Source organism: Impatiens glandulifera, chromosome 8 (genome assembly GCF_907164915.1).
Source record: "Impatiens glandulifera chromosome 8, dImpGla2.1, whole genome shotgun sequence".
NCBI classification, from domain to species: Eukaryota; Viridiplantae; Streptophyta; class Magnoliopsida; order Ericales; family Balsaminaceae; genus Impatiens; species Impatiens glandulifera.
The window spans coordinates 11,683,756-11,755,844 of NC_061869.1; the positions used below are offsets into that span (position 1 = coordinate 11,683,756).

A 72,089-nucleotide genomic window follows, 5' to 3' on the forward strand; every position below is an offset into this window, starting at 1 on the left:
ATATTTATGTGCTATAGCAGCCGTAGAATATTTATCCATTTTCTTAGGACAATTATTCTTCAAATGACCAAGTTCTTTACAGTAATTATAGATGTCTTTAACACTAGGGCCCTTAGCTTTGTATTTTTGATCCTTCTTCTTTCTAGAACCTTTGTAGTTGACTGTGCTGGCAATCAACCTAGATGTTTGACTGTCTACAATTTCACCTCTCGCCTTATGGCGTAGTTCTCTAGTATGAAGTGCTGACCAAACTTCCTCTAGAGTTATGGAGTCTTTAACCACAACGAACGATTGAATAAAATTTTCAAACGAGTTGGGTAAAGATACCAACATAATTAATGCAGCATCTTCATATTTGATCTTAACATCTATATTTCTCAATTCAAGTAATATAGTGTTTAACTTATCAAGATGTTCACGAAGAGACTTACCTTCAAGCATACGAAGACTGAATGTACAAAGCCTCTAACTTCGACCACAGAACGATTGCGGTATCTTCATATGATACCTCAGTAATCACTTCATCAGCCACACAGAGTAAAATCGTTGAGTGTGCCTTCTCTTCCAAGACATCAAGCTCAACAGTGATTTTATCAGAGGTAGACTCCTTTGCAGGACCTGCAACTATCTTCGTCTTTTTCTTCGACAATGGTGCCCAGACGCCTTGTTGTTTAAGCAATGCTCGAATTTTGATCTACCATAGACCAAAATTGTTTCGCCCTGTAAATTTTTCGATTTTCAGATTCATTGAAGACATTTTCTCGCCAGAAAATAAATAATGATAAACTGATCGGATTTAACCCGCTCAAATACCAATTTTTGTGTGTAATGCAAGAAAATGATAAACAATGAAGTATAGAAAAACAGATGAAGAGATATTTCTTATTGTCAAAGATGAAGATAAAAAAATTTACAGCAAAAGAAATAAACCACGACTATAAAAATGCAGAAAACAAGAAAACGTAAATATTAACTTAATTAAATATAACTGTAGAATAAATGTGATATTAATTCCTATACTAAAGGTCGATCGTTACAAATATAAAATATAAATATTAAACTTACTCCAATGACTCGAATATCATAAAAGAGAAAAGTAACCAAAATAATAGATTTGATTAAAAATTTAATTTAAAATTTGTTCATTTAACTTAAATTTTAAATGGATGACTTTTTATTTTTTAGAGTCGCCATATCAAAATATCATATAAGTATTTAAATTATTACAAAATAAAAACTAACATATCAATAAAAAATAAACTCTTATTCCCAATATTTGAAAAATATTCTCTTCATTCTTTGGGATCAATAAAATATTCAAATAAAAAATATCAATTAACACTAAATTACAATTCAACAATTAATAAATTAGCTAAATTAAATTTTATTAAAATTAATAAAAAAAAAATATACACAATCAATCCAAATAATTATTCACAACTAAATAAAATAAATTTTCTAACCGTTACACTAAAAATATTTACATTACATCCTTAAAAATAATCTCATTTGAAACTTAAAATTACTTAACCTTGCAATCTTTACTTAAAAATGATGGGTTACAATATGTTGTCAATCTTCCTTCTCAATTTTAGTTGGAAAATTTTATAAAATGTGTATTTAAGAAACTTCTCCAATTTCTCCACCTATTTTTGTATTTGTTGTAAGATATCCTTGTGATATTTATCTATATAATCATTGGAAATTTTTTTTCTTAAAAAAAAAGTGTTTTGAAGATAAAATATCATACATATTGAAGAGGAGTCACAATCAAACATATCAATCCTCATAAATATTAGTCACTCAATTAGCTTTTACCACATTTAAAATATTTTTAAGACCAAAGCTTTTTGTTTTCTTGATGAAGAAGGCTACAAATGCAGTATATTAATTACTAATGAATAATGGACAATTACTCCATTAAAATATAAAATAGAAAGACATTAAATAGGAAATCTACCTCTCATTTTTCTTTTTGATGATTACTTAAGATATAAAATATAGGGATGTACAAAATTAAAGATATTAAAAAACTAAAGAGTCCTAAAGTAACAAATATCCCACACTCTTTTTTTTTGTTCGATTGATCAATATGTGAGGTGCTCAAGGTTAACTGGAGTTATGCCATTAAAATAATTTGGGATAAAAAAAAAAATTTAAAGACGACGTAGCATAAATATAATAAAATCCATAAAAAGACAAAGGAGTTACATGAGTGCAAAGGAAATCAGTAAAAACAAACTGAATGAGGTACAAAAAAAAAATAAAAAAAATAAAAGATGACAAATAAGAATTGAGAATTATAGTGCAATGAAATCAGTGGTTAGGGTGACTTTCTCGTAAGTGATGTTTCAATTTTTACAGATTAACCAATTATTCTCGTCTATGGGAATACGTCTCCATGTTCGGATGAGGGAGTTGCCGTCGGTGATAATATTGTTCCAGACTGTATCCGCATTGTTGCGGACACCTGAGAAGGCTCGAGTGTTCCTCTCCATCCAAATGTGATAAACAATGTTGGCGAAAAACACTTGAAGGTATTTGAGCTGAAGTCGTTTCCATTGGTCTTTATGATGGCGAGGTCCTTGATGTCGGTCCATTCGTTTGGGAAGCTGAGGAGGCTCATTGATGCGGAGAATCTGTGCCAAAGAAAGGAGGCAAAAGGGCAGTTCCCAAGGAGGTGTTCAATGAACTCTTAATTTCCCAAGCAAAGAAGGTAATTAGGATCCGGGATGATCATGTACTGGGATCCGGGATCCGGGATGTCATGTACTGGGATCAATGTGTTAAGTTGGGTTGAAATCGAGAAAATTAAAAAAGATTGGGTAATTAGGATCCGGGATGCTCATGTACTGGGATCAATGTGTTAAGTTGGGTTGAAATCGAGAAAATTAAAAAGGATTGGAAGATGATCCAGATTGACGTTACATAGAATATTTGAGGGTAAATAACAAAAGAATTTCTGAAGGAAAAAACCATGAACAATGATAGAATAAAAGAATTGTTCTTTGCCTATTTTTAATCATTCTTAAAAGGGAGGAAACATGAGGATAGGCAGGGAAGTGTTGGTTAGTTTTTAGTTCTTCAATAATGGCCACGTTTTTACAAATAATAAGAGAATTACTAAATAAAGTAGAAAATTATAACATTTAAGCTTTTAGAAATCATAAGCCAAATCATAAAATAAACGAGCACATTAAATTATAACTGAAATACTAAAATAAAAAGAAATATGGTACTTAAAATTTTACTTGTTATAGACTTGTAGTTAAAACTTGGTTTTGAATCCTTCCAAGCTAGGGCTAGAGCAAATAACGATAAAATAGTTAGTTACGTCGTTATGATTTTTTTTTGAAAAATAGATACAAAATTTATTTCTCTTAAAATGTTTTCAAATATTTCCTTAAATTACACATTTTTTAGTCACCCATTCAACTTCGACAAATTAAAATACTTAAACCATTAAAATACTTAAACCTCAAAAACAATATTGAATTTGAAAAATAAATGTTCAAAACGTAACAAAAGTAATTAGAAAAAATAAATAAAACGATAAAATAAGAAAAGTGAAGCCTCAAATGAGTACTAAAATTTTGATACTATCAGCCTTAGATGACGTAAAAAAGAAGAAAAAAAAAGTTAGTTTCATAGACCTACAAATAAATAAAAATATAATAAATAATCTCTCTTATGATGATAAACTTCAGCTATTAATTTTTTAAAAATAATTTTATACATTGGTACATAATTTGGGCTAAATTATGAACAACACATCATGGGAACAACGATTGTCAATAATAAAATATAAAATTTATATTTTATTCGCATAACCATCTTTTAACTTAATACATTTGTTATGAGAGTTAAATATTTCTTAGGTATCAATTATTGTTACTTCAATTATTTTAATAGGTAAAACATGTTGATGCATTTATAATATTCCAAATAATTATACATTTTGAAAAGTGAAGAATTAATTTAAATTAAGTGTAATATTAAAAATTATGATTTTTTTGTTATAGAGTTTTGACAATTATTTATGTGATGATTGATTTAAGTTATTCTTATTAAAATAAATAAAACAATTCTTCGTTTTTTTTGTTTAATCAGTTATTTTAACTTGTATACATTTTAGCTCATTGAAGGGAAAATTTGACGAAAAAATGGGGCTATTTGACCTGATGGTCGCCGATAATTTTAATTTCTTTCGTGGTCTTTTTTTTGACGAAATTATCCTTTTCGTGAAACGCGAAGGGACTTAATGTTTTGCGAAGTGGATTAGGTTTAATATAAATACTCTAATTTTTTAATTTCCTTCATTTTCTTTCTCTCTCTTCTCTTGTTCTCTCTTTAACGGCGGCGGTTACGGCGACGGAGGCGGCGGGGCAGCGGTCCACTTCATACAGATACAAATTTATGTTCTTATTTACATGATCTTGATTTCAAACCCTAATCTAAATCGATTTATGTTTTTATTTACACGATCTTCATTTCAAACCCTAACCCTAAACCTATTTTGCATGCAGGTGAAGGATTCTAAGGATTTGAAGGTCGAAGAAGAGGAGAAGAAGATCTTCATTTCAAACCTTAACCTAATTCGATTTATGTTCATGTTTCCATTATCCTATCTTCATTTCAAACCCTTCGATTTAACCTGTTCTTATTTGGTTCATATTGGTTCCGTTTCAGGGAAGATTCGCTAAGTATTTACCGTTTCGCTAAGTGCTGACCGTTTTGCTAAGTGCTTACCGTTTCGCTAAGTGCTTACCTTTTTGTATAGGATGAAAAAATTTCAATCTTATTGGTATTTAAAATTCTTACGCTGTTTTCTTTTTTATTGTTTTGTTTTTTTTCTTTCCTTTCGTAACGTTTGAACACATCTTTTATTTTTATTTATTTTTAATAGAAGTAGATATTTAAAAAAAATACTATTAATTTGCTGGCCTTGTGTTGTCGTGTGAATACCCTTCATGGCCTTTGTATCATTGATTATATAATTGAATACCCTTTTCTGAAAAAAAAAAAGCTTCAAAAGCTTATAGTAAAACAACCATAACCTGTGGCGCATCTGAAGTTCATCATAGATGCCTCGCAACAGGTACATTTCTTGCTCTATCATCTTTCCTTATACAAAGTTCAAACAAATTAGTGCCCTGGCATAGCTGAGAAGCCTTTTCAGGCATTTGTGATTTAAAATGTTATAGTATGAAGCAAAAGTTATGAGATTATTATGGTTCAATATTTAAATATGTTGATATTGGTTACTCTTAACTCAATCTTCTCCTTTCTTTCATATCTGTGTTTATGCCTGTAGATAGTTGAATGTAGACGCATTCTTCAGTGAAGTTATATTTATGGATTCTACATATCATATCGTGAACATGCTAAGAGGCGGTTCTTTGAGTACTTGCAAGGTATGTAGATTGATGACATATAATACAGTTTAACAGCTATACTTGCATTATTGTTTGTTTTATTAACAATAATGTGGTATTTTTCTGCGCAGGTGAAGCTGAGTTTTGTCTCGAAAGGCTTCATCATTGTGCTGAACATGATATACAGATTTTTCTTAGAATTGTATGTCCTTCACCTACACCTAATTTTAATGATTTCCGAGCTAAGCTTGCAGGATTAACAAGGTAACATAAGATAAATTTTTTATTTGTTCTTGCTTCTGTTTTGGCAGCTCCACCCCTCAACTTTATAATTTGATATTTTTACAGCATTACCCGGAATTACTTTGAGAACTTGGTTAAAGCACTAGAGAATAATTTGTCAGAAGTTAATCCTGAAAGTCAAGGGAATTGTAGCAAGAACACAGAAGACAGTGCATGAGACAGTTAGCATAAAAGGTGAAAAACTAGAGCTTTAAAGAATCGTGAAGCTGTCAAGATTCGATTAATCGTTGAACTTCAATTACATTCCAGATGTGCAATCATCGCCATTGTTGAAACTTGGATATTGATTTCTTTTCATATTTAGTTTCAAATTTTCAATAGAGAATACCGAGTTTATATCGCTAACTTCGTTCGTTCCTTAGCATGCTCAGTCGCTTCAGAAGATCTAGAAATGTCCCAAGACAACTTCTAGTCAGAGGAATCCTCTTTGATGCGTCTGCTCTCCAGTTGATAAATAATTCGGAGCTCTCTACGACAGCTTTTCCCTCTCAGGTCTTTTACTTTGCATATTCCCTTCAAACGTTGGTTATACTTTTCGATGTTTCAAATTTTCAATGCAGAAGACTTGGATATTTCCTTTAAAAGTTCCTTAGCCTTTTGGATTTTGAAATGGTTCAGTCTAAACTCTAGAGGATTAATTTATATTTTGATTTTTAAAGAAAGGAGAATTTTAATTTTAATTTAACAAAAACAGGGCTTTACAATGTGAAGGAAACACAAGAGGTGACAAAAAATCAATCTTTAATTTAAAGTTTATTTTGGTATCATTTTTTTTTTGAAACACAACTTAGCATCATTTCATTAAAAATTCCCAAAAATGGGAAAAAAAACCACGAGTTTAAGAGATCATTCTAGACAGGCCTAAAATGATTTTGAAGTCGTAACATTCTGAGTAAAAGATAAAAAGCTAAAAATGTAAATGAATTATCTGATTACAATACTTTCAATTCTAGTGAGTTTAGAAAACGGTAAATTCCAATTCCTACAGATATTCCAGTTCTGCTCTGTGCTTTGAATTCTTGTCCACGTTTCTGCGAGGGCGCTGCAATCCGATACAATATCTTTCCATAACTCTTCAACGCTCCTGCGTGTTCTGTCATATACCCTTGCATTCCGTTCTTGTCAAATTTTATACACCACTGCTCCAAAGCCGCACTTGAACACGCTTGTTGCAAATCTATTTCCCTTGGTTTTGAGTAGTGCTACATCTTTGATATCATTCCATTCGCTCGGGAAACTGATCAGCTCCAGGATTTTATAGAATCTGTCCCAAAGCTCTCTGAAGCAATATAGCAGCTCCCGAATAGGCGATCTATGGTTTCTTCATTTCCTCTACATAGAAGACAGTTCGTGTCCAGGATGCTCATATACTTGCTGATACGATCACGAGTGTTGAGTCTTTCCCAGAAAGCGAACCATAGGATGAACTAGTGTCTAGGGATAATCTTCATTGACCATACAAGTGGAGCCCATTCTACTTTCTGTACTTTTTACGGGTTACCTCCCATATTTTCTTCGATATCAGCTTCTCATTATCCTCAGCTTTCTATTCATGAATATCCGGTCTGTCGTGTAGTTGTATGTTACTTGTATGATCAAGTAACCTCTGTCCTTCTGGATTTCTTCTTAGGAGTGAGTCCCAATTTTCGTCTTTAATGTCTCTGATTTTCGCTTCTATGCAGTCCCTTCTGATGCGGGTATTTTCAAACTCCTCCTTGTGGATGATAGGCTAATTTTCGAACTAGGGGTCGTGCCAGAATAGAGTGCCTTTCTCGTCCCCTAGACGAATGTCATAAAGATCTGCAATATCGCTTCTTAGTTTAAGAATCTTTTTTAGAGACCAGCTCATACCTTCATGAATTTTGCAGGTCCAGATGCTGGTTTCGTATTTCATAAACTTCGTATGCACTCATTTGATCCATAGTGACTCATGTTTGCGCTCTAAAGCCCACAGATGCAGTTCTTCAAGTCGATGCCTCCCTTGTCCTTCGGTTTGCAGAGAGCGGTCCATTTGACTTTTTTCCTCCTCTTCCGCTACTGCCCCAAATAAAGTTCCTCATCAGTGTATCGATCTCCTTCATTACCTTCTTCGGAATGACCATTTGCTTCGCCCAATAGTCAACTATGCACATGACCACTGTTTTGATAAGTTCGATCCTCCGTGCATAAGAAAGTGTTTTCGCTGCCCAACCAGATATCGTGTTTTTTACCTTTTCAATCAGCGGCTTGCAGTGTGAGATCTCGATCTGCTTCGCAGTTAACGGAATTCCTAAGTACCATACGGGAAAAATTCCTTCCTTGATGCCCATGATGTTGAAGATGTCCTGCTTCTTTTCGTCATTTACGCCTCCATAAAATGTCACACTTTTGCTTTCGTTAATAGTTAAACTTGTAACTGAAAAGAACGTTAGTGCAGCCCTAATAGTTTTAATGGAATCAATGTCTGCGTACGCTAGAATGAACAAATTGTTAGTAAAGCATAAATGGGTTACCTCCTCTACCCCACAGAATGGGTGAAAGATGTATGGACGATTCTTTCGGAACATCGCGAAGACGCTCTCAAAGATCGCTACGCAAAGGTAAGAAGAGAGGGGATCCCCTTGCCTTACCCCGTTTTCACCTTTGAAATAGCCTCCGTGGACTCCATTGACACTAACAACAAAGTAGGATGATGAAACGCACTACATAATCCAATCAATAAAAATCATAGGAAAGGCAGAAACAACCAATAAGTCTCGAATGGCTTCTCATCTAACAGAGTCGAAAGCTTTCTTGATATCTATTTTGAAAGCCACTCTCGGAGATATTTTCTTATTCCCGTAGCCTTTTAAAAGGCTCTGCATGAGAAAATATTATGAGAGATTGTCCTACCGGGGATGAATGCATATTGCATTCTCTCTTTATATTTGATTAATTTTAAATGTGTTTAATTTGGTTTATCAATACTCTTTTGACTATCATGCTTTTTGTTTGCATTATATTTTGATTAATTTAACTAGGTTTATTTTGATTAGTGTAGGTTAATTTAGTTTGTTTATTGCTCAATGTTTAATTAAGGTCTTGTTTTATTTGAATAACCAAATTCATAAAATGAACTAAAATACTAAAACACCATTTATTTTAAATTATTAATTTTCAAATAACTTAGTTTTTTTTAAAAACCTTTATCCGAACAAGATATAAAAAACAGTTTTTTAATACCCTTATCCGAACAAGGTCTAAAAAAGAAACGTTGTTCTCGGGGATCGAACCGGGTCACCCGCGTCACATATGGGAATACTTACCACTATATTACAACGACTTGGTGTTGAGTAATTTTTATCAAAACATATTCAAATAATTTGATATTCTCTTTTATAACAAAAGTACTTGGGTCTATATGCATAATGTTTTGTTAAAAAAATTGAGAATTTGAAATTTACATATAATAATAAAAACAATTCTTTATAACTAAAGAAACAAAAAGGAAATGACAAAATTCAATCTAGTTTATAATGTTCATAGAGAATTTGTTATAGCTTATAAACACTTAGCGAAACGGTAAGCACTTATCAAAACGGTAAGTACTTAGCGAACCGTTAAACACTTAGAGAAACGGTAAGCACTTAGAGAAACGGTAACTACTTAGCGAAACGGGAAGTACTTAGCGAATCTTCCTTGAAACAGAACCAATATGAACCAAATAAGAACAAGTTAAATCGAATTAGGTTAAAGTTTGGAATGAAGATCTTTTTCTCCTCTTCTTCGACCTTCAAATCCTTAGAATCCTTCACTTGCATGCAAAATAGGTTTATTGTTTGAAATGAATATCGTGTAAATAAAAACATAAATTAATTTAGATTAGGGTTTGAAATCAAGATCATGTAAATAAGAACATAAATTTGTATTTGTATGAAGTAGACCGCCGCCCCGCCGCCTCCGTCGTCGCCGCCATCAAAGAGAGAACAAGAGAAGAGAGAGAAAGGAAATGAAGTAAATGAAAAAATTAGAGTATTTATACTAAACCTAATCCACTTCGCGAAACGCTAAGTCTCTTTGCGTTTCGCGAAAAGGGCAATTTCGTCAAAAAAAAACCACGAAAACAATTAAAATTATCGGCGACCATCAGGTCAAATAACCCCATCTTTGGGATCATTTCGTCAAATTTCCCCAATGAAGCAAACATGTTATTATTAAGATACAAATGTTTTTTTTGTTTCAAACTAATTTGGTATTATATATATATATATATATATATATATATATATATATATATATATATATAATTGGTATATTATTTATTAGTTTCTTTTTTTCTTTTGTTTTTGTGACGTGGTTTAATTTAGACGTCTCAAATAGACAATACCTAGAAAGATTAGGCGTGTTTCTATAGTATATATAGTGTAAAAGGTTCTTCATATTTTTATATGCCCTAATTTCAAGCGAAAAATTATCGTCGCCGCCGCTGTAGAGAAGTATGAATATGATACAATTGTTGACTACAAGTTCAACTATTTACAAAGTAAGAATTTGTCTATATATCATTGATTTGTTTATCTTTGTTAATTTTATTCTCTAATTTTGTTGTTTCTTCTTCTTTTGTTTTAGATTTTTCAGCCGCCTATGTCTTGGATGGAGGTTGACATTGATGTGATGGAGTCATTAAGTTTCACAAGGACTCTCATTCGAAAAAGAGTGAATCAACTTTCTAGGTATGAGTGTTCTTAATTTCTTAACCATGTGCTTATTTGGAGGAGTGGAATTTTGAATCATATGGTTAGATTAGTGAATGATAACATTATTACTTTAATACATTTTATGTTTGATCTAACCTTTGTTTAACTTGGTTTCACATTTTCAGGAGATGAGTATTACCTCAAACTCAAAGATATTTTATATTTGGGTCCTTCTTATTTTGAGGTAATTTTAATGTATTATTTATTTCATTACAAAAATATCATTGCAAATATTGATATTTTACTTTATATTATCTTGTATGTGTTTTTGAGACTCTTCCTTGATAATTATGTAGGTATACTACAGTGATGAAATAGTTTATCTACCTATAACAGGTCTATTGGATTGTTTATATGACCATAAAAGGAGAAAAACTAATCAGGTAATTAAATGTTTTTTTAAAATATATTATAGAAATGTCTACTTGTTATTTAAGATCTAAGTTTTCTTTTTTGCTACAGTTGTCAGCTCATATATTCAAACAGAGTTTTTCAAAAGCTATAGATCCAATAGGAAACAGAAACAAAGGGAATTGTAAAGAATGAGAAGATATAGTTTTGATGATGCTGAAGAGCAAAGGAAGCAGACTCACATTACTCCCTTGTCAACCCTCGATATTTTTGCTGGTTGTGGTGGTTTATCGGAAGGGATAAGACAATCAGGCAAGTACATTTGTTATGGTAAAATTGATGAGTATTAGTTTACATGGATTCTAGTAAAATTGGCATAACTTGTATTTATGAACACTTTTTGTAGGGGTGTGTGTAAAGAATCTGCTGGGGAAGCTTTAAGACTTAATCATCCAGAGAGGTGCTAGTCAATAACTGTAATGTGATTCTAAGGTACTTTAAGGTGGTTTTTCAATATTGTACATATCCAGTTTGTTATTTTAGCTTTGTAAATTTGATTTTGGTATGCCTTTAGTACGGATATTATGGGTAGTCTTATTGTTTTTTTAAGCTTATTAGATGTAAGATAATTACTCTTTAATTAGTACTTGTATATTTTCATTTTTATTCGGCTTATTGTTAACCCAAATTATTTATTTTTTTCATAGGTTGTCGATATCGGTTATATCATTTTACCACAACAACAGGAGCCATAGAGAAGAAGATTGGTGAAGATAAGAAAATAATTTTGTATAGGATCTTATTATGTAACGAATTGTATATAGGATCTTTTTATGTAATTTGATGTTTAGCTAAAATATGTTCTTAATTGTTTAATGTAATGTTTGAGCTTAATTTTGGATGCATGAATGGTAAATTAGTTAAAGTTTAATTAAATTTTAAATTGTTTTTTTTTATAGTTTTTTAGATTAAATTTCACTTAGTTTTTATCATTTCACTATGATTTTTTTATTAAATAAAACAATTTAATAAATTTTGTCCTAAAAATGTATTTTTTTAAAAGAAAAATATAGTTTTTACCTATTAAATATTAATTTATAAATAACACCTTACTTATGTTAATTGTAACATAAGTTATAATTTTGTAAGGTCAAATATCTCTGGTTCTCGGTTATTATTTAGTTTGTTTAATTGAGTGAATCAACTTTGATACTCTTTTATAATTAAAAAAATAGCATTTAATCTATTATAATTGAGTTAAAAAAAATTAGAGAGGAAATGTCTATATAATTAACTAGCGTCACCATTTTTCTAACATTTGATTTGGATCATATAAAAAACATTATGAATTTCTTTAATATTTTATTTAATTCATATAAAAATCAATAAAATTTTCTGTAACTATTTTTAATTTAATAAACTTTGAACTTTTTTATTCAAATTTACAAAAATAATAATAAAAAATTATATAGACCCAATCTATTCAATAAATTATTTGTTAATCCAAATCCTTATAACTTTATTGAAATTATAGAAATCTTTATTTGAGATTTTCAAAATTTGAAATCTGTTTTGAGATGAAAATAATTTAAAAATCTGTTTTGAAATCTGTTTTGATATTTAAATCATTTTATTTATTATTGTTAAAATCTCCCAATAGTTATTATTGTTAAATCTTTGTGCAATTAAATAAATATATTTTTATAACTTTTATATAATCTTTTTAACTTTATTAGTTGATATTTGGATATTTTATTTATTCATATCAAAATCTTTCTGCATTTATTATTATCAAAATCTCAATATAATTATTTTTATTTCAGAACAAATTTTCAGAATTTAAAAATCTCAAAAATAATTTATATAATTTGATTAAAGTTATAAGGATTTAGATTAATAAATAAGTTATCAAATATATTGAGTGTATTTAAAATATCTTTTATTATTCTTATAAATTTGTAAAAAAAATTAAAATTTATAAAATTAAAATTAGTTAAAGAAAAATTATTTTATTTTTATATGAATTAGTTTTAAAAAAAGGAATTACAAAAATTAATACTGTTAAAATTTGGGATAAAGAAAAATGAAAATGTATTTAAATAAAAATATTTTTTGAATTATATTTTTTTATTAACAGTTATTTGAAGATTTAGAAAACAATTATTGTTGTATAAAAAATTATTTGTTGTTTAATTTTTAATTTATTATAATATTTTTAATATTAAAATTTTATACAAATAAAATAATAAAAATTTAATATTTTAATTAACTAATATAATGATAGATGGTTGAAAAGAAATATAATAATAAAGAATTCTAACAATTCTAAAATCAATCTACGTAACTTAATTTATTTAATTTGTATATTAAGCTTTTTTTTTATCACAAAAATATTGTCATTTAAAATTTTATAAATATAAAATTATCATCATGACGTTTACAGAACAATATTAGTACAATAATGTTTTAGTATAGATATGAGGATGTTGATCTTAACTCATTAACAAATTATTGATATATTTTAAATTTTAAATTTTAAATTAAATAAACTCAAATATAATTTACACTTACAATACAAATAAATAAAAGATAAAATTATTTGGGACATGATCCCAAAAGGAAGTCATGTATTTCTCTCCATAATATTTTAGATAGTTTTGATCAAATTCCTTTTTAATTATTACTCTTTAATTTTACCATAAATAGTTATGGATCATTGGAGACCACTTTTAAGGGACTAAATTTCAAAAAATTGTATTATTAGTTATTTAATTATTTAATTAATAATATAAATAAATTACTATTTTTTTCTCAATTGTATGAATACTTATAATATATATTATGAAATTTTTATATAGTAAAATTATAATTATATTTAATTTATATATTTTTTAAATTTTTTTAAATTTTGATTAATATTACTTTTTTAATAAATATCTGTTTTACTACCCTAATTCTCTGATCCTCCGACATTGATTGGAGGGATTCATAATTATATAGAATGAATGTAACTCATTTTGAGATTAAGAAATAGTGTTAAAATGTTGTAACATTTAGGTCAATTATATTTGAAACATAGTTAAAACAAACAATTTAGGTATATTCTATCTTTATTGTTTAAGATGACATCTAGAATCAACTTCTATAATGATTTTGGTTGTACATTTCCTCAAAATTATCATATGTTAATCTTCAATTTTTTTTATTTAGAACAATTCAGGTATATTCTATCTTTATTGTTTAAGATGACCTCTAGAATCAACTTCTATAATGATTTTGGTTGTACATTTCCTCAAAATTATCATATGTTAATCTTCAGTTTTTTTTATTTAGACTCTTGTTCAAAATTCTTGGTCACTTAGGGTAATGAGTTAGAACATCATTATAAAGAATATCATAATTATGCAATGTTCACTCTAATGGGATCGAAATAAGACCCACAGTACGAGTGTGTTTATATTAGTAACTTCAACTCCAATTATGTTAAATAGATAGTCAAATCTAGTTATATATAAAAAAAAAATTAAAAAATTTAGAACCCTTGATTTATGGTTCTCCTAACTCTTTTGATTCCATTTCAATAATGGATTTCTTCTTGGTCTTTGAGGTCATGAACAATAACCTTAGTTATAGATTAAAGTCGTAATATTCGGGTATCAGAGCGAGACAGTTTTACAATGATAGAAACCAAACAACAAGTTGAGATGGATGCCCTTAAGCCTCATCGAAGCCTTGATGCAACAGTCAACTTTTATGCAATCTTCTCTACAACAAAAACATTGCTGAATTGAATAACAATATGAACATAAGGTTCAATGTCACAGAAGACAGATTGACATTCATAGAAGGAGAGTCTCTTCTTGGCAAAGAAGCCTTGATGTTGTTCACCGTGGCTCTCCCCACGAAAGGCCCTTCCATTAGCACAAATAGTATGTTCCTCCAACCCGCTCACCAAGGTTAATTTCCCTCAGTTCAATGGAACAGATGTGGAGGGTTGACTTATATTTGCTGAGCAATTCTTTAGGGTGCACAAGAATACTGATATAACTAAATTTGACATTGCTTCCATCCACTTTACTAGTGATGCTAGAATGTGGTATGTGTCATATCTTCAGCAACGCAATCATAAAAAATCTATGACATGAGACGTATTCTAGAGAGACATCTTGTTGCAGTTTAGGCCTTTCATACATGACACCCCCATGAGGTAGTTGATGCACCTGAAATATGTCATGTCAGTTTTGTCCAAGAATACAATCTCGGATACATGATAATTTCCAAAAAAGCTATATAGTATGCCAATGTAATATATTATAGACTACTACATGTTGGATTGAGGGAGTAAATCACAAATGTGATCAGGTTGCAGTTTCTCGGTCCTTAAATGTAGCCATGTTGATGGCCAAAGTCTAAGAAGCGACGTACAAGTCATTGTTGAGCAAAGGGCATTTGTACATCGCTAAACCATCATTGTTACCAAGCTAGCTAATGTTAAAATGACCTGGCCAAGCACCAACTAGACCACCGACCTCAAGCTAAGTCCGACATATGCACTTCTTCTAGCATAAATTAGGGCCGCATGAAGCAAATAGACCCGACTGTAATGGATGAAAAGAGGAGGAAAGGCCTATGTTATACTTGCAATGAAAAGTGGGAGCCCAACCATATGTGTAAATTAAAGTTATTCATGGTCTCGGCTAATGACCAAGAAGACTTACCAGGTTTCTAAAAGCCACCCTAAACTCAGTTCTTGATAATCATCTTCTTTTGTAGTCTTATAAAGTGGAAGAGTTTTTTATTTCTTACATGCATTGACCAATTCTAATAATTTTCAAACACTTTAAATCATCAACATGATTGAGAACTTTCTGGTGGTGATCCTGATTGATACAGGCAACGCCCATAACTTCATAAATAGAAGGATTATGAAGAAAATAAGCCAACCCCATTTGTTGTCAGTTCGAGTGATAGATTGTTCCAACACATTCTAATCTAGCATTTGCCAAGACTTGAAATGGTCAATGGAGGGAAAGAATTGACAAATAGATATGTAGGTGCTTACCATGACATGGTACGATATTGTGATGGGCGTCGATTGGTTGATTACTTTAGGCCCTTCATCCTGGAATTTTGAAAATTTAACCCTCTTTGTCTTGCAGGGTATACCTCATGCACAAATCAACCTCATATAAGAAAACTAGTTGAAGAAGTTATTAAAAAAGACAGTTTTGCAACCAATTTGTTTCACTTAACACAATGGCATTAGAAGATGTTTTCTAAGGATCTCCAGTGACGCTCGAAAACTTCAACACTCTATTTCAACAACCCGAAGATTTACCACCAGTTATAGAACAACATCATCGAATTAAACTAAAGGAAGGCACACAAGTTGTGTTCTTGTGTTTATACTAGTACCCTGCCCTAAAAAAAACGAAAATTGAGCAATAAGTCAATGATATGCTAGACATCAGAATAATTAGAAGGATCTACAGCTATTTTGTTGCGCTTGTGGTACTGGTCCGGAAAAAAGAACTTCCCCTAGATTTTCGATAACATCCTAGTGGATAGTCTAAGTTGGAATGAGTTCTTCTACCTACACCAAATAATGGCAACATTGCAACAACAAAGGTCAGTACTCAACAAAAGAAAATGTACCTTATAGTACAAACAAATTTCTTACACGGGCCATATATTCATTGAAAATGGAGTGACTACTAACCCGAAAACACTGGAGGCAATGAGGACATGGTTGGTTCCGCAATAAGTAAATCAATTGAAAGGATGTTATTGAGGGTTTATAAGGATTGAAGTTCCATAGCCTGACCCCTTACTACCCCGTTGAAAATAACTCAGAACTACATTAAACAGTTGAAGAACAACAAGAGAAAAAAGTTTCCTTTACAAATTGAAGGTTGGACATTGGAGGCAGACTAGACTAGGGTCTCTTCATCGAGGAAGACGAATATTTGAAAGGGGAGAAAATGCTATAATCTTGGAAAATTAGGGTTGGGTTGATTATTCCCTCTTTGAGCAGTTATAAGTACATACTTTTGTGGATTTGGCTTATATATAAACTGAAATCACTCCCAATTACATATATAAATAAATTGTAAAAAGTTTGGCTTTCTATATTTCAATTTTCTTTTGTCATCTTCCATTCTCATACTTTTAGACATACATACTGGTATTATTTTTTTCTCATATATGTTCCGTCTTCTTTTTCTGAAAACCTTGATTTATGGTTCTCTTAACTTTTCCACTACCCCTTATACAACATATTGTTCTCAAATAGACCACTAACACATTAAGAAAGAGTCTTTTGAGTTTGTTATTATTGAACAATAAGCTCAGGGACAACAAACTCCAAACTTAATTCGAAAAATGTGAGATTGGGTATTCTTGATTTCTAAACCAATACAACAAATTAATTCAATGATAGGTTCCTAAATCATGTGCCAAAGCTTTTACCAATATCAATTTCAAAGAATAGACGACCAACCAATAAAATTCAAAGAAAAATAAAAACTTCAAACTTTAATTAAGAATTGAGTTACAATCGAAGTAAAGCTTACAACATCCTCAATGTAATTTGTAACAAATCTAGGAAATCAATTAAAAAAAATTGTAAGTCAAAGTGTTATGGTCCTCTTATTAGTGGAGAAGAGTTAAAAGAAAGAGGCCACTGGTGATCCGCATGCCTCTTTCATCTAGGGCTCTAATCTCTTCACGCGGACGGTTCAGATTGAAATCTAAGTGTTTTCCATTCAATGTTTGGTGATCCGGTACATGAAAGGCTAGCTTGGTGATCCTGGTAACCTCCATCCGACGGTTCTCTATCTTCCCAAATTGATGGTCTAGATGGGCACATTGGTAATCCAGGTGCAATGCTATGCTGACTCCTGGTTGGCTGGTACTTGGTGATCTTGGTGACTCCCATCCAACGCTCCAAGTTGTTCCTCATCCGAGGATCACACAATCTACATCAGCAATCCAGGTGCCTTCCCTTGAAGCTTCCCATTGGTTGATCTTCTTTTTCTTTTCTTTTTTGATGTGAGTTGGTTTAATTTAGACGTCTCAATTAAACATATATAATTAAACTTCAATTATTTCTATTGTATATATATTAAATCAAGAACCTCATTTCTTTTGTACCCTAATTTTAAACATAATTACTCGTCACCGCCGCCACAAAGAAAGTAGGATTTTGATACAAAGAGATTATTCAACAGTGATTACGAGACAATGAATCACATGGTTAGAATCGCCTTGTACTAGTTAATTAATTTATGTTTGTTATTTTATTGTCTAACTTTTCTCTTTTCTCCGATATCTTCAGTCGTGTATGTTCTCAATGGATGATGTAATTAACGTCATGGAGTCACATGGTTTGGCGATGTCTCTTGTTCAAAAAAGAGTGAACCAACTTCTAGCTGTGGTACCTTCTTAGTTTAAAAAATATAAAGAAAAAAATATTTCAAAAAATATTTTGTTGATTGAGGTTAACATAATATATATATATATATATATTTCTTTTAGGAAAAGAAGATGATGCTTTATGGAGAAACATTAGTTCTCAAAGAAGATCTTATGGCTAGTTGCAAGAGTCTGAGTTTGGTGGGAAGTTGGTGATAAGTTATCTTCTTTTAGTGAGGTTCGATGTTTTGAGGAAATACTAATCTATTTTATATTTCTTTATATATTCTAATATCATATTTGTCTTTTGAATTAAACAGGAGGAAAATAACAACCTTCAAATTCAAGAAGTTAGAAAAATGTCACGTAACAAGAACAATAAAAGTATTAGGTTTTGGAGTTTGTATCTTATTGGCATTTATATTGTAGTTCTTAATGAGTTTAGAAATAATAATTATTGTTTAATCCTTATAATTTTTTTATATTCTTCTAATATAAATTTTGTAACTTAGAGTTACTAGAATTATTATTCTATAAAATGGAAAAAAACAATTCTTTGTATTTTAAATGTGTCATTATTTTTGCTGAGAATATCTAAAATGGACCATTATTTTTTCTTAAGTTTCATACCAAACAACTCAAAATCAGTCAAAATTGGAAGTTATCCAATTAGCTAGGCATAAAGAAAATGAGGAAATTTGTAAATTTTAATATTAACTAGTATGACATTCTTTCTTTTTCAGGATTAAATTACATTAATATTGTAATAATTTGGAAGATTGTGAATATATATTGAATTAATTACACAATTTTAACAGTATTTAAGTTACAAACAAAAATCCTAAAAAATAATAATTTCAATGTATATTGACCATTGTCCTAAAATTTATATATCAACTTATTTACTATAAGTCAGTCACTAGAAATATTGTCATGGTCAAATTTTATCTCTCTATTATTATTGTAACAGTTTGATCTAAATCCAAAGTAAAAATTATAATGCATATTTGGTGACATATAATTTCCTAAACTCTATGTTTTATTCAAACATTGTTAAAGAACTATTTTGATCGACGCTAATAATTTATCTCCAATTTATAATTTTTAATGATTTTGAGTCAATAGTTTATTAAAGTAATATTAAAAAAAATAAAAAAAAAAATATTGTTGTATGATCTAGTTGCACAAGAATAAATTTTAAAATTAATTTGTAATCGATATAATATCAATTAAATATCAAATTAATTGTTAAAGAATAACTGGACAAATTTATATAAAATCTAGCTTTCAAATAAATAACTAAATAAAATTTTAAAATATTTGTTTGAAATTAATAATTTATGTTTTATTTTTCTAGTGTTGGAAAAAAAAAAATCGGCCTAAGCCAATTAATCCACACGTTTCTCCTTTTTTTTTTCTTTTTCCTCCAAAATCATATTATATTTTGTCTTGAATAACATTAAATATAAAAAAATACAATTTTATAATGAAATAAAATAAAATAAAATATACGATGAAACGAATTTCTGAGGCATTTGACAAACACATATTTCTTATAACAAGGCAATCGTCTCGTTTATTCTTAAACATGTCATAAATGGCTGTCTCCTAAAATAAATCGAATATAGTAATGATTCTACATTACACATCAAAATTATCTACTTTAACTATTAACAAGTTGAAAGTGTAAAAAAGAATGTAATAGATGATGTGATAGTTGGAGAAATTAATAAATAATAATTAATATATATTACTGAAAATTAAATCTTCAAATAAAATTAACCATACAAGAGATAATGCAGCAGTTGTGAAATTAATAAATAATGAGTAATATTAACAATAAATATTACTTATTAATTTATAAATAACTAATTAGGATTAATATTTTCATTGCCTATATTGATTTGCTGACATACAATGTTACAATCTGCCTATTCTTCATATTGATATGTTAATTAATTTTGAATTTTTATATCAATACATATAAAATAGAAGAAATACAATTGATTATTAAATTAAACAAAGAAGAATTTTCTTGTTTGTTCCGAGGCCTATGAAAATCATAGTTCCCTTAAAACAATTTGACTATCTCCCGTTTGTGTTTGAGAGTTTCGTCGGTGGTTATTTCCTAAGGTACAACAAACATGCAATGGTTGTAGTTAATAAATAGTTTATTAATCACGACGTTATCATTAAGTCGTCCTTAATAATTGTCCACTAAACAATTCCAGATCATTGATGATTAAAAACGTCATTATCATAAAGCCATGATTAATAAACTACCACGACTTTAAGATAACGCGGTCCTTAATAATCATTCACTGACAAATTCCATATTATTGATTTTTAAGGACAGTGTTATCATAAAGCTATGGTTAATAAATAGTTTATTAACCACTGTTTTATCTTTAACGCCGTCCTTAATAATCAATATTCAGACTATTAACGACCCACCGACAAATGTCGTCACTGATAATTTTTTCCAAATCATTTTTGAGGCCTATAAAAAGATTGCTTTTGTTTCTCTCCATAAGGATTTTTGAGATAGATTCTCCTAAACTACCGATTTCCTTCAAACCAATCTACTATCCATGTTCATTTGAGATATTATTCAATTTGTTAAAAGGAAATTGAAGATATCTAAGAACGAACACGGTTACATATTGTTTAGAAACTCATTGGTTAAAGATCACAAGGAGTTTGTTGAAAACCACCTCTAAGTAGCTAGACAATTTGAGAGAATGTGGTGTTACACGTTTGGAGATTGATTTTTTTTTGTAAAACACATAATTAACAAGATAATATTTCCTTAATCAAACATTATTAACCACAGCATTAGGTAATGCCGTGATTAATATGTACACATTAACCAAGACATTATGTAATGCCGTGCTTAATATGTTTACATCAAAGCACATTAACCACGACGTTAGCTAAAGCCGTGGTTATTGTGTTTAGTTATTAACCATGGTTTTACCCTAAGGTCGTGGTTAATAATGTGAACCTACTGGAAATCGAAATGTTTTTTTGGTTCACATTATTAACCACAACGTTAGGGTAAAATCGTAGTTATTGTGTTTATTTATTAACCACGGTTTTACCCTAACGCCCTGGTTAATAATGTGCACCTACTAGAAATTGAAATGTTTTCTTGGTTCATATTATTAACCACGATGTTAGGGTAAAGTTGTGGTTAATAATGATTCATTATTAACCACGGCTTTACCACCCTAACATCGTGGTTAATAATGTGAACCTACTAGAAAACGAAATGTTTTCTTGGTTCACATTATTAACCACGACGTTAGGTAAATTCGTGGTTAATGTGTATTTTATTAACCATAATTTTCCTCCTAAAGCCGACGTTAATGATTATTAACGTCGACAAACGATAATGTCGGCGTTACTTGTTTTAAATATAAAATCGTGTCTTCTTCTTTCCCTCTTCCCCGATTCCTTCTTCCGCTAATTCCCCAAATCCCTCTTCCACCAAATCCTCCGTCGTTCACTCCTTCTTTCCCTGATGACGCCGTCGTCATTAAAGTCGCCCGCCATCCTTCTTTTTTCCCTGATAACGTCGTCGCCTTAAGCCACCCCTGCCGGACCACCTCCCCTGCCGCCAAGAAATATTTGATTTAGATTAATAATTTAGATATTTAATTTAGGTTAATAGTTTAGATTAGTGAGGTAGGTTTGATAAGTTATATATATATATATAATATATATATATATATATATATATGTTGATTTATTGATAGATTTAGGTTTCTTGATTTAGGCTGGTTTGATTTATTGATAGATTTAGGTTTTTATTATTGAATGATTTAGGTCGTTTGATTTTGGTTAATTAATTTAGGTTGTTTGATTTTGGTTGATTAATTTAGTTTGATTGATTTTGGTTGTTTGATTTTGGCTGATTGATTTATGTTGTTTTATATAGGTTTAGTTTGGTGAGTTTGGATATTTGATTTAGGTTTTTATTATCGAATGATTTATGTCTTTGACGGAGTCCAATCATGGAAACTGGATGAAGATGAGTCAAATATCTACATTCAAGAAAAAAGGGTAAGAAGATCAAGTCTTTATTTTTCAATAGTTCTATGAATAACTTTACTTATTGTGTTGTATATATCTTTGTTGCTGAAACTGTGTTACAGTAACTGTATTATTCTTAAAAACAATATGACTGGACTTTAAAGTTCTTATAGTTTTAGTGAGCAATGTTTCGGAAAAAAAACATAGAATTGTTATAAAATGTTTTAAATTACTAGGTTGTTATCTTGTAATTGTTAATATATCTTAGGGACTCTATGAAGACTTTGAAGTGATAGCCTTCAATTTCCCTGTGAATCTCTTCGGCCTCTTTCCCAGCTGCAACCACCACCACAACAACCAGCTGCATGGATAGAAAATGTACGTTGATTTCTCGTCTTTTCTCTAAAAATATTTACTTAGAAAATTGAAGTTTACTAATGTGGTGTTAGAACAGATACATTTTTGTTAATTGATGCAGATGGAATTGGGAAATTGGTCTTGTCCCTATGGAAAAACATAAAACTAATAGGTTGATAAGACGTGAGAGAGACAAAGAAGACGATCGATGATGATGCTCCACCTACAAAAGAATCAAACAAGATAATCACTAAACACAAGCCAAGAGTGATAGAACCATTGTCCAAGAAGGAGGAAGAAAGCCATTTAACTAGAACAACAAAAGAGGAAGTTCACTTCAAATGGGACTAAGGCTGTCAAAATCGAGAGTTTGCGTAAAATCGTTAAACAATTGTAAACTCGTAAAATCTATAGTTTAGATCAAATCGTAAGAATTTAATTTTAGAAAATAATAGTTATATATTATTATTATTATTATTTATATATAATTAAGTATTTTATACCTAACCAATTTTAAAATTTTATATATTTAAATATAATATTAATTAAAAAATAATAATAAGTAAATAATACTATAAAAAATATATTAAAAAAATTAATTATATTAATTAATTTATAAAAATAAATAATAAATTTATTTTTTAATTTTTAAATATAAATATGTTTTTTAAACGTAAAATCGTATAAAATCATAAAATCGAAATTATTTATAAACTCGTAAAATCGTAAAATCTTATTATCGTAAGTTTAAAATTGTAAGAGTTTACCTATTTAAGAGTTACTTAAAATCAGACTCGTTAACCTCATGTAAAATCGTAAAAACCGTAAGATTTTAAGAGTCAACTCGAGATTTTGACAGCATTGAACGGGACACAAACAAAAGGAAATAGGTCACTGCGGAAAACACCAAACACTAGTTTAACAACAAAATTCTAATGGAAGAGTGTTTAACAACAAGAGAAAGTACCTAATTATAATCAACTCATTCCTTCTGAGCGTAGCTTTTAACTACCAATTTTTCCTTATAACGAACATCAAATATTTTGGGAAATCCTTCTTTCTTAGCAAAAATTCATTTACAACCAATAACTTTTTTCTCTTTTGGTAGATGCGTCAACTTACATGTCTCATTCTTCTGAAGAGATTGTATCTCATCTTCCATAACACCTTTCCTTTTTCCATTTTTAGTACTTCGACTAACATCTGAAAAAGTGGATGAAACATCATCTACAACTAGAAGTGCATAGGCCGCCATGTCAACAAACCAACCTAGTTTTTGAATAACTCATCTTGGTCTGTTCACAATAAATGATTCACGTTGTTGTGAAGGTTCTTCTGTCGGAACCTCTTCCTCATTTGACTCTTCGTTTTTCGTTAGAGAGTCACTTGTAGTTGGGCATATCTTTATGTGCTCAAAATCCACCTGTTGCGGAGTACAATCAATCTTATCGGGTGTTACCTTATTCAACATTAAATAATCATTAAAAGTAACATCTCTACTAATAATGTTTTTCTTTGCATCCAAACACTAGAGGCGATATTCTTGAACCCCCGTAGTAAATCGCATAAAAAGAGCATTCTTTCCTCGTGAATCTAACTTTGATTCAACTAAATGATAATATGCAGTATAACCAAAAATATGTAGAAAATCATAATCAACTACAGGTTTTCCAAACCATACCTCTAATGGAGTCTTTCCACCAAGTGTAGATGATGGTAGGCGATTTACCAAATGTTGAGCGTATGATACAACTTTTGTCCAAAATTTCCTATCTAACTCAGCGTTAAACAATATACAACGAACTTTCTCCACTAATGTCATGTTCATACGTTCCGATACTCCATTCCGCTGTGGTGTTTTATTGACTATGAAATGTCGAACTATGCCACACTATTGGCATACCTTTTTGGAATTGATCATTTTTGTATTCTTCACCGTTATCAGTCCGAAAAATTTTGGTCTATCTTCATGTCTCATCTTCAACTTGAGTTTTCCACTTAAGAAAAATCTCAAACACTTCATCTTTGTTCTTCATAGTAAATACCCATACTCTTTTCAAAAAATCATCAACAAAAGTAATAAAATAATGTCTACCTCCAAAAGATGATGTCTTGGAAGGTCCCTAGATATCTGAGTGCACATAGTCCAAAGTACACTTGGTGTTATAGATAATAGTGCCAAATTTTACTCGTCTTTGTTTTCCTTGAACACAATGTTCACAAAAATCTAATTTACAAACTTTTATATCTTTCATCAATCCTTGTTTGACAAGTGTTTACATACATTTTTCACTAGATGTCCCAATCGCATATGCCATAGTTTTGTTGCCTCCAATTCCTTACTGCTCCCGAAAGTTGATACAACTGTTGTCCCATTAACTTTACTACTTTGATAGTAATACATATTATTACTTTTCTTGATGGCTATCAACATCACTAGTGCTCCAGAGATTACCTTAAGGATTCCATTTTCTATTTTTACATGTAGGCCTTTTGACTCCAAGACCTCCAAATAAATGAGATTCTTTTTAATATTCGGTATGTACCGAACATCTTTGATAATTCTTGTGGATCTGTCATCATTTCTCAGCTTGGTTGAAAATATCCCTTTTATTTTACATGTATTAGTAAAATATGTAGTTCTTTGAAGTCAAATAACCACTTTCGAACTAGTGTCATATAATAAATGCAGGCTGAGTCCAATATCCACGCGTCAAGATGTAATGTTGTGTAGCTCCTCATGTACTAAGTTTATTAAATATGTGTTTGTGACCGACTTCAATCAAAATTTATTAAGTGTTGGTCAACTACTCGAAAGAGGTTTAAAGGTAATCTTTGAGAGGGAAATGAGTGCCTAATCAAAGATGCAGTTGGAGTAAATGTGTTCAAAGTCGGTATGAAAGAGAAAAGATTTGAGCTAGATCCACTAAACAAAGAGCAATTAGCCTATTCAGCTACAATATCTCAAGTTGAGAATTTCCATAAAAGGTTAGGCCATTTCCATCATAATGCAGTGCAAAATTTGTAGAAGAAAGAGTTTGTAAATGGGTTCCTTAAATTAAAAGCTAAGTTACCATAATACAAGATTTTTTATTAGTGAAGCAATCAAGACTTCCTTTCAAATAAGCAACTTGAAGAGCAACTGAGAGGTTAAAATAGATCTACGCAGACCTTGTTGGGCCTTACAAAACTCCTTCACTAAATGGGAGTAAGTATTACATAGTTTTTATTGATGACTATAAAATGATGTTTTGGATCTATTTTCTCAAGTTCAAGTCTGAAGTTGCTGGTGTGTTTTTGAGATTCAAATAGTGAATAGAAGATCAAAGTGGCTACAAGATTCAGGCTTTAAGGTCTGATAATGACAAGGAGTACAACTCAGAACAATTCAATTAGTTTTGTGAAGAAGTTGGGATTCAACACAAACTGATATCCCCATACACTCCTCAACATAATGGAGTGAGTGAGAGAAAGAATCACATCATCATAAAGATGGAAAGGTGTATGCTTAATGAGAAATATTTTTCAAAGAAGTATTGGGAAGAGGCTGTAAACATTGCAGTATTTCTACTCAACAGGCTACCAATTAAGGCTGTGGAAGGAAGGACACCCTTTGAGGCATGGTAATGGTTACAAACCTTCTGTAAAAAAATCTTAAGGTGTTTGGGTGTTTTTTTTCTTATGTACAACGGATCAAGAGAGATAAGTTAGACAAAAAAAGGCGAAAGCTGAAGTACTTCGGGCTATTATTTTAGTTTTGGACATCAGCAAAGAGGATACTCAGATATCTAAAAGGAACATATGAGCTGGGAATACTTTACAAAAAAGGAGAGGCAAATTACAGACTTGTTGGATACATAGATAGCGATTATGCCGGGGATTTAAATGACAGGAGAAGTACATCAGGGTATGTATTCTTTATGGGATCAGGGTTGTATCTTGGACGTCAAAGAAATAGCCATTCGTAGCTTTATCTACTATAGAGTCTGAATATATAGCAGCTTCTATGTGTGCATGTCAATGTGTCTGGCTCAAAAGAATTCTAGAACAACTTGGGATTGAAAAGAAGAAGACAAGGACAATCATTCTATGTGATAACAGTTATACTATCAAGCTATCTAGGAATCCAGTGTTTCATGGTAAAAGCAAGCATATCGATGTTAGGTTTCATTTTCTAAGGGATCTAGTGAATGATGGGATCATTGAGCTAAACTACTGCAGGACTGAAAATCAGATTGCTGATATAATGACAAAACCATTAAAGTTAGAACAGTTCGAAAGGCTTCGAAGCATGCTTGGAATGATGACGGCCAACTGTGTAAACTAAGAAGGAAGTCTTAGTTTAAGGGAGGGAATGTTATTCTTTTATAATTAAGTCTTTTATTATTAATAACCAAGTCCAGTCGGTTATGCTTAGAGGCCTATTCTCTAGGGATTGTTAATAGCTGTTTACATTTCTAGTTTTATAGGTGATTGTATGATCATGCGTTGATTTCCATTTTCTTATGTAAGGATATATATAGTCATTTCCTATTGTACTGAAAATATATCTCCTTCCAGAAATCCTTTCTTTTGAGTTTTAACACTACCTACACCAAATAATTGCAACATTGCAACAACAAAGGTCATTACTCAACAAAAGAAAATGTAACTTATAGTACAGACAAATTTCTTACACTGGCCATATATTGATTGAAAATGGAGTAACTACTAACCAAAAAAATTGGAGGCAACGAGGACATGGTTGGTTCCGCAATAAGTAAATCAATAGAAAGGATGTTATCGAAGATTTATTTAGGATTGAAGTTCCATAGCCTGACCTCTTACTATCCCTTTGAAAATAACTCAGAACCACATTATACAGTTGAAGAACAACCAGAGAAAAGAGTTTCCTTTACAAATTGAAGGTTGGATATTGGAGGCAGACTAGACCAGGGTCTCTTCATCAAGGAAGACGAATATTTGAAAGGGGAGAATTCTATAATCTTGGAAAATTAGGATTGGGTTGATTATCTGTCTGTTTCAATTTATGTTATTTACCAACCACATTTTGTTAAATCTCATTTCCCTCTGAGTAGTTGTAATTACATACTTTTGTGGATTTGGTTTATATATAAACTGAACTCACTCCCAATTACGTATATGAATATATTGTAAAAAATTTGGCTTTCTATATTTCTGATTTTCTTTCGTCATATTCAATTCTCATACTTTTAGACATACATACTGGTAGTATTCTTTTCTCATTTCTTCTTTTTCTAAAACCTTGCTTTATGGTTCTCTTAACTTTTCTACTACCCTTAAACAACATATTGTTCTCAAATAGTCGACTAACACATTAAGAGTCTTTTGAGTTTGTTATTATTGAACAATAAGCTCAAGGACAACAAACTCCAAACTTAATTCGAAAAATGTGAGATTGGGTATTCTTGATTTCCAAACCGATACAACAGATTAATTCATTGATAGGTTCCTAAATCATGTGCCGAAGCTTTTACCAATATCAATTTCAAAGAATAGACGACCAACCAATAAAATTCAAAGAAAAATAAAAACTTCAAATTTTAATTAAGAATTGAGTTACAATCGAAGTAAAGCTTACAACATCCTCAATGTAATTTTTAACAAATCTAGGAAATCAATTAAAAAAATTGTAAGTCAAAGTGTTATGGTCCTCTTATTAGTGGAGAAGAGTTAAAAGAAAGAGGCCATTGGTGATCCGCATGCCTCTTTCATCTAGGGCTCTAATCTCTTCACGCGGACGGTTCAGATTGAAATCTAAGTGTTTTCCATTCAATGTTTGGTGATCCGGTACATGAAAGGCTAGCTTGGTGATCCTGGTAACCTCCATCCGACGGTTCTCTATCTTCCCAAATTGATGGTCTAGATGGGCACATTGGTAATCCAGGTGCAATGCTATGCTGACTCCCGGTTGGCTGGTACTTGGTGATCTTGGTGACTCCCATCCAACGCTCCAAGTTGATCCTCATCCGAGGATCACACAATCTACATCAGCAATCCAGGTGCCTTCCCTTGAAGCTTCCCATTGGTTGATCTTCTTTTTCTTTTCTTTTTTGACGTGAGTTGGTTTAATTTAGTCGTCTCAATTAAACATATATAATTAAACTTCAATTATTTCTATTGTATATATATTAAATCAAGAACCTCATTTCTTTTGTACCCTAATTTTAAACATAATTTCCCTGTCGCCGCCACCACAAAGAAAGTAGGATTTTTATACAAAGAGATTATTCAACAGTGATTACGAGACAATGAATCACATGGTTAGAATTGCCTTGTACTAGTTAATTAATTTATCTTTGTTATTTTATTGTCTAACTTTTCTCTTTTCTCCGATATCTTCAGTCATGTATGTTCTCAATGGATGATGTAATTAACGTCATGGAGTCACATGGTTTGGCGATGTCTCTTGTTCAAAAAAGAGTGAACCAACTTCTAGCTGTGGTATCTTCTTAGTTTAAAAAATATAAAGAAAAAAATATTTCAAAAAATATTTTGTTGATTGAGGTTAATATAATATATATATATATATATATTTCTTTTAGGAAAAGAAGATGATGCTTTATGGCGAACCATTAGTTCTCAAGGAAGATCTTATCGCTAGTTGCAAGAGTCTGAGTTTGGTGGGAAGTTGGTGATAAGTTATCTTCTTTTAGCGAGGTTCGATGTTTTGAGGAAATACTAATCTATTTTATATTTCTTTATATATTCTAATATCATATTTGTCTTTTGAATTAAACAGGTCACTACAAGAACCAGCTGAGGAAAATAACAACCTTCAATTCAAGAAGGAAGAAAAATGTCACTTAACAAGAACAATAAAAGTATTAGGTTTTGGAGTTTGTATGCATTTATATTGTAGTTCTTAATGAGTTTAGAAATAATAATTGTTTAATACTTATAATTTTTTATATATTCTTCTAATATAAATTTTGTAACTTAGAGTTACTAGAATTATTATTCTATAAAATGGACAAAAACAATTCTTTGTATTTTAAATGTGTCATTATTTTTGCTGAGAATATCTAAAAGTGTTGTAAATTACACAATGAAGGTTCTTAAATGGACCACTATTTTTTCTTAAGTTTCATACCAAACAACTCAAAATCAGTCAAAATTGGAAGTTATCCAATTAGCTAGGCATAAAGAAAATGAGGAAATTTGTAATTTTAATATTAACTAGTATGAAATTCTAAAATACATTAATATTGTAATAATTTGGAAGATTGTGAATATATATTGAATTAATTACACAATTTTAACAGTATTTAAGTTACAAACAAAAATCCTAAAAAATAATAATTTCAATGTATATTGACCATTGTCCTAAAATTTATATATCAACTCATTTACTATAAGTCAGTCACTAGAAATATTGTCATGGTCAAATTTTATCTCTCTATTATTATTGTAACAGTTTGATCTAAATCCAAAGTAAAAATTATAATGCATATTTGGTGACATATAATTTCCTAAACTCTATGTTTTATTCAAACATTGTTAAAGAACTATTTTGATCGACGCTAATAATTTATCTCCAATTTATAATTTTTAATGATTTTGAGTCAATAGTTTATTAAAGTAATATTAAAAAAAATAAAAAAAAAATATTTTTGTATGATCTAGTTGCACAAGAATAAATTTTAAAATTAATTTGTAATCGATATAATATCAATTAAATATCAAATTAATTGTTAAAGAATAACTGGACAAATTTATATAAAATCTAGCTTTCAAATAAATAACTAAATAAAATTTTAAAATATTTGTTTGAAATTAATAATTTATGTTTTATTTTTCTAGTATTGGGAAAAGAAAAAAAATCGGCCTAAGCCACTTAATCCACACGTATCTCTTTTTTTTTTTTTCCTCCAAAATCATGTTATATTTTTTCTTGAATAACATTAAATATAAAAAAATACAATTTTATAATGAAATAAAATAAAATATACGAAGAAACGAATTTCTGAGGCATTTGACAAACACATATTTCTTATAACAAGGCAATCGTCTCTCGTTTATTCTTAAACATGTCATAAATGGCTGTCTCCTAAAATAAATCGAATATAGTAATGATTCTACGTTACACATCAAAATTATCTGCTTTAACTATTAACCAGTTAAAATGAAAGTGTAAAGAAAGAATGTTATATGATGTGGTAGTTGGAGAAATTAATAAATAATAATTAATATATATTACTGAAAATTAAATCTTCAAATAAAATTAACCAAACAAGAGATAATGTAGCAGTTGGTGAAATTAATAAATAATGAGTAATATTAACAATAAATATTACTTATTAATTTATAAATAACTAATTAGGATTAATATTTTCATTGCCTATATTGATTTGCTGACATACAATGTTACAATCTGCCTATTCTTCATATTGATATGTTAATTAATTTTGAATTTTTATATCAATACATATAAAATAGAAGAAATACAATTGATTATTAAATTAAACAAAGAAGAATTTTCTTGTTTTCTTCGAGACCTATGAAAATCATAGTTCCCTTAAAACAATTTCACTGTCTCCCGTTTGTGTTTGAGAGTTTCGTCGGTGGTTGTTTCCTAAGGTACAACAAACATGCAAAGGTTTAGCACAAAAAAATCACTATTAACAATTAACAACATTGGTTAATTGTCTCATTCAAGATTCAAGACATTATTGTTAATTGTAACAACTAACAAATTTATTTTTATTTGAATTAACTTAATTTGTTTTGAATTTGATGTGAATTTCATTTGAATTAATTTCACCTTAATTCACATTTAAATTTGATATGAATTTCACACTAGTAGAAAAATGATTTTTGACGGCCAACATTAACCACGACCACCATATGTCATGGTTAATAATATTTATTAGTGTTGGCGATCGATTCGTCGTGGTTAATAATATTTATTAGTGTCGGCCATGTAACGCCGATACTAATAAATATTATTAACCATAGTTTTCATTGTATTCGCCGTGGCTAATGTTTTGACTTTCCCACCACATTCCTGCCATTATTATTAGCCACGGTTTTGTGATGAACGTCGTGGCTAAAAGTCATGTTTCACTGCACTTTCCTCGTCTTTTTTAGAGATTATTAATAACCACGGCGATAGAATAATGTCGTGATTAATAAAAAAGTTTATTAATCACGGCTTTATGATAACGCCGTCCCTAATAATCATACAAGACAAATTCCTTAATATTGATTATTAAGAACAACGTTATCATAAAGTCATGGTTAATAAATAGTTTATTAATCACGGCGTTATCATAAAGCCTTCCTTAATAATCGTCCACTGAACAATTCCAAATCATTGATTATTAAGGACGCCATTATTATAAAGTTGTAGTTAATAAATAGTTTATTAATCACGACGTTATCATTAAGTTGTCCTTAATAATTGTCCACTAAACAATTCCAGATCATTGATGATTAAAAACGTCATTATCATAAAGCCATGGTTAATAAACTACCACGACTTTATGATAACGCGGTCCTTAATAATCATCCACTGACAAATTCCATATTATTGATTATTAAGGACAATGTTATCATACAGCTATGGTTAATAAATAGTTTATTAAACACGGTTTTATCTTTAACGCCGTCCTTAATAATCAATATTCAGACTATTAACGACCCACCGACAAATGTCGTCATTGCTAATTTTTTCCAAATCATTTTTGAGGCCTATAAATAGATTGCTTTTGTTTCTCTCCATAAGGATTTTTGAGATAGATTCTCCTAAACTACCGATTTCCTTCAAACCAATCTACTATCCATGTTCATTTGAGATATTCTTCAATTTGTTAAAAGGAAATTGAAAATATCTAAGAACGAACACGGTTGCATATTGTTTAGAAACTCATTGGTTAAATATCACAAGGAATTTGTTGAAAACCACCTCTAAGTAGCTAGACAATTTGAGAGAATGTAGTGTTACACGTTTGGAGATTGATTTTTTTTTTGTAAAACACATAATTAACAAGACAATATTTCCTTAATCAAACATTATTAACCACGGCATTAGGTAATGCCGTGATTAATATGTACACATTAACCAAGACATTATGTAATGCCGTGATTAATATGTTTACACCAAAGCACATTAACCACGGCGTTAGCTAAAGCCGTGGTTATTGTGTTTAGTTATTAACCATGGTTTTACCCTTAGGTCGTGGTTAATAATGTGAACCTACTGGAAATCGAAATGTTTTCTTGGTTCACATTATTAACCACAACGTTAGGGTAAAATCGTAGTTATTGTGTTGATTTATTAACCACGGTTTTACCCTAACGCCTTGGTTAATAATGTGAACCTACTAGAAATTGAAATGTTTTCTTGGTTCATGGTTAATAAAATACACATTAACCACGGATTTACCTAACGTCGTGGTTAATAATGTGAACCAAGAAAACATTTCGTTTTCTAGTAGGTTCACATTATTAACCACGATGTTAGGGTGGTAAAGCCGTGGTTAATAATGATCGTGGTTAATAATGTGAACCTACTAGAAAACGAAATTTTTTCTTGGTTCACATTATTAACCACGACGTTAGGTAAATCCGTGGTTAATGTGTATTTTATTAACCACCATTTTCCTCCTAAAGCCGACGTTAATGATTATTAACGTCGACGAACGATAATGTCGACGTTACTTGTTTTAAATATAAAATCGTGTCTTCTTCTTTCCCTCTTCCCCGATTCCTTCTTCCGCCGATTCCCCAAATCCCTCCTCCGCCAAATCCTCCGTCGTTCACTTCTTCTTTCCCTGATGACGCCGTCGTCATTAAAGTCGCCCGCCATCCTTCTTTTTTCCCTGATAACGTCGCCGCCTTAATCACCCCTGCCGGACCACCTACCCTGCCGCCAAGAAATATTTGATTTAGATTAATAATTTAGATATTTAATTTAGGTTAATAGTTTAGATTAGTGAGGTAGGTTTGATAAGTTATATATATATATAAGTTATATATATATATATGTTTATTTATTGATAGATTTAGGTTTCTTGATTTAGGCTGGTTTGATTTATTGATAGATTTAGGTTTTTATTATTGAATGATTTAGGCTGTTTGATTTTGGTTAATTAATTTAGGTTGTTTGATTTTGGTTGATTAATTTAGGTTGATTAATTTTGGTTGTTTGATTTTGGCTGATTGATTTATGTTGTTTTATATAGGTTTAGTTTGGTGAGTTTGGATATTTGATTTATGTTTTTATTATTGAATGATTTAGGTCTTTGACGGAGTCCAATCATGGAAACTGGATGAAGATGAGTCAAATATCTACATTCAAGATAAAAGGGTAAGAAGATCAAGTCTTTATTTTTCAATAGTTCTATGAATAACTTTACTTATTGTGTTGTATATATCTTTGTTGCTGAAACTGTGTTACAGTAACTGTATTATTCTTTAAAACAATATGACTGGACTTTAAAGTTCTTATAGTTTTAGTGAGAAATGTTTCGGAAAAAAAACATAGAATTGTTATAAAATGTTTTAAATTACTAGGTTGTTATCTTGTAAGAGTTTACCCATTTAAGAGTTACTTAAAATCAGACTCGTTAACCTTATGTGAAATCGTAAAAACCGTAAGATTTTAAGAGTCAACTCGAGATTTTGACAGCCTTGAACGGGACACAAACAAAAGGAAATAGGTCACTGCGGAAAACACCAAACACTAGTTTAACAACAAAATTCTAATGGAAGAGTGTTTAACAACAAGAGAAAGTACCTAATTATAATCAACTCATTCCTTCTGAGCGTAGCTTTTAACTACCAATTTTTCCTTATAACGAACATCAAATATTTTTGGAAATCCTTCTTTCTTAACAAAAAATCATTTACAACCAATAACCTTTTTCCCTTTTGGTAGATGCGTCAACTTACATGTCTCATTCTTCTGAAGAGATTGTATCTCATCTTCCATAACACCTTTTCTTTTTCCATTTTCAGTACTTCGACTAACATCTGAAAAATTGGATGAAACATCGTCTACAACTAGAAGTGCATAGGCTGCCATGTCAACAAACCAACCTAGTTTTTGAATAACTCATCTTGGTATGTTCACAATAATTGATTCACGTTGTTGTGAAGGTTCTTCTGTCGGAACCTCTTTCTCATTTGACTCTTCATCTTTCGTTAGAGAGTCACTTGTAGTTGGAAATATCTTTATCTGCTCAAAATCCACCTGTTGCGGAGTACAATCAATCTTATCGGGTGTTACCTTATTCAACATTAAATAATCATCAAAAGTAACATCTCTACTAATAATGTTTTTCTTTGCATCCAAACACTAGAGGCAATATTCTTGAACTCCCGTAGTAAATCGCATAAAAAGAGCATTCTTTCCTCGTGAATCTAACTTTGATTCAACTAAATGATAATATGCAGTATAACCAAAAATATGCAGAAAATCATAATCAACTACAGGTTTTCCAAACCATACCTCTAATGGAGTCTTTCCACCAAGTGTAGATGATGGTAGGCGATTTACCAAATGTTGAGCGTATGATATAACTTTTGTCCAAAATTTCCTATCTAACTCAGCGTTAAACAATATACAACGAACTTTCTCCACTAATGTCATGTTCATACGTTCCGATACTCCATTCCGCTGTGGTGTTTTATTGACTATGAAATGTCGAACTATGCCACACTATTGGCATAACTTTTTGGAATGGATCATTTTTGTATTCTCCACCGTTATCAATCCGAAGAATTTTGATCTTTCTTCATGCCTCATCTTCAACTTGAGTTTTCCACTTAAGAAAAATCTCAAACACTTCATCTTTGTTCTTCATATTAAATACCCATACTCTTTTGAAAAAATCATCAACAAAAGTAATAAAATAATGTCTACCTCCAAAAGATGATGTCTTGGAAGGTCCCTAGATATCTGAGTGCACATAGTCCAATGTACACTTGGTGTTATGGATAATAGTGCCAAATTTTACTCGCCTTGTTTTCCTTGAACACAACGTTCACAAAAATCTAATTTCTAAACTTTTATATCTTTCATCAATCCTTGTTTGACAAGTGTTTACATACATTTTTCACTAGATGTCCCAATCGCATATGCCATAGTTTTGTTGCCTCCAATTCCTTACTGCTCCCGAAAGTTGATACAACTGTTGTCCTATTAACTTTACTACTTTGATAGTAATACATATTATTACTTTTCTTGATGACTATCAACATCACTAGTGCTCCAGAGAATACCTTAAGGATTCCATTTTCTATTTTTACATGTAGGCCTTTTGACTCCAAGACCCCAAAATAAATGAGATTCTTTTTAATATTCGGTATGTATCGAACATCTTTGATAATGCTTGTGGATCTGTCATCATTTCTCAGCTTGATTGAAGATATCCCTTTTATTTTACATGTATTAGTAAAATATGTAGTTCTTTGAAGTCAAATAACCTCTTTCGAACTGGTGTCATATAATAAATACAGGCTGAGTCCAATATCCACGCGTCAAGATGTAATGTTGTGTAGCTCCTCAGGTACTAAGTTTATTAAATATGTGTTTGTGACCGACTTCAATCAAAATTTATTAAGTGTTGGTCAGCTACTCGAAAGAGGTTTAAAGGTAATCTTTGAGAGGGAAATGAGTGCCTAATTAAAGATGCAGTTGGAGTAAATGTGTTCAAAGTCGGTATGAAAGGGAAAAGATTTGAGCTAGATCCACTAAACAAAGAGCAATCAGCCTATTCAGCTACAATATCTCAAGTTGAGAATTGCCATAAAAGGTTAGGCCATTTCCATCATAATGCAGTGCAAAATTTGTAGAAGAAAGAGTTTGTAAATGGGTTGCTTAAATTAAAAGCTAAGTTACCATAATGCAAGATTTTTTATTAGTGAAGTAATCAAGACTTCCTTTCAAATAAGCAACTTGAAGAGCAACTGAGAGGTTAAAATAGATCTACGCAGACCTTGTTGGGCCTCACAAAACTCCTTCACTGAATGGGAGTAAGTATTACATAGTTTTTATTGATGACTATAAAATGATGTGTTGGATCTATTTTCTCAAGTTCAAGTCTAAAGTTGCTGGTGTGTTTTTGAGATTCAAATAGTGAATAGAAGATCAAAGTGGCTACAAGATTCAGGCTTTAAGGTCTGATAATGACAAGGGGTACACCTCAGAACAATTCAATTAGTTTTGTGTGAAGAAGTTTGGATTCAACACAAACTGATATCCCCATACACTCCTCAACATAAAGGAGTGAGTGAGAGAAAGAATCACATCATCATAGAGATGGAAAGGTGTATGCTTAATGAGAAATATTTTTCAAAGGAGTATTGACCAGAGGCTGCAAACATTGCAGTATTTCTACTCAACAGGCTACCAATTAAGGCTGTGGAAGGAAGGACACCCTTTGAGGCATGGTAATGGTTACAAACCTTCTATAAAAAAATCTTAAGGTGTTTGGGTGTTTTTTTTCTTATGTACAACGGATCAAGAGAGATAAGTTAGACAAAAAAGGCTGAAGCTGAAGTACTTCGGGCTATTATTTTAGTTTTGTTTAAGGAGTGTTCTCATGGTTCTGTAAGAAGCAAGAGATAATTGCACAATCTACAACAGAAGCATAGTTCGTTGTTGCTACTATTGTTGTTAATCAAGCTTTATGGCTGAGAAAATGTTAATTAATTTGAGCTTGAGCCAAGAAGATTGCACGGAGGTATTTATTGACAACCAAGCTGCAATTTCTATCTCGAACAATCTTGTTTTTTATGGGTATACCAAACATTTCAACATCAAGTTGTTCTTCCTTAGAGAAGTGAAAAAAGAGGGGTATGTTAAGATGAAGTAAGCAATCAAGCAAAGAGGGGTGTTGCTGTTATTTTTTTCTTCTTTTTAGTATTTCAGTTTTTAGTTTGTGGTGTAGTGGGTGATTTCTAAGAGAATTTTTAGTAAATCATGTTCATGTATTTCCCTATAACTTTTTGCCCTTCCATCTCTCATTCTATACTAAAAACATTATTAGTTCAAAATAATCATCTCTTATCATTTTTATCATTTTTTTATTTATTGAAAGCTTTTCTTTTCCTCTAAAGGAAAAGTTCAAAATGTTGTTATAAGTCAGAGAATACTATTTTTATGACAAATTCTCCAGACTATTAATAATAACTAGTCATATACTTCCCAATAACAGTAAACATATCTTATATATTGGACGAAATTTGGATCAATTAATAAGTTCATGAGTGAAAAGGTTTCTAAAGAAGAAAACTATTTTTTTAGAGATGTATTCATAGTTATTATCGCTTAGACCATCATTGGTAGATTTCCACTTCTAAAAAAATTAATTATTTAAAATATATATTATTATTTTAACTAATAATTTAAATAGTCAAGAATAAATAAAACATAGTGAAATATTTAATTAAAAAAGGTGCGTTAACACTGTAGGTAGGGTGTTCATCGATTTGATTTTCGGGTTATTCGAGTTTTTTGATACGATTTATTCGAATTTTTATTTTTTTTAGCCAATTCGAAAACAGAACCGTACCTTCCGCTAAAAATTAATTGATATTTGAGGTTGAGTTAATTTTTAATGGAGATTTTAAACTTTGAAGTGTATATAGTGTTCCAATTATCACAATTTCACAATTTAAAACCACATATTTTACTTTAACATAGTACTAGAAAGTAGGCTATGCATCCATGAGTTTTCATTATAAATATTAAACAAATATATTATTTTTGTCTAAAAACTACAATAATATGAAATAATTTAAATTTATTTGAATAAAAAATAAATATAAAAATACTTTAATAAAAAAATCAAATTTTATATTTAATATGTATAAATTTTAAATATGTTAATAAAATTAAAAAAGTTGATATTTTGTGTTAATATAAATAAAATATATTATATTATTTTATCATGATGAGTTTAGATATGTAAATTTATATTTAGTTATAAAATTAGAATTTTATTTGTATTGATCTAATTAGAATTTTATTTGTATTGATCTATCTATATCTATGGCGGGGCAGGTCTACCCACCAAAACTCATCGTTTGACTATCGACGGCGGGCTGAAAATCCCCAACCAACTCAAGGTGGGTTACGGGTTAGACGGGCCTGCCCACGGATTGTCTCATTACAAATAAAAATAAATAAAAAATTATTTATAATTCTAGAAAAAAAGATTTTAAAAACATGATCAAATAGTCATAGTACACACCAAACAATACAAGAGTCTTGTTTATCATTAAATATTTCAACGAAGTAACTAAAATTTGAAAAATTCATAAAATAGAAATTTCAGTAAAGTTAACATTCTTTAAATATCATCAATCGAGATATAATCCATGTCATATCTTTCTCTTTTATCGTCTTTTTTATCAATGTTTGCATCAACATTTTCTATAACATTTGATCCTTGCTTGGACAATATTAATGTACCTATTACGTTGACTTCTTAATTTTTATCTATATACAAAATACACAAAAATGAAGGTGGTTAAAAATTCAAATCAAAATAAACTAATATATGAAGTCACAAGTCACAAATAAGTCAAGAACATAATTAAAAATTTGTAAATAAAATTACCAATAGCATATCCATGTATAGCATATCCATGTATTGAGTATTGACTGCTTCTTGGAAGAGAAAAAAACTAAGGCTATGTGGTATATGCCTAGATGGCTATAAATGAGATTAGATTTTTTTTTCAACCCAAACCCGACCCGCCTAGGCCCGCGACCCGAGCGGGCTGGCCTGGGTAGGCGCACTCCCAAATGATTGATAATATTTCAACCCAACCCGTCTAAATTGTTTGACGGGGTAGGCCAACCCAACGGGCCTAACCCAAATTAACGACTATATATATATATAATTAACTTTACAATTATTTATAGTTTTAATTTTTTTATTTATGCATTTTATTTTTTATTTTTTTACATTTTGTTTCTTAATTTATTTTTAATTTTTCATATAATTAAAATATATTATATTATACCATTAAAATAAACCTACTATAAAATGTATTTTTTAAATAAATAAGTTTACATTCATAAATAAAATAAGAGTATTAACAATAAAATATTACAAATAAAATATTTTCAATTATTTATAATTAATATGTGATAACAAAAATATGATTCTCTAACATTATTAATATTATGTGATAAGAAATTACAAATAACTGAAAATTTGTTATAATATCTAACTATATAACCCACCCCACCAAGGTGGTAAGAGTCGGCTTAAGAGAACAAAATGTCACGAGTTTAATTCTATCTGAAAGCGCTTTGAAATTAAGTGGGAAGTCATTATTGTGGAGTGTCATGCTAGTTTTTATTTAATTTTCAAAAAAATATCTAACTATATATTTTTATTTTACTAATTTCATAATAAAATATAAATACATTTAATAAAAAATAAATATTTATATAATGAAATAATCTTTTTACATATAAAAATAAATAAATGTAGTGAGAATATTATATAAATATAAAAAATTATTAATGGGTTGAGTTGATTTGTGTATACAAAGTCTTTTCTCTAATGATGTTTCTTCAATTCAAATGTGCATATTCACATTATTTCTCAAATTCATAACCATATTATCACTATTTTTAACTAAGTTGTTTAAAATTCATTGTCATGTTTATAATACAAAATTGTCATATTTATAATATAACATTGTCATATTTATAATACAACTCATTTTTATTAACAACTTTGTCATAACTATATTATATATCTTTTTTTAGTGTTAATGTATCTAAGGTTGAAAGATAATAAACAAGAATGACATGTTGTTAGAACTTCGTTGTCATGTTATTTATACTGCATTGTCCTATTTTATTAAATGTGTTTTCATAATTATATTTTATTTGTAGTGTGAAAATATTTTAGAAGAGGAAACTTTCTCCACCTACCACTTCTTAAATTAATCAAACAAGATGGAAATAGCTACTTTAAACCTCCAAATATCCTCAAAAGGCCTTTACAAACTAGTTCGGGAGCTCTCAGATGTTCAGAAAGAAGTTGTAAATGTCATTGGTTTCGGCTCCCTACTCTCCTTGGGTATCTAAGGTTTCCCTTTTCAAGTATCTTGCCACCTTTTGCAAAATTTCGATGCTAGAAGAAGTGCTCTTAAACTGAGCAAAGAGAAATTGTTGAAAATCGACGAGGAGGATGTTCAGTGTGTTGAACCTCCCCTGAAGTGACATCAAAATAATAGAGTCCATTGGTCATAACTTTGATGATGGACTAGGGTATTTCCAATTTTTCAAGGCTTAGAGGTGAAATCAGAGGCACTCTGTATGACAAAGAAAATTTTAGCAAACACATATGCGAATGACGACTTCAAATGGGACTTTGTTTGTATATGTCGTATCCAGATTTCTATGGACAACACAAAATCTACAGTGCAGATAAACAACTCCTCTTATTCTTAACTATTAGTGATGTCATGTTATGAATATACTACGTTGTCATGTTATTTGAACTGTATTTTTATATTATTTTAATTGCGTTGTCATATTATTTCAATTATGTTATTATGTTTTATTAACTGCGTTGTCAAATTATTCTATCTACGTTGTTATATTATTTAATTTGCGTTGTCATGTTATTTGAACTTCATTGTCATGTTATTTGAACTGCGTTGTCACGTTTTTTGAACTGCGTTGTCATATTTTTTAGCTGCATTGTCATGTTATTTGAACTGCATATTCAAAATCCTAAATCATTAATGAATATTGATAGAATAAAACAAATCAGAATTGGTGTAAGTTCACATTCAACGAACTTCTTGAGAGTGTCAAAAAATGGCAGGTGAATAAAGCCTTATATTACCACGGACTACTTACATTCTTACTGGTAATTGATTTATTTGTGCATAAAATTACTCGTTACACACTTAACCACTTTATTTTTTAGTTATAATACATGAACAAGGTAATAGATTATACTTCAAGAAATAAATACAAGAGGAAATTCCATGTCTTGTCATGTTGGGATGACAAGATGGTAAGTGATATAATACAGATTGAAAAGGGGCTGGGAGGGTTTGACCGAGGGAGAGTAATTGATAGAATTTCACTCTCGAGTGTGGAGAATGAGGAGAACGTGCATGGGAATTTCTTAAATGATTGTTCAAGTGTTGGTGCTACATGGAAGAGAATGGAGGATGCAACACTTCAGTTATCAATGGCTACAACATAGATAGTAGATACAACTGAAAATTTACCGAACATCTTTAAATCAATCATATCCTAAGTGATGTCAGATTCATGACTTCTCTCATTTTCAGCTCTAGTAAGATTGAAATCCCCAAAACAACCCAAGGATCACCATCATCATTACTAGCCTTCAAACAACTCCACAATAACCTTGTATCCAACCCCAAGTTGCAAGCATAGACAATAGCCAACCGAAAAAGATTGTCATCAATTCTACTTCTAACCTCAACCATAATGACTTGGTCAGAAGAGTAGAGAAGCTTGATGATAATAGGATCAACATTCCAAGCAATCCAGATTCTACTGTTGTTGTTTGAATTGTGAATCAAATCCCAATCGTTGCCTATACAAAGACTTTTGATCTTATCAACATTGCGCTCCTTCACCTTGGTTTCAAGAATTCCGAAAATAGTAAACTTTGGCTCATCAATGATCCTTCTAATCTCTTTGTTTTCAATGATCCTTTTAATCCCTTTGCTTTTAATGACCTTAATGGGTATATTCCATGTCATTAAATTCATGAATGGATATACGGGTTGGATTCCTAAATTTCATTGTCATCATGGATAACATGTTGTCCAGCCATCGTATGATCACATCCAATACTACCATCATTTTCGGAAAACCCATATGCATCGCTATCTTGGCAGTCTTCAATAGCCACAGATTGATTAGCTTCATGGTTAATGTTGTCAATGGAATTATGACCAGTCTCATTAGAATCATAAGTGTTACTACCAATCAATCCAATAACAACATGCTCACGGCTGTCGAACTTAGAATTTACAGTACACAGACCTAAACAAGGACCATTCACAACAATCGTAGCAGCTTTGGACCCTTCAAAATCAGCGAATAAAGACCCTTCAGACCCATCAAACCCATCAGACTCATCAGACCCTACATAAACGAAACCAACTAGACTAGAGAAATCGGCCAAAACAGCTTTTGGAGAGAACTAACCCATAAATAACAACTCTAGACCGATCTGACAAATACCCATCAGACCTTTAAGAATCAATTCCAGTCAACCTAGGAGAACCAAACAAAACTTCCTTAGAAACTGCCAATCCAGACCCCTGCTGCTCCAGACCCTATAGACCCTATAGATTCAGGACCTGTTGTATGTCGCTCATCGGTAAATTCATTGCTGCACAAGACCTGTTGGATCCCAAATCTTCTTTTAAGTTTGTCATTACCAGCATTATCAATATGATCATCCATAATAACATTTCCAGCCAAATTACTAACTTCAGACCGATGATTAACACATGATCTGTCAATATTCGAGCATTCCTCGGTCCTCATAGCATCAAGAACGCATTCATGGATTGGAACCTTATTAATTTCACGGTCCTGGTAAGAGAGGACACGGTCTTGACAATGAATTCCAAGGTCTTGAATAGGAACAACAAGGTCCTAAATGAGAGACTCGCGGTCTTGCGGAGGACCACGGTCCTTATCAAGAGAAACCCAATTTTGATTGCGTGCATTAGTTTGACCAAGATCATCATCACCCACATGGTTAAGTTGACATAAATTCTGACCCTGAACCTGACCTTGCCTAGTCCCAACCCTCTTTTGCACCCATATTTGTTTCAACCTTTTTTTATTCTTCATTTTCGATCCTTTGATTTCCTTAACCACCTGTTTTTGAGACAAACTGCTAGCTTCCACATTGCTAGCCTTCATATTCAGATTTCCCTCATCATGATGACCAGGGACATGATCCAGCTGCAGGGGCGGAGCCAAGTACAAGCCGGCCCTGGTTGTAGCCCGGGTAACCTTAAACAGCCTGTATGTATTTTATCAACAACGAAGGTAAATTACCGTCGTTATTAGTTATTTTCCGTCGCTAAAAGGCATTGGTGACAGCAAACTATAAAACTAGCCCGAATAAATTTTTTTAATAAAAAATTAGCTCGGGTAGGTTTAAAATCCTGGCTCCGCCCCTGTCCAGCTTACCCACTTTCTGAACTGTCGGAATACCAACACTCTTAACAATACTTCGAACTCAATCACGCTTGACTATCTTCTTCTTAACTTTAACCCAATTATACTTCTTCCAGTCGTTTCTGTCTAGACTTGCTAGTAGATCTAGAACCAAAGCTTACAAGCTTCCCAGATTTCAAATATCTATTTAGACCATCAACCATTCTAGCTCTAGCACCGAAATTTACAAGTTTTCGGACATCAAATATCTGTTCAGACTTTCAGCCTTTTCAGCATCATACTGGTTGTCAAGACTTCTAATAGTATGAGATTTTTTCAAATAATTCTGATCAGGTTGTTGAGCTTGTTGAGCTGGAGATACATGGTTGGCAGGAACATCCCCTTTATTTAGACCTTCTGTTGAGTTGGGAGCACAGGAATTATAGGGACAGCAACGGGGGAATTATAACTTTTTTAATGATGCCTGTTTTTAACTCATAAATTATGAGAAAATGATTGAGATTAAAGAATACCAATTAAACTGGATACTTACTTATCTTATTTTTAATTTTTAAATAAGCTTTTAGAAAATCGTTGTGATCTCCAATTTTAATTTATGGCCTTCTTAATAAAAATACATGAAACCTTCTAAATATGGACCTTAATTGAAGTGCATCCAAAATAAAGATACAATTAATATCAATAAACCTTGTTTCTTTGTAATGGATTCAGGGAAATATAAAAACTAAATTCTGAATTCAATTTGATTATAAAATAATATAAAATATAAATATTAAACTTACTCTAATTACTCGAATATCATAAAAGAGAAAAGTAACAGAAATAATAGATTTGATTAAAAATTTAATTTAAATTTGTTCATTTAAATTAAATTTTAAGCGGATGGCGCTACTCAGTTTAATTTTTTTTATAATTTTGAGAATACATAAAAACACAATATTTTATATTATTTTTTTAAAATATTATATATATAGTTGATCAAAATATAATTACATCAAAATATCATTTTAGTATTTAAATTATTAAAAAAGAAGAAGTAACATATCAATAAAAATGAACTCTTATTCCCAATATTTTAAAATATATTCTCAATTCATTCTTTAGGACCAATAAATTATTCAAATAAAAAAGATCAATTAACAATAAATTACAATTCAACAATTAATATATTAGCTAAATTAAATTTTATTTTAAAAAATAATAATAAAAAATACACAATCAATCCAAATAACTTTTCACAAATAAATAAAATAATTTTTCTAACAATTAAACTAAAAATATTTACATTACATCCTTCAAAATAATCTCATTTTGAAATTAAGATTACTTAACCTTTTAATCTTCACTTAAAAATGATGGGTTACAATATATTGTCAATCTTCCTTCTCAATTTCAGGTGGACACATCTTCCATCATATTTCTATACAAAATGTGCATTTAAAAACTTCTCCAATCTCTCCACCTCTTTTATATTTGTTGTAAGATATCATTGGAGATTTGAAGATAAAATATCATACATAAAAAAAAATGTTTTAAAGATAAAATATCATACATATTGAAGAGGAGTCACAATCAAACATATCAATCCTCATAAATACTAATCACTCAACTAGCTTTTACCACATTTAAAATCTTTTTAAGATCAAAGCTTTTTGTTTTCTTGATGAAGAAGGTTACAAATGCAGTATATTAATTACTAATGAATAATGGACAATTACTCAATTAAAAAATAAAATAGAAAGACATTAAATAGGAAATTTACCTCTCATTTTTTTTTATGATTACTTAGATATAAAATACAGGGATGTACAAAATTAAAGATATTAAAAAAATAAAGAGTCTTAAAACTGCTATATAACACCAACTTAGGCTCATGGATGAAGACGTTTGTTCTAGAAATCTAAAGTAACAAATCTTCGACATACTCTTTTTTGTTCTATTGATCGATATGTGAGGTTCCCAAAGTTAACTGGAGTTATGCCAAAAAAATTTGGAATATTTGGGATCAATGTGTTAAGTTGGGTTGAAATCGACAAAATTAAAAAGGATTAGAAGATGATCCAGATTGACGTTTGGTTTGGTAGAATATTTGAGTTTAAATAACATCAGAATTTTTTAAGGAAAAAATCACAAACAATGATAGAATAAAAGAATTGTTCTTTGCCTCTTTCCATCATTCTTAAAAGGGAGGAAACATCTTAAGTTATCTTAAGTTAGGCAGAACTTGTTTTTTTTTAAACGACTTAGTGTAATTTCAATAAAAATTCTCAAAAATGAAAAAAAAACCACGAGTTTAAGAGATATTTTAGATAGATCATGAATGATTTTGAAGTCGTAACTAGGCAGAGAAGAGAAGTGTTAAATAACATAAATTGAGAGAATCTTAATTTTTAGTTCTTCAATAATGGCCACATTTTTTCAAATAGTAAGAGAATTACTAAATAAAGTAGAAAATTACAACATTTAAGCTTTTGTAAATCAGATGCAAAATCATAAATTAAACGAACACATTAAACTATAACTGAAAAACTAAATGAATAAAAAGAAATATGGTACTTCAAAATTTTACTTGTTATAGACTTGTAATTAAAACTTGGTTCTGAATCCTTCCAAGTTAGGGCAAATAACGATAAAATAGTTAGTTAGTCGTTACGATTTTCTTTTTGAAAAATAGATACAAAATTTATTACTTGTAAAATGTTTTCAAATATTTCCTTAGATCACACATTTTTTGTCACCCATCCAACTTCGACAAATTAAAATACTTAAACCTTCAAAACAATACTCAATTTAAAAAAATATATATTCAAAATGTAACCAAATTAATTAGAAAAAATAAATAAAACGTTAAAATAAGAAAAGTGAAGCCTCAAATAATTACTAAAATTTTGATACTATAAACCTTATATTATGACAAAATTTTAGTTTCATAGACCTTCAAATAAATAAAAATATAATAAATAATCTCTTTCTTTATTATGATAAATTTCAGCTATTGATTTCTTAAAAATAATTTTATACTTTTACATAATTTGGTTTTCTATATTATTTATGAATAACACGATTGTCATAAATAAAATATAAAATTCTTATTTTATTCGCATAACCCTCCTTTAACTTAATACATTTGTTGGTGTGGGAGTTGAATCTTTGACATTTATTCGGTTAGGTATTAATTATTGTCGCTTCAATTATTTTAATAGGTAAAACATGTTGATGCATTTATAATTTTCCAAATAATTATAAATTTTGAAAATTGAGAATTAATTTATTAATTTAAATTAATAGTAACATCCAAAATTATGATTTTGTTATTATAAAGTTTTGACAATTTTTTGATGTGATAATTGATTTAAGTGATTCTTATTAAAATAAATAAAATAATTCCTCATTTTTATTGTTTAATTAGTTATTTTAACTTATAAACATTTTAATTAATGATTTTGTTTGTGACGTGGTTTAATTTAGATGTCTAAATAGACAATAGTCCGAAAGATTACACGTGTTTATATATATATATATATTTATATAGTGTAAAAGATTCTTCATTTTTTATGCCCTAATTTCAAGCAAAAATTTATGTCCGCCACTCTAGCGAGAAGTATGAATATGATACAACTGTTGACTACTAGTTGAACTATTTACAAAGTTAGAATCAGTCTATATATCATTGATTTGTTTATCTGGTTAATTTTATTCTCTAATTTTGTTATTGCTTCTTCTTCTTTTATTTTAGATTTTTCAGATGCCCATATCGTGGATGGATGTTGACATTGATGAGATGGAGTCATTAAGTTTCACAAGGACTCTAATTCGTAAAAGAGTGAATCAACTTTTAGGTACGAGTGTTATTAATTTCTTAACCAATTGCTTATTTTGAGAAGTGGAATTTTGAATCATATGGTTAGATTAGTGAATAATAACATTATTAATTACTTTAATACATTTTATGTTTGATCTATCCTTTGTTTAATTTGTTTCACATTTTCAGGAGAAGAGAATTACCTCAAAGATTTTGTTTATTTGGGTCCTTATTATATTGGGGTAATTTTAATGTCTTCTGATTATTTATTTCATTACAAAATATCATTGTCAATATTGATATTTTACTTTATATTATCTTGTATGTGTTTTTGAGACTCTTCTTTGATAATTATGTAGGTATATTATAATGAAGAAACAGTAAATCTACCTTTAACAAAGGGAATTGTAAAGAAGGATAATATATTTTTGCTGGTTGTGTTTGGTATATCGGAAGTTCTAAGACAATCAGGCAAGTATCTTTTGTTATAGTAAAATTGATGTTATAATAAGGATATTATGGTTAATCTTATTGTTTTTTTAAGCTTAGTTTATGTAAGATAATTACTCTTTAAATAGTACTTGTATATTAATTTTCATTTTCTTTTATTCAGCTTATTGTTAACCAAAATTATTTATTTTTTCATATGTTGTCGATTTCGGTTATATCATTTTACCACAACAAAAAGAGCAATAGAGAAGAAGATTGGTCAAGATTAGAAACTAATTTTGTATATGATCTTATTATGTAACTAATTGTATATGATCTTTTTATGTACTTAATTGTTTTGAAATGATTGAGAATGTGTAAACTATAATTTATTGATTAAATAAAGTTAAATTAGTTGATGTTTAGCTAAAATATGCTCTTAATTGTTTAATGTAATGTTTGAGCTTAATTTTGGATGCATGAATGGTAAATTAGTTAAAGTTTAATTAAATTTTAAATTATTTTTTTTATAGTTTTTTAGATTAAATTTCACTTAGTTTTTATCATTCCACTATGATTTTTTTATTAAATAAAAAATTTAATAAATTTATTGATTATATATATAATTAATGATTAGGATAATCCATATAATTTATTTTTAAACTTTGTTTTATATATATTAAAAATAATTTATTAAAAGTAATTGTAACTTTCAAACTACTCAAATACTTTTAACACTTAAATTATTTTTTAAAACATATATTATATAAATATTATATATATAGATAAAAATAAATAATATATATATTATTTATTATATAAAAGATTTAATAATTATATAAAATTTAATAATAATATATATATAATATTATATATAAGCGATTTAATAATTATATATATAAATATAAAATATAAGATTAAAGATAATATATAAAAAATAATATTTTAAACTTAAACCGTTAGATTTAACTAAAAAATTGACGGAAGGGCCACTGGTGACCTTTATAAAAGTTGAAGGGGTGATTTGTTTCAAAAATTAGTTTAAGGGCCAAAAGTGAGCGATCGAGATAGTTCGAGGGCCTCCCAGGTAATTTGCCCTTTTATTTATTATTGTCAAAATCTCCCAATAGTTATTATTGTTAAATCTTTATGCAATTAAATAAATATATTTTTATAACTTTTATATAATCTTTTTAACTTTATTAGTTGATATTTGGATATTTTATTTATTAATATCAAAATCTTTCTGCATTTATTATTATCAAAATCTCAATATAATTATTTTTATTTCAGAACAAATTTTCAGAATTTAAAAATCTCAAAAATAATTTATATAATTTGATTAAAGTTATAAGGATTTTGATTAATAAATAAGTTATCAAATATATTGAGTGTATTTAAAATATATTTTATTATTCTTGTAAATTTGTAAAAAAAAAAAAAATCTATAAAATTAAAATTAGTTAAAGAAAAATTATTTTATTTTTATATGAATTAGTTTTATAAAAAGGAATTACAAAAATTAATACTGTTAAAATTTGGGATAAAGAAAAATGAAAATGTATTTAAATAAAACTATTTTTTGAATTATATTTTTTTATTAACAGTTAATTGAAGATTTAGAAAACAATTATTGTTGTATAAAAAATTATTTGTTGTTTAATTTTTAATTTATTATAATATTTTTAATATTTAAATTTTATACAAATAAAATAATAAAAATTTAATATTTTAATTAACTAATATAATGATAGATGGTTGAAAAGAAATATAATAATAAAGAATTCTAACAATTCTAAAATCAATCTACATAATTTAATTTATTTGATTGGTATATTAAGCTTTTTTTTTATCAAAAAATAATGTCATTTAAAACTTTATAAATATAAAATTATTATCATGACGTTTACAGAACAATATTAGTACAATAATGTTTTATTATAGATATGAGGAACTCAAATATAATTTACACTTACAATACAAATAAATAAAATAAATAAAAGATAAAATTATTTGTCACATGATCCCAAAAGGAAGTCATGTATTTCTCTCCATAATTTTTTAGATAGTTTTGATCAAATTCCTTTTTAATTATTACTCTTTAATTTTACCATAAATAGTTATGGATCATTGGAGACCACTTTTAAGGGACTAAATTTCAAAAAATTATATTATTAGTTATTTAATTATTTAATTAATATTATAAATAAATTACTATTTTTTTTATCAATTGTATGAATACTTTTAATATGTATTATGAAATTTTTATATAGTAAAATTATAATTATATTTAATTTATATATTTTTTAAATTTGTTGAAATTTTGATTAATATTACTTTTTTAATAAATATCTGTTTTACTACCCTAATTCTCTGATCCTCCGACATTGATTGGAGGGATTCATAATTATATAGAATGAATGTAACTCATTTTGAGATTAAGAAATAGTGTTAAAATGTTGTAACATTTAGGTCAATTATATTTGAAACATAGTTAAAACAAACAATTCAGGTATATTGTCTATCTTTATGGTTTAAGATGACCTCTAGAATCAACTTCTATAATGAGTTTGGTTGTACATTTCCTCAAAATTATCATATGTTAATCTTAATTTTTTTTTATTTAGACTCTTGTTCAAAATTCTTGGTCACTTAGAGTAATGAGTTAGAACATCATTATAAAGAATATCATAATTATGTAATGTTCACTCTAATGGGATCGAAATAAGACCCATAGTACGAGTGTGTTTATATTAGTAACTTCAACTCCAATTATATTAGTAACTTCAACTCCAATTATGTTAAATAGATAGTCAAATCTAGTTATATATAAAAAAAATTAAAATTAAAAAAATTTAGAACCAAGTTCTCCCAACTCTTTTGATTCCATTTCAATAATGGATTCCTTCTTGGTCTTTTAGGTCATGAACAATAACCTTAGTTATAGATTAAAGTCGTAATATTCTGGTATCAGAGCGAGACAGTTTTACAATGATAGAAACCAAACAACAAGTTGAGATAGATGCCCTTAAGCCTCATCGAAGCCTTGACGCAACAGTCAACTTTTATGCAATCTTCTCTACAACAAAAACATTGCTGAATTGAATAACAATATGCACATAAGGTTCAATGTCACAGAAGACAGATTGACATTCATAGAAGGAGAGTCTCTTCTTGGCAAAGAAGCCTTGATGTTGTTCACCGTGGCTCTCCCCATGAAAGGCCCTTGCATCAGCACAAATAGTATGTTCCTCCAACCCGGCTCACCAAGGTTAATTTCCCTCAGTTCAATGGAACAGATGTGGAGGGTTGACTTATATTTGTTGAGAAATTCTTTAGGGTGCACAAGAATACTGATATAACTAAATTTGACATTGCTTCCATCCACTTTACTAGTGATGCTAGAATGTGGTATGTGTCATATCTTCAGCAACGCAATCATAAAAAAGCTATGATATGAGACGTATTCTAGAGATACATCTTGTTGCAGTTTAGGACTTCCATACATGACACCCCCATGAGGTAGTTGATGCACCTGAAATATGTCAGTTTTGTCTAAGAATACAATCTCGGATACATGATAATTTCCAAAAAGCTATATAGTATGCCAATGTAATATATTATAGACTACTACATGTTCGGATTGAAGGAGTAAATCACAAATGTGATCAGGTTGTAGTTTCTCGGTCCTTAAATGTAGCCATGTTGATGGACAAAGTCTAAGAAGCGACGTACAAGTCATTGTTGAGCAAAGGGCATTTGTACATCTCTAAACTATCATTGTTACCCAAGCTAGCTAATGTTAAAATGACCTGGCCAAGCACCAGCTGGACCACCGACCTCAAGCTAAGTCCGAAATATGCATCTTCTTCTAGCATAAATTAGGGCCGCATGAAGCAAATAGACCTGACTGTAATGGATGAAAAGAGGAGGAAAGACCTATGTTATACTTGCAATGAAAAGTGGGAGCCCAACCATATGTGTAAATTAAAGTTATTCATGGTCTCGGCTAATGACCAAGAAGATTACTAGGTTTCTAAAAGCCACCCTAAACTCAGTTCTCGATAATCCTCTTCCTTTGTAGTCTGATAGAGTGGAAGAGTTTTTTATTTTCTTACATGCATTGACCAATTCTAATAACTTTAGAACACTTTAAATCATCAACATGATTGAGAACTTTCTGGTGGTGATCCTGATTGATACAGGCAGCGCCCATAACTTCATAAATAGAAGGATTATGAAGAAAATAAGCCAACCCCATTTGTTGTCAATTCGAGTGATAGATTATTCCAACACATTCTAATCTAGCATTTGCCAAGACTTGAAATGGTCAATGGAGGGAAAGAATTGACAAATAGATATGTAGGTGCTTACCATGACATGGTACGATATTGTGATGGGCGTCGATTGGTTGATTACTTTAGGCCCTTCATCCTGGAATTTTGAAAAGTTAACCCTCTTTGTCTTGCAGGGTATACCTCATGCACAAATCAACCTCATATAAGAGAACTAGTTGAAGAAGTTATTAAAAAAGACAGTTTTGCAACCAATTTGTTTCACTTAACACAATGGCATTAGAAGATGTTTTCTAAGGATCTCCAGCGACTGCTCGAAAACTTCAACACTCTATTAAACTAAAGGAAGGCACACAAGTTGTGTTCTTGTGTTCATACTAGTACCCTTCCCTACAAAAAACGAAAATTGAGCAATAAGTCAATGATATGCTAGACATCAGAATAATTAGAAGGATCTACAGCTATTTTGTTGCGCCTGTGGTACTGGTTCGGAAAAAAGGACTTCCCCTAGATTTTCGATAACATCCTAGTGTATAGTCTAAGTTGGAATGAGTTCTTATACCTACACCAAATAATGGCAACATTGCAACAACAAATGTCAGTACTTAACAAAAGAAAATATAGCTTATAGTACAAACAAATTTCTTACACGGGCCATATATTGATTGAAAATGGAGTGACTACTAACCCGAAAAGACTGGAGGCAATGAGGATATGGTTGGTTCCTCAATAAGTAAATCAATTGAAAGGATGTTATTGAAGGTTTATTAAGGATTGAAGTTCCATAGCCTGACCCCTTACTACCCCGTTGAAAATAACTCAGAACCACATTAAACAGTTGAAGAACAACAAGAGAAAAGAGTTTCCTTTACAAATTGAAGGTTGGACATTGGAGGCAGACTAGACCAAGGTCTCTTCATCCATCGAGGAAGACGAATATTTGAAAGGGGAGAAAATGCTATAATCTTGGAAAATTAGGGTTGGGTTGATTATTCCCTCTTTGAGCTGTAACTACATACTTTTGTGGATTTGACTTATATATAAACTGAAATCACTCCCAATTACATATATGAATAAATTGTAAAAAGTTTGGCTTTCTATATTTTTTATTTTCTTTCGTCATCTTCCATTCTCATACTTTTAGACATACATACTAGTATTATTCTTTTCTCATCTATGTTCCGTCTTCTTTTTCTGAAAACCTTGATTTATGGTTCTCTTAACTTTTTCACTACCCCTTAAACAACATATTGTTCTCAAATAGACCACGAACACATTAAGAGTCTTTTGAGTTTGTTATTATTGAACAATAAGCTCAAGGACGACCAACTCCAAACTTAATTCGAAAAATGCAAATTAATTCAATGATAGGTTCCTAAATCATGTGCCGAAGCTTTTACCAATATCAATTTCAAAGAATAGACGACCAACCAATAAAATTCAAAGAAAAATAAAAACTTCAAACTTTAATTAAGAATTGAGTTACAATCGAAGTAAAGCTTACAACAACATCCTCAATGTAATTTTTAACAAATCAAGGAAATTAATTAAAAAAAAATTGTAAGTCAAAGTGTTATGGTCCTCTTATTAGTGGAGAAGAGTTAAAAGAAAGAGGCCACTGGTGATCCGCATGCCTCTTTCATCTAGGGCTCTAATCTCTTCACGCGGACGGTTCAGATTGAAATCTAAGTGTTTTCCATTCAATGTTTGGTGATCCGGTACATGAAAGGCTAGCTTGGTGATCCTGGTAACCTCCATCCGACGGTTCTCTATCTTCCCAAATTGATGGTCTAGATGGGCACATTGGTAATCCAGGTGCAATGCTATGCTGACTCCCGGTTGGCTGGTACTTGGTGATCTTGGTGACTCCCATCCAACGCTCCAAGTTGTTCCTCATCCGAGGATCACACAATCAACATCAGCAATCCAGGTGCCTTCCCTTGAAGCTTCCCATTGGTTGATCTTCTTTTTCTTTTCTTTTTTGATGTGAGTTGGTTTAATTTAGACGTCTCAATTAAACATATATAATTAAACTTCAATTATTTCTATTGTATATATATTAAATCAAGAACCTCATTTCTTTTGTACCCTAATTTTAAACATAATTTCTCCGTCGCCGCCACCACAAAGAAAGTAGGATTTTGATACAAAGAGATTATTCAACAGTGATTACGAGACAATGAATCACATGGTTAGAATTGCCTTGTACTAGTTAATTAATTTATCTTTGTTATTTTATTGTCTAACTTTTCTCTTTTCTCCGATATTTTCAGTCGTGTATGTTCTCAATGGATTATGTAATTAATGTCATGGAGTCAAATGGTTTGGCGAAGTCTCTTGTTCAAAAAAGAGTGAACCAACTTCTAGATGTGGTATCTTCTTAGTTTAAAAAATATAAAGAAAAAAGTATTTCATAAAATATTTTGTTTATTGAGGTTAACATAATATATATATATATATATATATATATATATATATATATATATATATATATATATATATATATATATATTTCTTTTAGGAAAAGAAGATGATGCTTCATGGGGAAGCTTTAGTTCTTAACGAAGATCTTATTGCTAGTTTCAAGAGTCTGAGTTTGGTGGGAAGTTGGTGATAAGTCATGTTCTTTTAGTGAGGTTCGATGTTTTGAGGAAATACTAATCTATTTTATATTTCTTTATATATTCTAATATCATATTTCTCTTTTGAATTAAACAGGTTACTACAAGAACCAGCTGAAGAAAATAACATCATTCAAATTCAAGAAGGAAGAAAAATGTCACTTAACAAGAACAATAAAAGTATTAGGTTTTGGAGTTTATATCTTATTAGCATTTATATTGTAGTTCTTAATGATGAGTTTAGAAATAATAATAATTATTTAATCCTTATAATTTTAGATATATTCTTCTAATATAAATTTTGTAACTTAGAGTTACTAGAATTATTATTCTATATAATGGACAAAAACAATTCCTTGTATTTTAAATGTGTCATTATTTTTGCTGAGAATATCTAAAAGTGTTGTAAATTACACAATAAAGGTTCTTAAATGGACCATTATTTTTGCTTAAGTTTCATACCAAACAACTCAAAATCAGTCAAAATTGGAAGTTATCCAATTAGCTAGGCATAAAGAAAATGAGGAAATTTGTAAATTTTAATATTAACTAGTATGACATTCTTTCATTAAAATATATTAATATTGTAATAATTTGGAAGATTGTGAATATATATGGAATTAATTACACAATTTTAACAGATTTTTTTAGATACAAACAAAAATCCTAAAAAATAATAATTTCAATGTATATTGACCACTGTCCTAAAATTTATATTTTAACTTATTTACTATAAGTCAGTCACTAGAAATATTGTCATGGTCAAATTTTATCTCTCTATTATTATTGTAACAGTTTGATCTAAATCCAAAATAAAAATTATAATGCATATTTTGTGACATATAATTTCCTAAAATCCATGTTTTATTCAAACTTTGTTAAAGAACTATTTTGATCGACGCTAACAATTTATCTCCAATTTATAATTTGTAATAATTTTGAGTCAATAGTTTATTAAAGTAATATTAAAAAACTAAAGAAAAAATATTTTTGTATGGTCTACTTGCACGAGAATAAATTTTAAAATTAATTTGTAATCGATATAATATCTATTAAATACCAAATTAATTATTAAAGAATAACTGGACAAATTTATATAAAATCTAGCTTTTAAATAAATAACTAAATAAATTTTCAAAATATTTGTTTGAAATTAATAATTTATGTTTTATTTTTCTAGGGATGGAAAAAAAAATCCAAATGAATCAAGGCCTAAGCCAATTGATCTTCAAACTATAGCAAGTTGCCACACGTTTCTCCTTTTTCTTTTTCCTCCAAAATTATGTTATATTTTGTCTTGAATAACATTAAATATATAAAAAAAATATATAATTTTATAATGAAATAAAATAAAATAAAATATACGATGAAACGAATTTCTAAGGCATTTGACAAACATATTTCTTATTTCTTATAACAGGGTAATCATCTCTCGTTTATTCTTAAACATGTCATAAATGGCTGCCTCCTAAAATGAATATAGTAATGATTCTACGTTACACATCAAAATTATCTACTTTAACTATTAACAAGTTAAAATGAAAGTGTAAATGAACAAATTCAATCTGAATTTGTTTACAAGATGACTAATAGATGTAAGAATAGTTGGAAGATATGAGAATAGTGAAATGAGAGAAAATAACCCGATGATCTTTTTATTTCTCTTATTAGTGTATTTATACTTATACAAAGTGGTCCCTGTACTTCCAGTTATTTAAAACTTCTAGAAGTTACTTAACCGTCCTTAACAATACTTCTAACAACTCTTAGTAGTTAATTAACTGCTCCTAACAATATTTTTAACAATTTTTAGCAGTTAATTAACTATTCTTAACAACACTTATTTACATTTAATAATATTCATCAATTATTTCTTTACTCCCCCCTCAAGATGAAAATCTTGTAAGAATAACTTGAATCTCAATTCTTAAAATTGTTTGACTTCAAGTGCTTTGGTAAATATATCTGCATTTTGTAAACCAGAAGCAATACGTGTTAAAGAAATAAAACCTTCTTTATACTTATTTCTTACCACATGACAATCAATGTCAATATGCTTTGTTCGTTCATGAAATATTATCGGATTCTGCGTTATATGCATTGCAGCTTTGTTGTCACAATGAAGAACAATTGATAATTCAATCTGTATTTTAAAATCAGCAAGCAAAAAACTAATCCATTGTAACTCACAAACTGTGACTGCCATACTCCTATATTCAGCTTCGACTGAAGATCTAGAAACAGTTTGTTGTTTCTTAGTCTTCCATGCTATTAATGCATTCCATGCATATATATAATATCCAGAAAGAGATTCACGAGTGTCAAAACATGATGCCCAATCACTATCCGAAAAAGCAGCAATTTTAAGATTATTCTGAGATGAATAAAATAAACCCAATGATGGTGTTCCTTTCAAATATTTGATAACTTGAATTGCTGCATTAAAATGTGGTTGAAAAGGCTAATTAATATATTGGCTAAGCTGTTGAACTCAATAAACAATGTCTGGCCTAGTAAAGTTCAAATATAACAGTCTTCCAACCAATTTTCTATATTTTTCACAATCAAAAAGAGAATCATCAATTGGTTCTTTGGTAAGTTTAATACCTTTAGTCATAGGAGTGAAAGATGGTTTACCACCAATCAAACCTAAATCTGAAATCAAATCAAGTATATACTTTCTTTGATTTATGTAAATTCCTGTATCAGTTTGCATTATTTCAAGACCTAAAAAATATTTAGCATTTCCTAGATCTTTAATTTAAAATCTATTGTTAATAGCTTCTTTAACATTATTAATATGTTGTAATGAATTCCCTTCTATAAGAATATCATCTACATACATTAATAAACAAATGATATGAATGCCTTCAGTTTTAATAAACAAACAATGGTCATTTTCAGACTTATTAAAACCAATATCATTCAAAATATTAGATATATGTAAATGCCATTGTTAAGATGATTGTTTCAATCCATATAAACTTTTATTAAGTTTACATACCTGTTTTGGTAAAGTACCTTTAAAACCTTCAGGTATTTTCATATATAAATCTTCTTCAAGACAACCATGTAAGAAAGCATTATTTACATCTATTTGATGTAAATACCATTTATTTGCAGCTGTCAATGCAAACAATACTCGTATTGTTACATTTTTAGCTACAGGAGCATAAACTTGATGAAAATCTATTCCATCTATTTGATTATACCCCTTTGCCACTAATCTGGCTTTGTACTTATCAATACTTCCATTAGCATTTAATTTTGTCTTATAAATCCATCGACATCCAATTGCCTTTTTTCCTTTAGGCAATTATGTTAATGTCCAAGTTTTGTTCTGATTTAAAGCATTTAACTCAGCATTCATTGCCTTAACCCATTCTGGATTTGAAACAGCTTGTTTATAATTCACTGAAAAACTTAGCATTCATTGCCTTAACCCATTCTGGATTTGAAACAGCTTGTTTATAATTCACTGGTTTAGTGAATTGATCAATATTACCAAAAAATTCTATATATTTGAATCTGTACAGGTTGAAACATATGGAAAAGAAGGTGGTGAATATACTGATTTATTCTTTCCATTCATTTCAACTTGACTTGCAACATAGTCTTTCATCCACACCGGTGGATTAATATTTCTAGAACTTCTTCTACAATTATCATTTGGAACATCCATAGACACTACATAAGGTATATCTTCTTGTGGAATAACATTCGGCTGATCAACCGATTCTAAATCTGGAGAGTTAAAAAACATTTCATTTTCTTCAATAATTTCAGTATTCTGATGATCCAGATTAATCTCATCAGAATCTGAATTTTCTATATTTTCATCAAAAAATAAGGTAATTCACTTGATTTGTATTCAAATGTTTCAGTTTCATTTTCATTGAATTCTTTTGAAAAATATATTTTTTCATGGAAAACTACATCCCTAGAGACATTTATATCTCTAGTGTTGATATTGTATATACTGTATATCCTTTTTTATTTAAAAGATATCCTAAAAAGATACATTTACTAGCTCTACTATCAAATTTTGATTTGTTAGGCATAATATTTGTTACATAACAAATACATCCAAAGACTTTAAGTGTCTTATATTCTGGTTTCTTTCCACATAATATTTCAATTGGTGTTTTACCATTTAAAACATTTGTGGGAGTTCTATTAATAAGATATGCTGTAGTCAATAAAAATATGGCCAAAATTTTGATTCTAATTTTGACTCAATCATTAATGACCTTGCAACTTGTATCAAATGTTTATGTTTCCTTTCAACTAAACCATTTTGTTGTGGTGAATATGTACAAGAGGTTTGATGAACAATTCCTAAAAAATTAAACAAATCTGAACATTTTTCATTCAAGAATTCAGTTCCATTATCTGTTCTAATAACTTTAATAGTGGTATCATATTGGTTTTTAACCATTAACATAAAAAACTGTAATTTATCAAATACAAGAATCTTGTTTGAAATTAAAAAAATCCAAGTACACCTAGAGAAATCATCCACTATAGTCAACATATATGGTCAATCTATAATGGACGGTTCTCGATATGGTCCCCATATATCAACATGTATTAATTCAAAAAAATTCTTAGTTTTAGAGACACTTTGTTTGAAAAGTAATCTTTGCATTTTTGTAAGAGGACATGTGGAACAATGAATTTTTTTACTAAGCAAATCAGGAAATACAGATTTTAATACACCATCTTCTGGGTGTCCAAGTCTCTTATGGAAAAGAGAGAAATCAACATTATTAATAGAATTGAAATGAAAGAAAAAATTGTTCAAAGATGGACTGTCTTCAAGAAAATATAGATTTCCAATCCTTTTCCCAATACTCACTTTGACCTCTTTATTAGGGTCCTGCAAAAAACAATTGGATTATGAGAAAATACAGTTCATCTTCTTTTCTTTTGTAGGTTTGGATACTGCTATTAAACAATATTTGAAAGAAGGTGCAAATAATACGTCCTTAAGTTCAAATTTCTCAAAAAGTTTCACTGTTCCTATTTTAGTTATGTTTCTACAAGTTCCATCGGCTAAGTACATTGTCTTAGGCAAATCATGATTCTTAATATCAGTATAAAAACTTTTGTTGTTACATTTATGGCATGATGCTCCAGAATCAATTAACCATTTATTTTCTATGCCTATATGTTCATTCATGCTAAGGTTATAATCAAATATATTTAAATTAAATGAATTATGATAAGATGACTTACCTGTAGAGGAAGTGGAGCCACTTCCTTTATTCTTAATCTCTCGCATATTTTTCAGAAACTGTTTATACATTCGATATTCCTCCATCGACATGTCTTCAACATCTTCCTTTTCAGCAGCTGAATTTACTGCAATTCCTGTGTTCTTTGTCTTCACAGTTCCTTCTTTAGGTTGCTTCCACCATTCAAGGTAGCCTACAAGCTTGAAACAGCCTTCCTTGATATGTTCTTTTCCTCCACAGTTAGAACAATATGCATTTTTGTTCTTACTCTTTTCAATAAACTGATTTACAGTCTTTGAGTTTTCTTCTTTCATTATCATTGCTGACTCTTGGTAAGGTCTCTTCTGTTTTGATTTCTTCTCCACATTCTGTAGCATTGTGAATGATTTGTAAACGTCCGGCCAAGGATCTTGAAGCAGAATCTGATCCTTCACATACTCGTACCTCTCCTCTAGGCCCATTAGAAATTGTAATAGTTTCAGCTCTTCGTCATCTTGAAGCATCTGTGCTCCAAGAAAACATCCATCATAATCAATTTTAATTCCTTGACATCTACATCTACGAAGTGGTTTCAATCCCATCATCTCATCCCATAGAGTAATATTCTTCAAGATCTAGATCTGTTTTTTGCACGAAGCTTATATCCTTTTGTAATCCATACCTTCTCGGTCCATTGTTGCATTCATAGCGAGATTTTACTTCAAGCCATAGATCACGACTTATTTTCTTTGACTGGAATCTTCTTGCAATCTTTGGTTCGATCATATTCATAATCTATGCTCTTACAAGCGCATCTACAATCCCCCATTGATCACCTTCATCAATTTCCTTTGGTTGCGGATAAGAGCCATCAATGAAACCTATCTTGATTTTGGCTTGTAATGTTTGACACTTAAATTCCATCCAAAGTAGGTTTCCCTACCGGTGAGAATCGTTGTAGTAATGTAGAGACCAGGATGATCAGCTGAATGAATGATAAGTGGATCATTGTTGTATTTTCTTTTTGCTGGCATGTGGTTGACGATCAGAATTAGTGTATCAACATGAATCTGGACTGGATTTGTCAAAATCGTTCAAAATCGGAATTGGAACTGTAGGGATTGACGAAAATAGCATCGGATTTTCGTTAGGGCTTGAGTTAGGGTTAAGACTTACTAGTGGAGTTACAAAATTGAATGTCATATCTTGAGTAACTTCGGATTGATCTTCTTTCTTCACTCAACTAGGCTCTAATACCATGAACAAATTCAATCTGAATTTGTTTACAAGATGACTAATAGATGTAAGAACAGCTAGAAGATATGAGAATAGTGAAATGTGAGAAAATAACCCGATGATCTTTTTATTTCTCTTATTAGTGTATTTATACTTATACAAAGTGGTCCCTATATTTTCAGTTATTTAAAACTTCTAGCAGTTACTTAACCGCTCTTAACAATGCTTCTAACAACTCTTAGCAGCTAATTAACTGCTCCTAACAACACTTCTAACAAATCTTAGCAGTTAATTAACTGTTCTTAACAACACTTATTTACACTTAACAATATTCATCAATTATTTTTTCAGTAAAGAAAGTTATAAATGATGTGGTAGTTGGTGAAATTAATAAATAATAATTAGTATATATTACTGAAAATTAAATTTTCAAATAAAATCAACCAAACGAACAATAAATATTACTTATTAATTTAGAACTAATTAGCATTAATATTTTCATTGCCTATATTGATTTGCTGACATACAATGTTACAATCTGCCTATTATTCATATTGATATGTTAATTAATTTTGAATTTTTATTATAATATTATACTTTAATTTTATAATTAGGCATTAAATATTAATTAAATAATTATAATTTAATTATTTTGAATTAAAATTTATGGTTAATTCATGTTTGATTTTTTTTTTTGAATAAAGGATTAAATTGAGTGTTAATTTTATTTTATTTTATTTACTCACATTCTTATTTTTATTTATTAATAGAATTAACTTAATTGCAATCCATTCTAATTTAAATTTTTATTATCCAAATCAAATTCGATCTAGTGAGTTGTTAAATGTTTGATGAAGATAATTTTTCAAAAGAAATTATTCAACCGAATGGACAAATTGTAGGTAACCTTATCTCATAACAATTGCACTTTAATATTATATCAATACATCAAAATTTTAATGGAAGAAATACAGTTGATTATTAAATTAAACAAAAAAGAATCTTCTTATTTGCTCCGAGGCCTATGAAAATCATAGTCCCTTAAAACAATTTCACCGTCTCCCGTTTGTGTTTGAGAGTTTTGTCGGTGGCTGTTTCCTAAGGTACAGCAAAACATGCAATGGTTTAGCACAGAAAAATCACTACAACAATGAACTAGACAAAAATATATGAATCATAGTCACCGGGTTTCAAGAGAATTAATCGAGTCAAGAACTCGAAGAACTCTCACAAAGAACACTCACAAAAGAACATGAAAGGCTTTTGGAATTATATGTGAGAAATGATAAGATTCTGTGTGGAAATGAATACAAGGAAAGGGATATACGTTGAAAATTAAACCATAAAACCATTAATCAATTTTTTAATTCAACGACCACTAATCCATCATTCATCCATCCAATGGTTATTCTTAATTACATTTTTATTATCCTTGCAAGTTACATTCATCAATAAATATTTTGTAGTTAGAAATTCAAGACATTATTGTTAATTGCAACAACTAACAAATTTATTTTTATTTGGATTAACTTAATTCGCATTGAATTTGATGTGAATTTTATTTGTATTAATTTCACCTTAATTCACATTTGAATTTCATATGAATTTCACACTAGTAGAAAAATGATTTTTAACGACCAACATTAACCATGACCACCATACGTCATGGTTAATAATATTTATTAGTGTCGGCCATGTAATGCCGATATTAATAAATATTATTAACCATGGTTTTCATTGTATTCGCCGTGGCTAATGTTTTGGCTTTCCCGCCACACTCCCTCCATTATTATTAGCCATGGTTTTGTGATGAACGTCGTGGCTAAAAGTCATGTTTCACCGCGGGGTACCCCGTCTCTTGTAGAGATTATTAATAACCACGGCGATAGAATAATGCCGTGATTAATAAAAAAAAGTTTATTAATCACGGCTTTATGATAACGCCGTCCCTAATAATCATCCAAGACAAATTCCTTAATATTGATTATTAAGAACGACGTTATCATAAAGCCATGGTTAATAAATAGTTTATTAATCACGACGTTATCATAAATCCGTCCTTAATAATCGTCCACTGAACAATTCCATAACTCTTCAATGCTCCTACGGGTTCTACCATATACCCTTGCATTCCGTTCTTGCCAAATGTTATACACCACTACTCCAAAGCCGCACTTGAACACGCTTGTTGCAAATATATTTCCCTTGGCTTTGAGTAGTCCGCTTATTTGATTTCATTCCATTCGCTCGGGAAACTGATCAGCTCCAAGCTTTTATAGAATCTGTCCCAAAGCTCTGAAGCAATATAACACCTCCTGAATAGGTGATATATGGTTTCTTCATTTCCTTTGCATAGAAGATAACTCGCTTTCGGGATGCTCATATACTTGTTGATACGATCACGAGTGTTGAGTCTTTCCCAGAAGATGAGCCTTAGGATGAACTGGTGTTGAGGGATAATCTTCGTTGACCATACAAGGGGAGCTAATTCTACTTTCTGCGCTTTTTCCCGGGTTACCTCCCATATTTTCTTCGATACCAGCTTCCCATTGTCCTCAACTTTCCATTAATGAATGTTCAGTCTGTCGTGTAGTTGTATGTTACTTATATGATCAAGGATCCTCTGTCCTTCTGGATTTATTCTCAGGAGTGAGTCCCAATTCCTTGTCTTTAATGTCTCTGATTTTTACTTCTGCGCAGTCCCTTCTGATATGGATATTTTGAAACTCCTCCTTGTGGATGATAGACTAGTTTTCGAACCAGGGGTCGTGCCAGAATAGAGTGTCTTTCCCATCCCTTAGCCGGATGTAATAAAGATCTGCAATATCGTTTCTTAGTTTAATAATCTTTTTCAAAGACCAGCTCATAATTTCATTAATTTTATAGGTCCAGATGCTGGTTTCGTATTTCATAAACCTCGTATGCACCCATTTGATCTATAGTGACTCCTGATTGCGCTCCAAAGCCCACAAATGCTTGAAGGTGAGAGCTTTGTTCCACTCGATACAATTCTTCAAGTCGATGCCTCCCTCGTCCTTAGGTTTGCAGAGAGCGGTCCATTTAACTTTCTTTCCTCCTCTTCCGCTACTGACCCAGATAAAGTTCCTCATCAACGTGTCGAGCTCTTAGGTTTTGATAAGTTTGATCCTCCCTGCATAAGAAAGTTTTTCGCTGCCCATCCAAATATTGTGTTTTTTACATTTTCAATCAGCGACTTGTAGTGTGAGATCTTGATCTGCTTCGCGACTAACGAAATTCCTAAGTACCTTACGGGAAAGTTGCCTTCCTCGATTCCCATGATGTTGAAGATGTCATACTTTGTTTTGTCCTTCACGTCTTCATAAAATAGCACACTTTTGTTTTCATTAATAGTTAAACCTGTAACCTCAGAAAAGAACGTTAGTGCAACCCTAATAGTTTTAATGGATTCAATATCTGCGTGCGCTAGAATGAACAAATCGTCAGCAAAGCATAAATGAGTTACCTCCTCTAACTCACAGAATGGGTGAAAGATGTATGGACGATTCTTTCGGAACATTGCGAAGATGCTCTCAAAGATCACCATGATAGCTACGAAAAGGTAAGAAGCGAGGGGATCCCCTTGCCTTACCCCGTTTTCCCCTTTGAAATAGCCTCCGTGGACTCCATTGACGTTAATAACAAAGCATGATGATGAAACGCACTGCATAATCCAATCAATAAAAATCATAGGAAAAGCAGAAACAACCAGAAAGTCCCGTATCACTTCCCATCTAACAGAGTCGAAAGTTTTCTTGATATCTATTTTGAAAGTCACTCTCGGGGATATTTTCTTTTTCCCATAGCCTTTTAAAAGGCTCTACATAAGAAGAATATTATGAGAGATTGTCCTACCGGGGATGAATACAAATTGGTTCAGATTTATAATTTTTCTTATGATATTTTTAAATCGTTTAGAAATGATTTTTGAAATTATTTTATAAATCACATTGCAGCAGAAAATTTGTCTCAAGTCTTGTACTTTCTCGGGTATCATAGTTTTGGGGATCAATGTTAGGACCGTTGTATTCCATTGCTTTAACATCTTCCTGTTCTTGAAAAACACAAGAACCCCATCTATGACGTCTTTGCCCACAACCGACCAATTGTCTTTGAAGAATTGTGCATTTAACCCATCAGGACCCGAGATTTTATTCCCATCAATACTAAACAGAACTTCTTTAACAGATTTAGGTTTCTTGATTTAGGCTAGTTCTATTTATTGATAGATTTAGGTTTTTATTATTGAATGATTTATGTTGTTTGATTTTGGTTAATTAATTTAGGTTATTTGATTTTGGTTGATTAATTTTGGTTATTTGATTTTGGCTTATTGATTTATGTTGTTTGATATAGGTTTAGTTTGGTGAGTTTGGATATTTGATTTAGGTTTTTATTATTGAATGATTTTGGTTTTTTGATTTTGGTTGATTAATATAGGTTGTTTGATTTTTTTTGATTAATTTAGGTTGATTGATTTAGGTTTTTTAATTTAGGTTGTTTTGATATATGTTTGTTGATTGATTGATTGTTGTTTATTATTTTTAGTTTACCGGTCGGAATCAACTAAGTATCTTCGTCGGCATTCTCTATTTGGTTAGTTCTAAAAATTTGGCTATGATTAGGGTTGCATTTTTAGAGAAGTGACTTAATTACTTGGATTGTTAGGGTTGCATGTTTAGAGAAATGACTTATTTGGATTGTTAAGATTGCTAGTTTAGAGAAATGACATAAGTATATGTTAATTTTTTTATAATCGGTTGATCATTCATAGTTAAAATGGAAGTCCCTAATAAATATTGGATGAGTCTACGCCGATATGATCCAAAATATATCGAATGTGTTGAAATATTCATAGAATTCGCGATTAGGTCTACTAATAGAACTTCAATTGCTTATATGTGTGTAAAATATGCAAATCGAACCTACGAGAATAGAACAATGGTGACAAATTATCTAATTGTGTTTGGAATCCTTCAAAATCACAATTTTTGGTATTGTCATGGAGAAAGAAGATCTTCAAATGTAAAAGTCGACGGTGATGATGAAGATTATGAATTAGATGAACTTAGAGATGAAACTCATGGTGGAGTAGGAGAAAATTCCATTAATGATGAAATGAATGAAGAAATTGATCAACATAATGATAAATTTATGGATGACATCATAAATGATTTCTATCCAACCGCTGAAACCTCAAATAATGAACGTCATGTTGACGATACTAAGGCATTCTACAGATTGTTAGATGATTCAAAACTTCCATTGTATAAAGAATTCCGAATTTCAAAAGCCTACACCATACTTAAATTATTTCACATAAAAATGTTGGTCAATGAACCAACACGTCATTCGATAAACGCGATAAAATTCACATAAGTTTTTTCAAGACGAAAGTGGAACAATTGAATGATGAATCAGATCGAACGTTAAGTTTGAAGATTCTTGGGAGTGGCCCAACAATTTATGCTAAGAAATATAAATCCTATAAAATAAATGGGTATAAGTTTAACACTGAGAAGCATGACGAAGGGTTAACCACGCAAAATAGTGGTTTCTATGTAGTTGGCAACAATGGAGCCGAAACAATAAATTACTATGGAGTACTCACAGATATCATAGAAGTTCAGTATTTTGGTGCTAACCGAGTGATTATTTTCAAGTGTAGATGGTTTGATGTACAATCCAAAGACTGTGGTATAAAGGTAAATAAATATGGGTTTGTAAGTGTTAATGTGAATAGGACATTGAGAACTCAAAGTCATAATTTGCTTGTAATGGCAAATGAAACACACCATGTTTTTTATGCTACGGATATGGCATTTAGACAAGGATGGAATGTTGTCACAAAGATAAATCCTCGTTATTCGAATATTTAGACATGTTTTATTTATGTGTGTCAAATATGATTACTTATTTAAAATTTAAATTTTATGTTTTTTTTCCAGATATCATGGCACCTAAACGGGATACTAGACGAGCACTATTAAGATAGTTGGACGCGCTCCTAGAGCGAAGACTATCGAGACCTTTGGACGACCTCTGAGCTCGTACAAATTATAGAGCTCGTACGAATGATGTAGAGTCCGATGATCCTATGCAGTTTATGGGATTCGAGCTTCATGATATTGAGAGACTAGATGATCTAGATTCCACCATTCTCGAGGAGTCTAACACCCCGGGGGAGGATTCTTCCGTTCCCGAGACTACATATATTAATAATAACTTATACATGATATTTAAATCATTATATAACTTTTAACAAATGTCGTTTTAATGTTATTGTGTAGTAGCGTCTTCATCGAGGAGGGGACAGGGGAAGAACAAAAATACAATTCTTACGAGAATAGGAACCGGAGAGAAGATGATGTTAGAGTTTAGGGACTTGGATGGAATGCCTATATGCGATAACGCCCGTTATTGGTCTCGCCGTATTAGTAGCGTTGTCCAGAAAGGAGAGTTGGTGTCACATCGTCTCAAAAACTAGTATGATCTCTCCCAATCCCAATTCAACCATATATGGAAGTCTTATCTCCATGATTTTTATTATATATTTGTTTTTGATTTTTTTAAGTTATAAATTCGAGTGTAAAAATTGAGTATTTACAATTACGTTTTGAAAAATAATAGTTGCATTACCTTTAATTGTATTCTGAAATTATAGTCTTATTCTTTTTGGCAGCACATTATTCTTCTCTTGGCATTGCATTGAAATTTAGTAACTTATTCTTCTTGATCTTTTTCTATCTGTTTTTCAATAGTCTTCTCGTAACTTATGCCTCAATTGTCGACACAAATCATAAAAGGGTTGATGACAATCAAACTCGAGACATTTAAGGTATAAATCAATTCGGTAGTAAAATATTAAATTAAGGTAAAAACTTTTTAATTTATAAAACTAACACACGTCACACCAATTTAAGATAGTAGTCTGCAACCTTTAGTCAGTTAAGTAACAATTGTTGTCCCTTGAGTTACTTACTATTTAAAGATTTGGATGTGTTATATTTTTTCAAATAATTGTAATATTTGAAAGTGGAGAATTAATTATTAATTTAATTTAAATACAGGCATCTAAAATTATATTTTGTTGTTATAAAGTTGATCATTTTTTATGTGTTAATTATTTAAGTTATTCTTATTAAAAGAAATCCAAGAATTCTTCATTTTTTTAATCGGTTATTTAATTTTAACTTATAAACATTTGTATGCAATTCAACTAATTAAAGATAAACATGTTATTAAAATATAATAAATGTTTTTTTTCTTTTTAAAATTGGTTAGTTAGAGTGCTATATAATAAAATAAGTGAGGACTAATTTAGTGTTATATTAATATTTTTTGTTTATTTGAAAAAGTGTTGTATTAATTTCTATTTTGTGACGTCCTTTAAATTTAGACGTCTCAATTAGACTATTGTTGACGGAATATTCTATGTTCCTATAATATATATTCCTCAAAAAGTTCTTTATTTCTTCTATGCCCTAATTTCAAGAAAAAAAATTGTCTCCGCCGCAGGCTAGAGAGGGTAGAAACATAATACAAAGAGATGACTATGATATCAATGAATCGCAGGGTTAGTATATGTCTATGTATCATTGATCCGTATATCTTAGCTAATTTTATCATCTAATATCTCTTTTATATTTAATTTTTAGATTCTTCATCCTCCTACATCTTGGATAAATGTTTACATTGACGGAATGGAGTCATCGCAGGGTTAGGACTTTCATTCGGAAGAGAGTGAATCAACTTCTAGGCGTGAGTGTTCTCAATTTCTCATCAATTTAGTAAAACATAGTAAATTCTTTTTTTTTTCAATATCATTTTGTTTATTGAGTTGAAATCCAAATGTTTATTTGAGGAGTGAAATTCTAAAGAATTATATGGTTAGATTGGTGAATCATACCATAATTACTTTAATACATCTTATGTTTGATCTTTCCTTTGTTTAATTGGGTTGGATTAGTTATCTTTTTCAAAAACTTTCAGATTGTTGAGTTAAAAATATATGATGAAATAGATGTGTTAATATAAATGAAGTGGATGTGTTTGTTTTAATGAATGATAACTCTTCATAAAATTTATATATCTATAACATATATAGAATGAAATAGCTATCATTATAATGAATTATTACCTAACTTACCTAGAAAAACTAAATATTTTTCTTATTATTTGTATATTAAATCGTAATGACATCATTGGCAGGTCTTTGACGGAGTCCAATCATGGAAACTGGATGAAGATGAGTCAAATATCTACATTCAAGATAAAAGGGTAAGAAGATCAAGTCTTTATTTTTCAATAGTTCTATGAATAACTTTACTTATTGTGTTGTATATATCTTTGTTGCTTAAACTGTGTTACAGTAACTGTATTATTCTTAAAAACAATATGACTGGACTTTAAAGTTCTTATAGTTTTAGTGAGCAATGTTTCGGAAAAAATACATAGAATTGTTATAAAATGTTTTAAATTACTAGGTTGTTATCTTATAATTGTTAATATATCTTAGGGACTCTATGAAGACTTTGAAGTGATAGCCTTCAATTGCCCTGTGAGTCTCTTCGGCCTCTTTCCCAGCTGCAACCACTACCACAACAACCAGCTGCATGGATAGAAAATGTACGTTGATTTCTTGTCTTTTCTCTAAAAATATTTACTTAGAAAGTTGAAGTTTACTAATATGGTGTTAGAACAGATACATTTTTGTTAATTGATGCAGATGGAATTGGGAAATTGGTCTTGTCCCTATGGAAAAACATAAAACTAATAGGTTGATAAGACGTGAGAGAGACAAAGAAGACGATCGTGATGATGCTCCACCTGCAAAAGAATCAAACAAGATAATCACTAAACAAGAACAAGACAAGAGTGATAGAACCAATGTCCAAGAAGGAGGAAGAAAGCCATTTAACTAGAGCAACAAAGGAGGAAGAAAGTCATTTAACTAGAACAACAAAGGAGGAAGTTCACTTCAAACGGGACACCAACAAAAGGAAATAGGTCACTGCGGAAAACACCATTGGTCGAGGAACATTAATACTCCTGGGGAATAGCAGCAACACCGGAGGAAGTCCGCACCTAGTTAAACAAAAGAAGTCACTCCAGTGGAACTATAACAACAAGAAGAGAATATGTCTCATGTGAGAAAAACTATATAAAAAAAAGGTGATACATATTGGTTGTTGGGACAATGAGAAATCTTAGATGAGTTATGAATGAATATTTAAGTACTAGACTCATAGTTTGAACCATTGTATTAATTGGATCATATTTTTTTGTATAAATTTTGTTTCATTGTAATGATATTGTTATACTTACATAATTATTTATTTTGTTCAATCTTATCCTTATAAATGATATTTTACTTGTCAATTTATCTTTTTTATTAATTAGAATTATAGTAAATGATATTTCACTTGCAAATAAATAAGTCTTTTTAAACTTGCCCCTGCATCAACCAAGTTATGAAGAGAATTGTCACAAATTTTCATCATGAAAATAGAGATAAAAAGGTATAACATCATAATCTTAAGCCATAGATAAATTGCATGTTAAAGGTTAAAGATTATTAGGGTACGGGTAATGAAATGTTATCCTTGCCCTTGTAATGTTGACACCTTCTTTTGTGAGCATAATTAAAACGGAAACAAAACTTTTGTATTTCTATTTTGTCTTTAGATTTATTATCCTAAGTCTTATCTTTCAGAATTAATTCTCAGTCACATTCTTGATTCTATGGTTTTAGTTTGTTCTTTTAATTGAATTGACCATTTTATTTTAGAAAATTAACATACTGAGACGTCTCGACAACAGTTTCCCCAGCCACCACATGTGAGATTGGAGGTGGCATTCAAAAGAGCCCCGACTTGAGCCACATCGCCCCAACTGCATCCAATTCATAAAGCACCAACTCAATAAGATTTTGGATAAGAGTATCTACCTCGCTTAGTACGAACACCGATATAGAACCTTTATCAGGCCCAGAGAAGGGCTGCTCCACAAACTGGCTAACTCTCCTTTTATTTGTATTCTTCTTATAAGAATATGTCTTCCATCACTTTATCTCTGGTTGAATTTTCTTAAAACTGCGGTTATTTTTTCCTTATTTTTAGCATTTTAGTTTTAGTTTTAATTTGTAGTGTAGTGGGTGATTTTTAGGAGAATTTTTAATAGATCATGTCCATATATTTCCCTATTGTTTAGATCCACATTTTTAAAAACATTGAAATAACGACAGGAAATACTGTCGTTATTGCTCAATATACTGTCACTAAGGATTAATAGCCACAGTAATGATGCCTGTCGTCATCCGACGCTATTGCTTCCGTAGCTAAAATATGGCCACAGGAATAAATACCGTAGCTATTGGTTGGCTACAGTATGTGGCCAAAGAAGTAGCTACAGGATTTAATTATTGTCGCTAAAGGATAATTACATCAATTAAAAATAATTACAAATTTATTTTATATTTTACTAAATTTAACATGAATAACAAAATTTAAAATATCTCAATTTTTTTTATTATTAGTAAAACTATATCATTCATATTACTAAAACAAACATACATAATATTTCTATAAAATACATTGTTTCTCAATTTTATAAAGTAAAAATAAAATACATCAAATATAAGTTTGAACTGGTACTCCATTTATTTTTAAAAAATCTCAATCCATAGTCATTAAATTAGTTGGCTTCCCAAACACTTGCCAAAAACCTGTCAAATA

At 30.1% G+C, this 72,089-nt stretch overlaps 2 long non-coding RNA genes across 2 annotated transcripts; both read left to right on the forward strand.

Annotated features, from left to right (window-relative positions):
* Positions 1-17,908: 17,908 nt before the first annotated feature.
* On the forward strand, positions 17,909-18,397 carry LOC124911312. The gene is made up of 3 exons (XR_007096609.1): positions 17,909-17,998; positions 18,081-18,179; positions 18,281-18,397. It is a non-coding gene; the product is annotated as an uncharacterized LOC124911312 (long non-coding RNA).
* A 10,338-nt stretch (positions 18,398-28,735) lies between these two features.
* LOC124911323 lies at positions 28,736-29,312 on the forward strand. The gene is made up of 3 exons (XR_007096611.1): positions 28,736-28,833; positions 28,916-29,014; positions 29,116-29,312. It is a non-coding gene; the product is annotated as an uncharacterized LOC124911323 (long non-coding RNA).
* The last annotated feature ends 42,777 nt before the right edge of the window (positions 29,313-72,089 follow it).